General features: G+C 35.7%; 5 protein-coding genes and 1 long non-coding RNA gene across 6 annotated transcripts; 2 read left to right on the forward strand and 4 right to left on the reverse strand.

The window, feature by feature from the left end:
* Positions 1–8,479: 8,479 nt before the first annotated feature.
* Positions 8,480–20,206, reverse strand: GSL8 (glucan synthase-like 8). Its single transcript, XM_078990986.1, has 46 exons — positions 19,831–20,206; positions 19,057–19,154; positions 18,754–18,917; positions 18,519–18,642; positions 18,093–18,203; positions 17,867–17,992; positions 17,106–17,195; positions 16,928–17,025; positions 16,724–16,841; positions 16,523–16,651; positions 16,360–16,436; positions 16,210–16,285; positions 15,995–16,087; positions 15,807–15,909; positions 15,594–15,717; positions 15,323–15,509; positions 15,178–15,230; positions 15,022–15,082; positions 14,823–14,904; positions 14,617–14,666; positions 14,317–14,403; positions 14,109–14,194; positions 13,828–14,032; positions 13,573–13,733; positions 13,383–13,503; positions 13,196–13,293; positions 13,014–13,104; positions 12,770–12,930; positions 12,541–12,650; positions 12,322–12,453; positions 12,155–12,223; positions 11,897–12,062; positions 11,715–11,832; positions 11,516–11,635; positions 11,297–11,412; positions 11,120–11,203; positions 10,882–11,047; positions 10,623–10,799; positions 10,487–10,534; positions 10,247–10,405; positions 9,960–10,162; positions 9,709–9,867; positions 9,406–9,628; positions 9,256–9,306; positions 8,999–9,178; positions 8,480–8,918 (listed from the first exon to the last, which is right to left on the reverse strand). Exons 1-46 carry the CDS (start codon positions 20,036–20,038, stop codon positions 8,682–8,684), a joined length of 5,700 nt encoding a protein of 1,899 aa, XP_078847112.1. The 5' UTR covers positions 20,039–20,206; the 3' UTR covers positions 8,480–8,681.
* A 4,607-nt stretch (positions 20,207–24,813) lies between these two features.
* On the reverse strand, positions 24,814–26,323 carry LOC145042541 (uncharacterized). The gene is made up of 2 exons (XR_013680684.1): positions 25,942–26,323; positions 24,814–25,017 (listed from the first exon to the last, which is right to left on the reverse strand). It is a non-coding gene; the product is annotated as an uncharacterized LOC145042541 (long non-coding RNA).
* Positions 26,324–34,343: 8,020 nt separating this feature from the next.
* On the forward strand, positions 34,344–36,233 carry LOC145042542 (GDSL esterase/lipase At3g48460-like). Its single transcript, XM_078990987.1, has 2 exons — positions 34,344–35,008; positions 35,593–36,233. Exons 1-2 carry the CDS (start codon positions 34,394–34,396, stop codon positions 36,103–36,105), a joined length of 1,128 nt encoding a protein of 375 aa, XP_078847113.1. The 5' UTR covers positions 34,344–34,393; the 3' UTR covers positions 36,106–36,233.
* A 431-nt stretch (positions 36,234–36,664) lies between these two features.
* Positions 36,665–38,978, reverse strand: LOC145042544 (E3 ubiquitin-protein ligase AIRP2-like). The gene is made up of 5 exons (XM_078990988.1): positions 38,637–38,978; positions 37,678–37,840; positions 37,506–37,572; positions 37,191–37,416; positions 36,665–37,118 (listed from the first exon to the last, which is right to left on the reverse strand). Exons 1-5 carry the CDS (start codon positions 38,729–38,731, stop codon positions 36,908–36,910), a joined length of 762 nt encoding a protein of 253 aa, XP_078847114.1. The 5' UTR covers positions 38,732–38,978; the 3' UTR covers positions 36,665–36,907.
* A 4,835-nt stretch (positions 38,979–43,813) lies between these two features.
* LOC145042545 (uncharacterized) lies at positions 43,814–47,166 on the forward strand. The gene is made up of 7 exons (XM_078990989.1): positions 43,814–43,978; positions 44,631–44,772; positions 44,884–45,739; positions 45,851–45,964; positions 46,049–46,141; positions 46,227–46,459; positions 46,685–47,166. Exons 2-7 carry the CDS (start codon positions 44,638–44,640, stop codon positions 46,919–46,921), a joined length of 1,668 nt encoding a protein of 555 aa, XP_078847115.1. The 5' UTR covers positions 43,814–43,978; positions 44,631–44,637; the 3' UTR covers positions 46,922–47,166.
* Positions 47,167–47,515: 349 nt separating this feature from the next.
* Positions 47,516–51,557, reverse strand: LOC145042546 (Galactose oxidase/kelch repeat superfamily protein). The gene is made up of 18 exons (XM_078990990.1): positions 51,274–51,557; positions 51,084–51,170; positions 50,930–50,998; positions 50,718–50,850; positions 50,550–50,596; positions 50,340–50,426; positions 50,199–50,260; positions 50,058–50,100; positions 49,871–49,951; positions 49,664–49,780; positions 49,467–49,572; positions 49,224–49,287; positions 49,072–49,114; positions 48,696–48,998; positions 48,315–48,602; positions 48,122–48,208; positions 47,934–48,002; positions 47,516–47,787 (listed from the first exon to the last, which is right to left on the reverse strand). Exons 1-18 carry the CDS (start codon positions 51,403–51,405, stop codon positions 47,680–47,682), a joined length of 1,926 nt encoding a protein of 641 aa, XP_078847116.1. The 5' UTR covers positions 51,406–51,557; the 3' UTR covers positions 47,516–47,679.
* Positions 51,558–72,089: the final 20,532 nt, after the last annotated feature.

The following is a 72,089-nucleotide window of genomic DNA, read 5'->3' on the forward strand; positions in this document are numbered from 1 at the left end:
TGCATTTGAGACGCTGAGACAGAGATTGTGTGAGGCGCCGATCTTAGCCCTGCCAGAGGGCGTAGAGGATTTTGTGGTTTATTGTGATGCGTCCATTTCTGGGTTGGGCGCGGTGCTGATGCAAAGGGGGCATGTCATTGCTTACGCTTCGAGGCAGCTCAAGCCTCACGAGGCGAACTACCCGACGCACGATTTGGAGTTGGGGGCGGCGGTATTTGCCCTCAAGATTTGGAGACATTACCTCTATGGGGTTCGGTGTACCATCTACACGGACCATAAGAGCTTGAGGTACCTCATGGATCAGCCGAATCTGAACATGAGGCAGCGTCGGTGGTTGGATGTGGTGAAGGATTATGATTGCGAGATCCTTTACCACCCGGGGAAGGCCAATGTGGTGGCCGATGCGCTTAGCCGCAAGACGGCGCCGATCAGGGACGCCTGTTTGAGGATGACTGTGGTGACTCCCCTGTTGGAGCAGATTCGGGAGGCTCAACAGGAGGCTATCAAGGAGGAGCATCGGAAGAGCGAGCGTGTAGTGGGTCAGGTTTCCTCCTTTGATTATGATGGCAGAGGACTTTTGACATTACACCGTAGGGTGTGGGTGCCGTATCTCGGTGGTGTGCGTCAGATTTTGATGGAGGAGGCGCACAAGTCCCGATTTTCTATTCATCCCGGGGCGACGAAGATGTATAGGGATCTTCGTCCGGATTATTGGTGGCCTTGCATGAAGCGGGATGTGGCATGGTACGTCGAGCGGTGCTTGACCTGCAGGAAGGTCAAGGCCGAACATCAGAGGTCGCATGGCAAGATGCAGCCGTTGGACATTCCACTGTGGAAGTGGGAAGATATCACGATGGATTTTATCACAAAGCTTCCCAGGACCGCACGTGGAGTGGATTCGATTTGGGTCATCGTGGATAGATTGACCAAGAGTGCTCACTTTATTCCGATTCAGTGAGCATATCGGCCGAAAAATTGGCCGACATCTATATCAGGGAGATTGTGGCTCGGCACGGGGTGCCAGTATCGGTAATCTCGGACAGGGATGTGCGTTTTACTTCCAGATTCTGGAAGAAATTTCATGACGAGTTAGGCACTCGTCTGCATTTCAGCACCGCCTTCCACCCGCAGACAGATGGTCAGAGTGAGCGGACCATCCAGACTTTGGAGGACATGTTGCGGGCGTGTGTTCTGGATTTCGGTGGCAGCTGGGATACCTATCTTCCTTTGGTCGAGTTCTCCTACAACAACAGCTATCACGCGAGTATCGACCGCCCTCCCTTCGAGATGTTGTACGGACGGAGGTGTAGGACCCCGATATGCTGGGGTGAGGTTGGCCAGAGAGTTATGGGAAGCACCGAAGTGGTGCTCAAGACGACTGAGAGGATCCAGCAGGTCCGGAGCAGGCTTCAGACTGCTCAGAGTCGGCAGAAAAGTTATGCCGACAAGCGTCGATCCGATTTAGAGTTCCAGGTCGGGGATATGGTCCTCCTGAAGGTGTCGCCGTGGAAAGGCGTCATCCGATTCAGGAAGCGGGGCAAGTTGGGCCCGCGATTCATCGGACCGTTCAGGGTCTTAGCCCGGGTGGGCAAGGTAGCATATAGGTTGGATCTGCCAGCCGAGCTTAGCCAGATCCACAGCACTTTCCATGTTTCGCAGTTGCGGAAGTGCCTAGTGGACGATTCTGCAGTAGTACCTTTGGAGGATATTCAGGTTGATGACAGCCTGAACTACATTGAGCGCCCAGTCGCAATCCTCGACAGGAAGTCGAAGGATTTAAGGAACAAGAGGGTGGAGCTAGTGAAGGTGCAATGGCAGCACCGCAAGGGTTCAGAGTGGACTTGGGAGCCGGTAGACGAGATGATGGAGCACTACCCTGAGCTGTTTAAGGACCAGGCAGCAGACTTCGAGGACGAAGTCTAAAATAAGTGGGGGAGATTTGTAGCACCTGGTTTCCGGTATGTGAATTTTATTTGAGCATTGCCCTAATTTAGCCTTGGACTCGGCGAGTCATAGGGTCCGACTCGCCGAGTAGGGACGAGACTCAGGACACGTTTTAAGTAGGCGACTCGGCGAGTCCACATCCTGGACTCGGCGAGTCACCGCTGCTGGATGAAACCCTAAGTTTCAAGGGTTTGCACCCTATTTAAACTCTCATTCCGCCCCAACTCGTCCCCATTCACCCCCAGAACTCCCCCTACATCGTTTTCCCTTGTTTCCTTGAGAGTTTGAGGTGTTCTTGGTGTGTTCTTGAAGGTTTTGAGGAGTAAGAGGAGTAGATCAAGAAGAGGAGAAGGAGATCAGCCATCTTTGTGTCATTTCAACATTTCCTTTGAGGTATAACCCGTTTTCCCCTTGATTCTATGCTTAAAACTTCATTTAGGTCCTTCTTGGTCAATTCCCCAAGTTTGTATGTGCATTATATGTCGTAATAAGGCATTTGGCCTTTGGATCTATGCAAGATTGAGCTCCAGGAGCTCAGATCTGTTAGCTTTTTGGCCCCATGAGGCTTGTTAGCCCTAGATCTACCCTTTTGAGACATTTTGAGCCCTATAATCCATATTGGTGAATATCCACACGTAAAGTTGGAAACTTTACGTGTGATTCGTGTCCTAGAAGTCCAGATCTATGAATGGCATGGGCTGGAATCGAGCAAATCGGTATATTTAAGGAGTGCATGGCGACGACTCGGCGAGTCTGGTCGCGAGTCACCGATTTGGTCCCTTCTTCATGTGTCGAGTTGAGCCATGAGTCACAGGGGGTGACTCGGTGAGTTGGGAGCTGAACTCACCCATGTTCGGACTCGGCGAGTCAATGCCCTGACTCGGCGAGTCCAAGGCAATCTTCATAGATCAAGAACAGACTCGGCGAGTTGTTCATACAACTCGACGAGTCTTAGCATAAAGTGTTCATCGGATGAAGATGAACTCGACGAGTTGTTCATACAACTCGGCGAGTAGGATGAAGGAGTTGAATGTCAGTTAGAAGGTGAACTCGTCGAGTCATAGCCCGACTCGACGAGTAGAACCAGGAACCCAGGACATTGGTTTGCTAGGGACTCGGCGAGTGGTGATCCACTCGGCGAGTCGGGTCAACTGAAAGTTGACCCTAGCATTGGCTTAGAGCTAATCCAGGGGTAAAATGGTCATTTTACCTAAAGGACAGTTAGCAGTGTTTGATTGAGTATGTTGTGGGAATTGCAGCCGGAGGACTCCCGGAGCAGCAGCAGTCAGTTAGTTCCCGATCAGTTCAGCAGCTACTTTGAAGTGAGTTACCTTCCAGTAGCAGTGGGTCTAAGGCCACAATGCCGACCCACCAGTAGGAGATGTATGATAGATGATTGTCTTTGTGATATCATCTAAGTTTGCTATTACCTGACATGTTATATGCTAGCATGATATGTTGTATGTGATAGTAGTAGAGTTTGGTTGTTAGGACCGAAGGGTAGTCAGACACCCCAGATACGTCTGACAGTATGTGATGATATGTATACATGCTGGCTTGTTATGTTATATGTGATCGTAGTAGTAGGGGGTGAAATAGTCCCCGAGGATCGGTTGTTAGGACCGATGGGTAGTCAGCACCCCAGAATGGCTTGACATGGGTAGTCAGCACCCCAGAATGGCTTGACACGGGTAAGACGGCACCCCAGAATGGCCGTATGGGTAGGTCGGCACCCCAGAATGGCCGTACCGGGTAGTCAGGCACCCCAGAATAGCCTGGCAGTACGTATGTTATGTGTTTGTATGGTATGCGGTACGTTGGGGGAACTCACTAAGCTTTGTGCTTACGTTTACAGTTTTGTTTTCAGGTACCTCTGCATCGAAGGGGAAGGAGCCGGCGCGGTAGCGGCACGTCATACACACACTCTTCGGTTTCCGCATTTATGAGATTTACTGGGATTGTACTCTGATATTTTGATGGATGTATGGTTTGACTTTTTAGAACATGGCTGCGATGTGTTATGGTGTGAACAAACAATGTTTTTATTTATTAATGTTTTCTAAAGTAATACCTTAAAAGTGAAATTTTCGGACGTAAAAATTGGGTCGTTACACAAGGCGTAGCAGCCGAGAGTGTAATTGGTCAATATTTGACTATTGGTCGAGATGAGTGGGTCTATCCTTGGAAGGGTAAAATGGTTTTTTACCCTAGAAAGAGAGAACGTAATTAGGACCCTTGATTATGAATTACCACCTTAATTGTAAATTAGGGTTTGGTTTTTGATATGTTTAGTGAGAGGGATTTTAGCATGACAGCTTGTGTGTGAGATCTATTCATTTACCGATCGAGGTAAGTTTTCTCACTGTACTGTAGGACACTATGTGTCGTTATGTGCTTGTTGTATTTGTGACTCTTGCTGATATGCTTGTGTGCTATTTGTATATGGGGTAAATAGACCTAGGGGTGAAATAGACTCGTTCGGTTGAAAAACATCGATTGAGTTGAATTAGACTCGGGGTGAAATAGACTCGTTTGGTTGAAAAACATTAATTGAGTTGAAATAGATTTGGGGGGGGGGGGGGGGGGGGGGGGGAATAGACTCGTTACAGCTTCGAGCTGATATGTATATATGGTATGTAGTATTTTGGAGAACTCACTAAGTTTTGTGCATACGGTTTCATGTGTATGTTTCAGGTGCTTATGATTTCATGTAAAGGAAAAAGCTCGATGTGATTGCATCGCATCCACAGTGTTCCGCATTCTATGAGTTGTTTTGTACTCTTATAATTACTTGACACATTTTTATACTTTGATTGGGTTTTTGGAATGAATGAATAGTTGTTTTGGGTTGACTTAAAGAGAAAAAAAACTACTTAGTATTTTTAGGACGTTACATTATTAAACTGTGAATTTTGTGGATTAAACTATAACTTTTATTCATAATTTAATACATAAAAATGCCTCTAGATATGAACGTATAAATTAGGGATGAGCAATTTGTCACAAATCCCGATCCCGTACCGGTACCGTACCAAATTTAAAAATATGGCACGATACTTGGTACTCCAAATACATGAAATTCGGGAATCGGTACCACCGGTACCGATACTAGTACTGAAAACCGGTACCATTTCGGGTACCGGTACCGGTAATGTTAATTCGGTCTAGTACTCGGGATTAACTTTCAATCAAATTCAGTTTTCGGGAAATCGGGAACGGTACGGGTCGGTACCGGTTCCGTCCGACGCTCATCCCTAGTATAAATGTAAGTTTTGAGCTGAGCATATGGATTTGAATAAATAATTTTATGCATCAAACTGTGAATTTGGTGTATTAAATTGTGAATTGGTTGTATTAAGTTGTGCATTTTTTAAGAATTTTGTGTTTGCTTCTGAAATATAAGAAGAAATAATCATTATATACATATATGAGTTTTTCTAAGTTTAAATAAATTATTAAAAATTTAAACTATGAATATTGTGTAAATTAAACTTTGAAAAAAAACATTAGCCTCCGTATCTAAAGGTATAAATATAAGTTTTAAGTTAAGAATATGACAATTATGTGTATTAAATTGTGAATTTTGTGTATTAAAATGTTAATTGACTTTATTAAACTATAAATTGATTGTATTAAGTTGTGATTTTTTTAAGAATTTTGTGTTGAAATATGAATTATTAATGTATAAATGCTTCTATTAATTTTCTTGTGAATATATTTATTCTCTTTGTTGTATAAATATGTAAGAATGTGGTAGTTTTTATAGTTTTTTTACATTCAAATTTAAATGAGTGAATTAATAAGTTTATTAAACTTTAAATATAATATTTAAGTTGTCAATACATGATTTTATATATATATATATATATATATATATATATAGAATTATAGATATGACTTTGAAGGATAAATAGTTGCAACGGTGGCACAAATGGTTGGTAGTGACATCTGATGGTGGTGGTGGTGGTAGAGTTTAGGTTTCATTTTTTTGAATTTTGGAATTAATGTAAAAAAATAATTGTATTAAATTGTGAATTTTGTGTATTAAATTATAAATAGACTTATGAATTTGTATTTTACATAAATTTTGTGTTAAAATATGAAATGAATATATGAATGAAAATATTGGTCTAAAAAATTTACGATTTTACCCTTTTCTTACCACAAAGATAAAAATTAGAATTTCAACATATTTAGTAATATTCACAAATCACAATATATATTTACTTATGACATTGGGGTTCTTAATCTTTTGTGGTTTTACATTTGAGCCACTTCATATATATATATATATATATATATATATATATATATATATATATATATATATATATATATATATATATATATATATATATATATATATATATCATCTCTAATAAATGAACGTTTTTTTTGCCACTTGTTACATTCTCATTCAATTTGTCAAATATCATTTTGTGATTATTTTGAATTAATTTTTTTTCGCTTGTCATTTATGAGTTTTTCTATTTTATTGAATTCCACATAATATTTTAATGTAATAATTGCAATAAATGTAGTTATAAATTGATATAAATTTCATTAATAAACTTATCTTTTAATTATAAAATTCCTAAAATTAAAGCTAATTAGTTTATTTTCTTTATTTAAATTATTTGTTTAAATTTAAAAGATAAAAAACATCTCCATAATTATAATTCATTATTTTTCTTATTTTCTTATAAATTCAAGGTTCTCAAATATTTTGACATTTATATTTAACTTTTTTTAAATTAACTCATGCAATACATGAGTCTCACACCTAGTGTGTGTGTGTGTGTGTGTGTGTATATATATATATATATATAGAGAGAGAGAGAGAGGGAGAGAGAGAGAGAGAAATAATCCAAAAAAAACTATATTTTTAAATCTAAACATGTTTGAAGAGACTATAATGCTTTTACATCTCCCTCGATTGTATTTGATAAAAGGTATATTAGTCACTTTGGGCTTTGGAACAAAACAAATTATTGTTTAAGAAAAAACATTATATTTTTCTAGAATTAAATTATTTAACATTTTGATTTATAAATTGATGTAACCAAGTCTTAGATAGAGAATAGATGTTGAGGTTGAGAGTAAAATGTAGTGGATCTTTTAACAAACTTATAGGATCTTCTGGTTTTTTCATGTGATCACAAATGGAAAGCTAAACGTAATCCGGGATAAGCCCATAAGACTAGAAGGAGTGGTGCCACAGAAACAGCACTTCCTCATATGCCACGTAGACGCCAGCTTATAATTGTTCTTATTTTAACACTATGAAACCACATGGTGGGAGTGAGAATATGATAAAGAAAAAAAAAAGATGATTGGTTGAGAGAGAGAGAGAGAGAGAGCAAATAAAAGAGAGAGAAAGTGAAAGTACAACAAATTTCTACCGCACTACGGTCTAAACCACACACAAACCGTAGTCGGGGGCAATGTTCCCCTGCCTATGTGGCAAAAGGTGCGGTAAAGACCTCACCACTTCCCAGAGCCTAATTATGCTTTGACCCCTAAATTAGAGGGTGTTTACTTGAAAGAGTATGCAGGAGTGTAAGAGTAAGATTATGGGAGTTGTGTTATGTTTGTGATACTTCTATATAGGTGTTGTATTCATAGTATTTGTTTGAGGGACAATGTTTCTCCTTTTGACCTAAAAAGGTTGTTACTTTACCTTTTTAGGAAGTCCTAACTTTTTTTGGAGAAATGGCGAGCATTCCCGTGTTTGTACAGAGACAAAGCCATGTTGGATACGTTTTGGTTTATTGCAGGACTTTTAGTGTGTAGTATGTGTTCGTTTGTCTAATGTGTCGTGCCTAAATCCGGTTCTTAGGGTTCATCATTCTTGTTGGGTTGATTGGTCGGTTGGAGTTCATCTGATCAGGGTGGTACACCATTATAAATAATAATTTAACAAAGAATGCGTAATCCATCAATATCCAACTCAAATCTTGTTTGATGTTTTTCATATTCATATTTTTGTTAAAATAAACAAATAATTGATCGAAGACAAGTTAATATTTGTAAAGATTTATTTATTATATAATAGCGATCATTTTATTAAAAGATCAATTAAATTTTAAATTAGCTTTAAATTTGTCAAAAACGCACACACACAAATACATAATAACCACACATTTTAATTAACTATTGTTTGTTTTAATTCAGTATACTGTATAATATTATTAGCGCAATCATTAATCTCATTTATTGTTAAAATTAATACCTGTATTGTTAGTGTAATTATTATAACTTATTGTTAATACATGAAAATAATAAAATAATTAAATTAAAAGTTATTAAGAAAAGGTCCACAGGGTGAATACTAAAACTTTGTTTTGAAATTGTTCCAATCAAATCGACTCATAATATAATAAAGGTAATTTGTATCCAATCCATGGCATTTAGCACCACCCTTGATGAAACTGCAAGTAAGAGCATGATAATAATACCATTCACAATGCTTTATACTACTACAAAGTGCGGATTTCATCTCAGAAAATACGAGTATTATCCAAACTCCCAAAGCTTAAGGAACTAAAGTTTGTAGTTGAAGAGGCAAACAAAATCTTACAGATGGATATTCACAAAATAAAAATAAAAATAAAAAAACCAAACTGAAGCTTGTACTATATCTTGTTGTCATGTTAGTCAGGGAGCAAAAATAATACAAGATGAGATGATAATTTAGAGTCTGAAATGTACAAAACCTGTTCTGTACAAATTTAGAATCATGCCTGGACGTTAGCCTTGTTCCCAGCAAGAATGAGAGATATCTCAAGCCCACGACTAAACGCTTGATTAAACAGCAACCGAGATTGAAAAGTCGACACAAATGGAAACCAAGACAACATTGCAATCGGTGCAAATATGATCATTCCCATTCCAGCATCATACATTCTTGCAAACTCTCGTACCGAATCCCATAGTCCTATCCTCCTCAACACTCCCTTCCATGCGATTGCCAGCTGTTTTTTTATTTTTTTTATTTGCATCAAAATAGTAATCAAGATGGAAAATATTCAAGTTCAAATAGATTTCAACTTACACATATTACGGCCCACCCAGTGGCAATCAAAGCAAGCACGCTGGCAAACAAGTCGGCCACTGTTAGCCTTGTGAAGATCACAACAAGGCAAAGGGCTGCAATCAGGCTCAGTGCTGCAGCTCCTTGAACGAATCTCAAGAATAGCTGGAAGTTTGACTTCTTCGAGCTGAATGTGAAGATCTATATACAAAACCACATCATCAATTACTATATTCAATCATCAGAACTGATTTATATATATATAATATGATACAAACCTTGAATATCATCACAATCCCAACTAACACCACCCATGAGAATCCGTAAAGCTACTCGACCAACATATCATGTCATGTAAATGTATTTTTTGTCAGTATAGTTTCACGTAGAAAAAAAAAAAAAGTGAAATAAATAAAATTTGTAAGTACCGATAATGATGTATTATTTCCAGTGAGATGGAGCTTGTAGACTATCCCGTATTGAAATATGAAGAACCTCAAGCTCAAGATAGTTTCAAGTATACGCCCTCTGATTGTCTGGATATGTGCCTGTTCTTCATCCCACCAGGATTCCCAGCTATTGTCTCCTTTCACTCCAACTCCACCTTTATACATAAGCCAATTAGTCCAATCATCAAAATCTTCCACAGTCCTGTTCACATCACATCACATCCCAATCATAAGATAGATTCATGAATTAGGAAAAAGAAAATAAAATAACTGGAAGCATACTTCTGCCATTCGAAGCCAGATGGGTTGAAGATATACGGTGCAAACAGCCATGAAACCACAAGAAACCAACTGCTCAGTGTCAGCAGAACATACGAAACACTACCTCCTTCAGTGTACCCATAACCAATATAAACTATAAGAAGCAATGTCACTTCCAGCCTGTTTCAGTTTCACAACACAAACAATTTACTTGTTATCGTAAACTAACAAATATTATATTATATTATATAAATAAATAAAATAATACTTACGCCTTCACAAAATGACTTCTTGAGTAGAGCCTGTAGTTATCGGCAAATTTTATATGTTGTACAACAAAGCCTCTACCAGTTGCTCTGTACTTAGCACCACCATGTAAGATTGTTCTTCCAAAATAATGAGTTCTAGTTCCTAATGAGAACGTGAAGAATACAGAGCATAGCTGAAGTTGCATTGTAATGAAACTGAAAATGGCCTGCAAAATCATACAATTTTAAAAAATAATCTATTCAAGTATTCAGTGATATTTGATATATCTGTCAAGTGAAGGTGAACAAACCTTGAGTAGCCCAAGTTCAAGTATGAAACCCATAACCATTGGAACTGCAGTAAATACTCCAATTTGGACTAAGAATTGAGTATTCAAAACTGCACTGAATGCAGTATTACCCAGTATTCTAGATCTACTACTAATCCCCTCATCAAGTCCTGAGAAAGCCTGAAATATAAATATATAATTATTTTTTGCAGGTTAAGAAATTTTGAAATTGGAAACTCTATGTAATTGTAAATAGTTTACCAGATATGCCCTCCCATACAAGAAAACATAGACTGTTAGAACTGTCATCTGCAAAACAAGAGCTCCATTAGAAAAAGCAAAGCAAGATTGCAGAAAGTTATATTAAAAAAAAAGGATTTTAGACGAAGTAGGTTACCATTGTGCAGACATAGTAACCAACTGTGGTGAAGTAGAAAGAGAGCATTCTGAAAAAGTCAAAGAGTTGACCAATTCTGTAGACATCCCTGCTTAAAACTTGTTCTCCATTTCCACCTGCAACTTTGCCTTCAAAAAGGGCAATTTGATTTAACCCAACATCTCTTCCTTTACCAACCTACACGTGAAAAAGATTGGACAAAAATAAAATATAATTATGAATTATAAATATTTAGGCAGAGCATTGTGACAAGACAAACCTGTATGTACTCATGATGCGTGATGTTACCCTGTCTCAAGGTGGAATTGAACCCTGCATATATATCTTCACTGATATTAATAACACGTGATGCCTTACTTATTCCACCTCGAGAAATATGGAATATTCGATCAAACACATCAGGATGTCCATAATGCATCCGGACTCTGCAACATATATAAACCAATCAATTAAAATAATCAAATTTTTTAAGTTTATAATAAATAATGGCAACTTACTTGAGAGGATATGCCAAAACACGTTGTCCCAATGTAACAAAACTTGTCTCTTGGTTGGACATAAACCATGCCAGGGAAGAAACACTGTATCATCATATAGCAAGAGGAGACATTACAAAAAAAAAATTGTTAAATTGAGAAACGAGGGAATAAAAGTTAAAAGAAAGGCAGGCAAACCTTCCAGTAAAAACATGCTCTCTAACACCAAGAATAGTTGGAGGTCGTAAACCATGATCTGCTCGAAATTCCTCAAGGAGGTTTCTCATTTTCATTGCCTCTTCAAGATAATTATCCTTCAAAAACAAAACATAAATAAATCTTTCAGCATAAGCAGAAGCAAACAAAACAAGAAGAAATGACAATAGTAGTAAATATATAAATATATGTATATTCCACCTGGTTCATGTCTATGGTTTGAATTGCTTCTCCACGTGTGAAAACTATGGCATGGTTTTGATTTTCAGGCTTTCCTTCTCCAAGTTTGGGGTCGCCAGGGAGTTTTATGGAATATATTTCCTAACAGGAATCACATTACATTGTTATGAAAACGAACTCATATATAAAAAGATTTTCCATGTAAGTAAGTAACTAATACCTGGTCTTTTCCATTGATATCAGCTTTCACAAGCTTCGAATAAAACGATTTTGTGATCCTTCCATCACCACCTGGGACTTCTTCAACATGTATGAAAGCAACTCGAAGTGCCTCATTCCTGGATATAAATACAAAATTAAACCCATAACTTAAAAAACCAAGTAACTACTAACTACAAATACCTTTGCAGCAAAAGACCAATATCAGTGGCCTCTTTCTCCTTACGTTGTTTTTGCTGTCCATAAATTTGACATGAAACAACGTATGTGAACTTCAAATCAGCTTGTGCTCGAGCTTCACGTGACTCTTGAAAACCTTGAGGTGATAGGGCTGCTTGAGGGTGAGCTACTGTTGATGGAGAGCAGCAAAAGATAACAAACAATTACATATAATATAATAAAATCTTGCATAAGAATCCTAGTAGGTTAAAGAGTACCTACCTCCTAATGATCTGTTCTCTAAATAACTCTGAAGCATCAAAGCCCTCCTGTAATACATCATACCACGCACTATACACAAAAAAAAAATGTAGTTTTTACTTGTTAATATTCATAATCATAATATAATCAAATTTGAACTTAAGAAATGTAGTATTAGAGAATCTGACCTGTCCTGGCTAAGGTCTGTCCACGATAAGACACCCAAAATCGAAGCTCCAATTCATCTGTAGCACTACGTTGAAGTTCCACATCTCCAGTATTAACACTGCCTATTCGTTCTAGATAATTCTCCCATTCATCTAAAATGGAGGGAAATGTGTTAGGTATTATCGCATACATGACAAAATCTTTGATAAGAAATCCTAGTCAGCAAGGAGGAGAAATACCTGGAAAGATTTTCTGAAGATAGAAAATGGTAGAGATTCCATCTTCATTTTCTGCCCATAAGTCATGGTAACTATAAAGTACTGTCTCGCTGTAGTAGGGTGTAAAGACACTGTTTTTTTTTCAAACATATTGCAAATCAATCAGACAGCTATTAATATTTAATATTATTACCTCAAAGAAAAAAAGAAAAAAAAAAAAACAATTAACTTCTTCAAGATTTACACATACCAGAATGGCATCATTTCACTAACTGGCTTTGCTGGAGGCATATGCATGAAAAGAGAATTTGTAAAAAACTCTAATCTTCTTCTTGCTTCAAGATTCTTGGGGACATTAGCAGCAGAATCCTTCATTTTTAAAAGTAAGTGCAACCGCTTCACCTGCTCCTTCTGTAAGAAGAAGAGGTTAAATTATGTTGTCAATGAAATTGAACTTTTTTTATAAAACTATAGAAAGGTCAAAATCAACTTACAATGTCGGGATCTCTAGGCCATCTGATATTGGCAAATAGGCGTCCTTCATTTCTTGCCTTTGCTAATATATTCCATGTATCAAGCTGCTCACTGAAAAATTAAGACCCTACTATAACTAATCTCATATAAAAGTAAAACATTTCATGATTTAGGTTTAGGGTTTAAGGTTTACACAGCATACCTTAGATCAGGTGACAAAAGACCATGAGTGACCACCTCATATAACTCATATACAGCTTTAGCAGCTCCTTTTGCAAGTTCAGGTTTTTCATCCATGATCTGTAACAGCAATATTATGTTACAGATTGACCGATAGATTATTTTATATATGTATGTACATCCCAACTTGTATAATTAACAAAAATTACCAGAAGACCGGTCAATGCATTAAATCTTGACAGCACCAAAGGAAGCTTTTTAAAATCTAAAGTCACAAGGAGTGAACCATTTGACATACTATTGTTGATCTCACGAAAGATTCTTTCAACCCTGCAAGTAAAATCAGTGAGAAATAATATAATATAATATGATCATAACTGAGGGGTACAAAAAACAAACCATAGCTTTCCTTCTCCATCAACTAAAGCAAGTAGGATCTTCTCAATGCTGTAGTAGCATTCCTGGACAGCATATGCCATATATTCATCCCTGATGATTCTACCCCAAAGCTCTGATTGATTATCCTTGCAGTCTATAGCTAAGTCAATCGCCAAATATATCTGGTCAAACAGTCCAAGGTCAATAGTCAATACAGAATGCCTATTGAAAGTGATTACGATTATGACAGATAAGATTTACAGGTTTTAGTTTTACCTTGCTGCTTAACAGAAACAAAGGCCATTGAACTAATCCAAGACTTCCAGTGTTGATTGGCATTGAAAGCAAGTCCATTTCCCTATTACTGATGTAATCTTCTTCACGCAGACTTTTAATTATTTCATTCCAAAATGGGGAAAACTGGGCAGCATAGGCCTTGTCATTATTGTCTTCAGGACCTAAATGTCCATTAATAGGTGCCCTAGAGAAAACACAATGTAAGACACGAAATTAGAGTAAGATAAAATAAAGAAATACCATATCAAATAGACACAAACCTTTTTGCTTGTGAAGACACAAGTTGCTTAACAAAGGCCTCTGGGAAACTCTCAAACCGTTTATGAACCATCTCAATTGACCGGATCTATGTAATAAAGACATGGTATAAAATTATATATCATCAACGAAATGTAAAAGGTAATTATTTTGAAGGCGAATGGAACATAATAGTTGCAAAAAATATGAGATTTGGATAAAACATCATACCTCGCCTAATCGTCCACGTGCACCCATTACACCACCAACAATTGCAGATAAGAGAGTGTACCAAATATGAATATCCATAAGGTAGATCTGAAGATTCAAGAAGAATGATAGTTATAAACACTAAATGAACTAGAAACCATCCTGTATGACTATACATGATAATAGAATTTGGATTCGGTTTAAAACCCAAGAACTTGTAAGGAAAAGGGAAGTTTTTGCATTTTAAAAATATGTCTAAAAGACGGTTTTTTTTCTACAAGTCACTTGCAAGAATGATTGGAAAGAGATGAAAATACTCACAGCCACTACAGGGGCCCATATGCTCACTAAGGTAAGAGCATTATAATTATCTGAAAAGGCCAAAGGATAAACGCAAAATTAGCTATGAAAGAAGCACTCCTTTGACAAATCCACAAAATGGAAGTGGAAAAGTTGTTATCAGATTCAAGAAGTGATCTAAAAATAAACAAAAACCAAGTGAAATGTATAGAAGATTCAACGCTTACCCTTTGAGACAAGATCACGCCAGGAATATTGCAGCCTGGGAAGGTCCTTGATAATGTTGGTGGGCTCCACCAATGGTCGGATCTGGAAAGTTAAAAGAATAAACATCATAACAATGAGCCAGTAACTTAACAAAATATTGTAGAACAACTGCTAAAATAAACACACGAAAAAACTTGTATATCATGCATCATAACTTGCCTGAAGGAAGTAGGTGAAAGTAAACTTGCAAGCAAAGACCACCATCCAGTAAAGCACGTATCTGCAAACATTAAGCACAAAGAGTAAGGACTTGATTTAGGTTAAAAACAAGTACAAATAGAGAGAAAATGGCACTAATAAGACATGGAGCAAAACCTTATGTAATCCATTGGCCTCTCATAAAGACCACGCCCAACAAAATATCGCTCCTGGATGACAAAAATTTTATAGAATAATACAGAATTCAAGATGCTTGCCAAATAACAAGAAACAGAAACCATAGTCCAAGAAGGAAAAGTACCTCGTAAATCCACTTAAAAAATTGGAAAAATGGCTGATCAGACTTTTGAGATAACGAATGACAGGCTGGAATTTTTAGTAGCATTGCAAAGAGAAAGCGTGCACCAGCATAAACACCCACAACAAGTAAATATAATCGAAAATACATTGAATTTGAGTTATTATCATTTCTTTCCTGCAAAAGTTTTCTGGAAAATTCATTGTTCACAATGCAAGTAGTCAGCCATAGAAGTACATCAAATGCTATTAAAGGCAGATGACTATGGACTTACACATAGACGTATGTGATAAACACTGAGCTCAATGCACCCCAGAAGAACCTAATAACCAGCCTTGAAATTGCCATGCCTCTTGCTGTGCTGTATGCCCCAAACATTAACAGTACATCCAAGCTACCTGTATAAGTAGCAAACATTTTAGTATTACACACACACAAAAATAAATAAATAAATAAATGAAACACCAGTAAGGCATTAACTACTCACATTCCACAAACTCCATGATAGCATAGGTTGGACCAATGCTAAGCAATGTTTTAAATGTATTGAGGTTTAGGTTTCCATGATCAAAGGCTATTATTGTCAACACCTAAAAGAAAATGAAAAGGATTTAGAGCCAATATTTGACCTCACTGCTAAAAGAGCAAAAAAAATTGTGAAATAATGAAATGTACCTGGAACATGACTACTAAAAATATCCACATACGATGAAAACTCCGGTACAAGTGAAGGAACGTTCGATGCTCCACAAAAGTGCTTTTTCCAGTCTGATGATTTGAAAAATAAAATAAATAAATAATATTTCATTCAAGAGGCAGTCCCTAATCTAAATTGACAGATAATGTAAAGAAATGGATGGCTCTATAAGTGAATTTCGGTGATGACTTACCCTTTTTTTCTTAGTGGATCGAAGAAATGGTGAATCCTCCTTCATAGGCCAGCTCAAACTGAAGCAAGTAGGTGACCTGAATAATTTCAAGTATAAGCTTCTGAAAAGCATATAGATAAAAATAATTTGTCACAACGATGAAACACCTACCAGAAATATTCATTGAAATCATCATAATTCCTCCATGCTGAATGGGCAGCTTTCCCATTATTGTTTCGTTCCGCTTCCTGTTGAAAGAGAAAGATTTGTTTAAATATGCGAGTGACAATTTAATAACAAACTCATGACTTCTATTAACAAGAGAGATATTGACCTTAGAGAGTGTGTTGTAAATTGGTTGAATGACTTGTGCCAAAAAGGACACTGAATTATCTTCACAAATACAACTCTGAGCAGGGCTAGCTTGTCCATGATCCAAAATAGCATCCAATTCCCTGGCCATCTAGGTAATACAAGTATTCATTAGTTTAAACAATAATTGATCAACTAATAGAGATAAGAGTAAGACACTTACATGGTGGAATATATAGCAAATGCATTCTGGAAGAAAACGGACATTTGCAGCTTCACCCCAGATTAAATAGTACAGTGAAACCAAGAAAAGCTTCCTGTCCTTGTTAATGGCTTGTATGCTGTTGAAAACAACTTTCGCAATTAGCATAGCATGAGAAACGATGATTTTTATTTATAAAAAGTGATAACAGGGGATGAAAGTCACCTGTTCCAAACCAGACGTATACGCAGATATTTGCACCATTTGATGTAGTTATCAAGAACCTTTAGAAAAACTTCTGTAATAGCTTTCTCGTCTAGTTTCTAAGAAAATTATGAATGACATGTCAGCAAGATTCCATTAATAATAGTGTATAAACTGTAGACACAAAAAATATACTTACTGGATCAGCTTCAGTTGGTATGCCAAGTCGTGATTGAGCATTTGCTAAAGAGAGAACAACATTCTCACGTTGATTCCTGATATTGTCTTTCTGCATATGTAAGGTCACCATAAGTAAAGAAAACTGAATTGAACTGAAGGAAGAAGATGTTTTTTTGTTGATTTTCAAATGGATGATGGGATATATTACACATTAAACTAGATGTGTAAACCATTACATTACACAGCTGGAAATATAAATTTGTTGAGCTGACAACCATAATATTTTTTTTTCTTTTATTGGGTTGTCATATTGGCTAGATGACATAAAGGGAGAAGTGAAAGATGCTAAGAGGTGACAACCAATTATGTGTATCTATGATGAACTTTCTGCATGTGCCTTTCAAACTACATGCAAGTTTACCAAATGTTTTGTGAATAGTTAGAATGCAGTATGCACAACTGAAGTTTGGTTCCCATGATTGGATGGAAAGTTTGAAACTTAATGATGAAATAACTTGTTGTCCCCTTTTGTAATGAAGTACATCTCTTATATACATATTGCAATCTTCCATGGATTTTAAAAATGAAATAAAAAAATGGTTTATTTCTTTTGAGATTGGGATGTTAAAATGCATTCACTCATCCAAGTAAATGAGACAGCATGAGTGATATGTTCACAACTCAACCGTCTAAGTACATAAACACCTCAAAAGTCTACAAAGAACTAAGATACACAAACATAAATTCTAAAACAAAGTTTAAATATGAAAGAGTTCAAACCTGAAAACCAAACACAAATTCGAGAAGATCAAACATGTCTAAGTTACGCTGTGCAGGAACCTCAAAATCAGGTGGAAGTCTAGGGAACTCTTCATGATATCTAAGTGCAGATATTGCAGCTCTAACCTGAGAATCAAAATAAGAAATGAAGCCTTATTCCGTAAGGTCAAGAATCAAAGTGCATCACAAACATAGCTCTTCACAAAGAAATAGTCATTTAACTTACCTCTGGATAGAACCCAATAGCATTTGTCAAAGATGGTGCATCAAGTGGAACAATGTTGTAAGGTGTTAGATCCCCCGACAATCCTTTATCTGTTTTCTTTAACCTTTTTATCTGGAATAAATATATAAACAAAAAAATAAATAATAACACGGTTTAGATAGTTGACACTCGCATCAAGAAGTTCATGATATTCAAGAGCCCATCGCATTGAAACTCTTAACACAAAATTCAATCTAATAATCATCTATGAACATTGGAGATGCTTTTAAAGTTTATAACGTGATTCCTAATCTAATGAGCCAAGTCAAAAACAATGTGAAGACAAATCAACAAGAATAATGATTTCCCAGTGGCAACTTTGTAGAATACTCTTTTAGATGATACAAGGATATTGTTAACTCATAGGCAGGATGGGAGAAGAAATACCTCTTCTGCAATATATCTGCCAACTCCATCAGGTGCAGCATCTTTGCTAAGGATTTCCATTACCTCAACAAGAGCTCTCAGTGTGGTAAATACCTTTTTAGTTTCTTGAGACCTCAGTCCCAAACTGAAATTCATATAAACAGTTATGCTTAGGCTTTTATTTTCACAAGTGACATTATTATATTTACCATGACTCAAAAAGTAGTATTTTTAGGCCCAAAAGATAAGAGTGTACCCTCCCATATCAGAACTGAAAGTTCCAGATTCAAGCATTCTTTGTTCCTCTCTTTGGATTTCATCAACTCTATGCACTCGTTTGTAACGCTGATAGAAATCCCACAGGTGTTGAGCATCACGATTACGATCTATCCTCCCTCCATCTTTTTTGGCTAGTTTTTGCTGCAATAAATATCAGACTCCTCAATTAGTATTTATTAATGATGAATTAGACTGTAGAAACCAAAACCGTGACAAGCGAGCTCATCAAAAGCTAAAGTAACAATTTGAATAAAGTAGATTCTTGAAATACTTGTCTTACCTTGATCACAGACATTAAACCGGTTTTAAACTGAAGAACTCCTCTTCCATCACTATTTGGGTCCAAATTTTGAGCCATGCTATATGCCTGCTCACACACTAAAATTGTTTTTACAGTCAGATACTAATATGAGATTTCACAACCTTACAGTTCAACCAAATATAGTGAAACTCCCCATAAAAAGGATACAACTGATACAAACATGGATAACTTTTAGAACTCAAAGTTTGCATAACCATCTAAATATCTATATTTGAGTGGCATTCAGAGTTTCTTTCTTTAACCCTGTAGGCAATCTTTTTGTGAATTATTCAGGTCAGAATGCACTTGAGAAATGGAACAACATCCGCTTAGAATCTTAACTCCAACTTAAACTACATATCTTCAGACAAAAAGACATATAAAGCTATGAACAAGTTCAAACTGCCATCTTTCTACGTAAGATGGATATAAATTGTAATGCAACTGTTTACCTAATTTATCCATCGTCAAGTAATATATAAGGTATGATTTCACCTTGGATACCAAAGGGGTTAGCATTCAGCTCTAACATTTATAGAAAATCTAACTTTTCCATACAAGTTGGCCAATCACGTTGAATTCTATAAGCACAACAAGGATAACAGCAATGGAGTCCCATTGGCAGAAAAAATCATATCAACTGTGTATGTAGAAGGTACTTGGTTCGCATCGGGAATCAAACTGTAGCTCTTTTGGAAAGGGGCGGAGGAAGTATGATACGATAATGGATATAAACAAGCAAAAGTAACTTACATATCCTAGCAACATGCGCATCCTCCGCTTGAATCTCATCAGCAGCTTGCAAGATCGCATTGATATTTGTGGTCCGTTGAAGCGAATCAGGAACTGCACTAGCAAGACCACTGGCTTTTCTCTCATGACTTTGTCCGGCAACTCGTAGCTGCTCTCTCCGGAGAGTTGCTCGGACTAACCTTCCCCAATTATCAGAAACTTTCGCCATTTTTCAAGTTGAAATTCAACTCGAAAAGTCTAATTTAACTAGGCATAAAGCAATGAATACCTCAAATTGCAATAGATCTGGACTTCAACCCTAAGTAAACTCTAAACATAGGAAGACAATTCAAACAAGGAAAAAGAGTAAGCTCGGTCGACGCGTTCTGTAGGGTTGCCTGTTCAGATCAGTGGATATGTCGCCGAGCCGTTATGGTGATCATGTGAGGTGCAGACCACCGTTACTAAGGTTTGGCTATTTTCTGATTCGTTGGATGGGTACTTTTGAATTTGATCGTGCGGTGAATATTGCGGTTTGCTGGCTGGCTCAGACTTTTCGTTCCAGATGATCGCCACTCGGCACGTTTTCCGCCCCGCTCTTTGGGTTTAAAAGCATCGCGGCTCGTGCTAAAGCGAGCTAAAAGTGAAAATTTTGTCAAACATAACTTAGAAAAATTAAATCAAATCTATATATTTTGGCATTATGATAATAAAGTTACTTTTTATTTTTTGTTTTTGGTTTTAACCCTTTGAACCGGATATTAGTTGCATCTAAAAATTGAATTTAGTTTTTTTTTTTTTTTTATTAGTTTGACTGAAAACGACTCAAGTTTTTTAGTAGGCAAAAGTTTATAATTGAGGAATTGAATCATTGGAACCGATTATTTTTAGGTAGCCATTAACAATAATAATTTTCGATGGTTAATTTGTAAACGAAAAATATCAATGGTAACTTTTTTGATAATTGGTCAAATATAGGTGCATTTTTTGATGTATGATAATTTTTAACCTCAACTTTTATATATTTTAAGATTAAATTATAATCTAACAATCATTACAATTTATTTGATTTTTAATATATGATGATAAACAAATACAAAATTTTAATTATACTTCTATTTAATAAAATATAAAATTCGATTAAAATATAAAAATATATTGTTATGAAATGTATTGTCACCTTTTTATGGTGGAACTAAAATGATACGAAATACATTCACATACCAAGTAATTTGATGAACAATATTCATATGGGTTGGTGTGTATCAAAAATTAAACCATAGTTGTCAAAATTGCGATCCTGATCGTAGGATCGTACGATCCTACGATCCTACGTATGAAAAACGATCCGGATCGTAAAATGATCGTATTTGGGGTAGGATCGCAGGTAAGATCGTAAGATCATAGGTAGGATCGTAGGATCGAGATCCGATCCGATCCTACCTTCCTTTGATTTTTTTTTTTTTTTTTTTTTTTTGCAAATGAAATTTTTTTTACCACTTTATGTCTTTTATCCTTTACCAATCTACCATTTCTTATTTTTTATTGTGATTTATGACTAATATTTTGAAGTTTTTATAACTTTTGAATGAAAAACTAAATGTTTGAAATAGTTTTCATGATTAAATATTATAAATTAAAATTATATTCTATTTTGTGAGATCTTAGGATCTCGATCCCGATCTTGCAAACCCAAAATCGATCCTAGGTAGGATCCCGATCTTGACAACCTTAAATTAAACAAGAGATTATCTTTAGATAAAAATATATTGGCGGTTGCATAATGTGACATCCATATTTTTACGATCCGAAAAAACCTTTTATTTATGTTGATTTTAAAACAAAGTATTTTTTATAATACGGAATTTGTTCCATAAAAAATATTTAAATGTTTTAATATTCAATGATTTACAGCCCCCCTAAGTCGGGATATCAAAACTAAAAATTTTCAACTCTTCAGTTATTCGTTTTTGTACTTTGTATTATGTGAAAATGTTAACACATGCATATCTCATTCGTTTAAAGTCGGATTTCAAAGTGTAACTTAGAGTTTGTACATGATTTTAGACTATAATTTTGTCAATTTTGGTTTCATATTCAATGAGTTACAGACCCCGAAAGAAGGGATACCAATATGAAAATTTTCAAAATTCAACCCACTAAGTAGTAAGCAGTTACCAAAAAGTTATTGTTTTTCCGGGTTTTACGGTTCTAAACTCATTTTATCCGATTCCAACCTACCCACTTTGACGTTTCTGGGTTTTTCGGTTCTAGACCCACTTTACCCGGAACCAGTTCCTATATACCGGTCCGGTTACTGGTTCTATAAAATCCCGTTAACCGGTTCCAAGTTTTCCGGGTCCGGGTCCATCCGATCCGGGTTTGGACCCACTTTCATCCCTAATTTTGTACTTTTCAATGTTTGTGATCCAACATTCTAACGTGACACAACCCGACGATTTTACCGCTGGCCGGGGGTGTGACAAATCGACTAATAACCATAAAAAAGTTAAATTACTATTATAATGTTATTAGATACCATGATATTATGCCTCTTAAAAATAGGGCATAGTCACATGTATACCATATTTATATATTAACAAGAGATTTTATGAAAGATATAATTGTCTATGGAATCAAAATTTAAATCTGTAACCAAAAATGCAAAAGCAAAGTCATGTAGTGATGGCAACATCATAAATTTCAAGTATAAGCATATTGAAATAATGTAAAAAAAGGACATAGTTTCCAATAAGTGGTTGCACCCTCCGGTAAGCACCTTCACTAAAATCGAAATTCCTCTAAAATCGTTTTTTTCTTGATAGTTGTATGCGATGATGTGATTCATGAGTGCCGAAAATTATATTCCAATTTAAAAGGATGATTGTTTTTGTCTAGATTGATAAATATTCATCCGGTCGATAAAATCCTCCGAGTGACTGACCATCACTGACGACTCGTGAAGTTTTTTTTTTTCCTGAAATCATATAAATTTCTACTGGTATACGAATATAGAATTACTAATGGTTTGCGGTTGTTGCTTTTGTTCATAAAAGTTGTGTTTTTAGTCGATGGAACAAATCAAGTTGTTGTGACTCCTCTTGTTATAATGATTATTGATTATGCTTCCCATGTTAGTTACTTGATCTTATGAAGAAGTTTTTTAATCTCTTTTTTATGTTTTTTCATGTCAATAAGTTATAGCTTGTATTCTAGTATATTAAGAAGATTCTATACAAGTTGACAAAACATTGATGGAATGTTATGAAATTATTTTATCCGACAGGGGTTCTAGGTGAATGAATATTGACCTAAAACTATTGTTTTATAGGGAATAAAGAAGCTTTGTGAATGCAAGAATATGGAATTGGTATTGGAAGAAGAAATGAAAGAAATAGAAGAAATGGCCAACTTTGAAGTTTCCATGAATACAAGGAATCAAGAACGAATCAAGTTTCCATGATCAATCCAATTTCGAAGTCAATGAAAATACCTCTTTTTAGGATTGCAAAAGTCAACCCAAGCCATTGATGTAAAGATCATTCCTTCAATTTACGTGTTTAACGTAATGATGGAGAAAGAATATAGATCGATCATCAACAGTTCAATTGCAAGTTTGACTTCTATTTAATATTGAATCGATTTCCCTAATCACTTTTCTTTTTCTAATAGAGTTGCTAATCACACCAAGGTACTTTCACTTTGTATGTTTCCGTAGATTTCAAAAAATTATGTTTGATTTGGATTTTTATGGTTTTAGTATTTTTTTATAATTATTCAAGAAGTTAGTTCAATTATTTTATAAAATAAAAACATTGAATTCAACAAAAAAAACAATACACAATGGTAAAATTATCATTTTATCATTCACCACAACAATTTAATGATTCAACAATTTAAGGTCCGAACCAACCATGTTCAAACCTTGTCAATAGCCATAAAAAAATAAAAATAAAAACTGTGTGAGTGGATTAAAAATTATCAGTGCACCAAAACATGAAGGTGAAGAATTAGATTGTCTTCTCGAAATTAAATCAAGTGGGTGTAAGAGTCAAAATTTTGCTACAGATGTAGGGAAGATGTACACAAATTCCCATACCCAGATAACACATATCTAATCAATATATCAAATTATGAATAAATGCACAATAGTTTATAGTTTCATTCATGCAATAAATAACTTACGCTTCACAGAATAGAATAATATAGACATTTTAGAAAATGTTGCATTTCAATAAATGAATATTGATCACCTATAAGGAGGAGTTTGGTTTGTGGATTCCGGCGGAATTCCCATACCCATTCCATAGGGTGTTTGGATGGAGCTCAATTTCATTGGAGTGTGAAGGACAAGGTTCCCTCATTTATAGATTTTGTTCATTCCTTCATGAGTTTGGATGGAATTCAATTCTATTTATTCCCGTGTTTGTTAAATTAAATATCCTCCTAATTAAGTGTAATAAAATAAAAGCTACAGCAAAATAATATCATAATCATTGTGATGACTCCAATATCAATAATCAAGAAAGTGTTAGCAAAGCAATGCCTTTCTCTTCCCCTCACAAGCCCATTTATGATTTATGAGATGTAACTCCTTCCGGATGATATCTTTTGTTTAATAGAGCTTCTTATTAAAAAAAAAATTGTAACTTTTATATCATTATTTTTATTATTTTTCATTTTAATCTTACATTATAGTACATAATACTCTCTATCTTGATCTAAATTAGGGTTTAGGATTTAGTTGACATAAAAATTAGTGTAACATTATGATGAGATCATTCCGCTTTAAGATTATGGCAACTTAAATTTCGATCATATTTGTGAAAACGTCATTGCATTCCATTATCGGTTTTTCTTGAGAGTTTTTTATTTTTCCAATACAAGCAAATTAACAAGCAAAAAGACATTCTTTTTATAGATATAGCCACAAACACATGCAAAAATATATGTAAAGCTGTTTATGAAGGCAAATAATATAAATATGATTGATTGATAACAACCTTCAAGAAATGAAATTGGGATTAAAATGCTTCACTTCCACAAATTTAGCTAAAAAACTTTCTTAATACAAGAAAATCATTCTAATTTTATTAGGTGGGTCATACTTTCTTAATACCAATACCATCATTTGATATCATTCATCTCTAATCACTCTTGGGGGTATCTTTCTTAGGTAATTCCTTGGGTTTTGCCTTCTCCATTTCCCTATAACACCAAAACATATACAAAATTGGTAATTTTTAGTATGATCCAAAATGGGTCGGGTTACTTTTGCCCATTTCTTTTTGAGTTAACATTTCAAACTCTAACACAAGTTAGCTCAACTGTATACTGTATAAATCTAGCAAGTATGACCATCAAATGTGAGGCATTGAGGATGAATATATAATCTCAGCATAATTTCTCAAAGTTGGAACATGTGAACAACAAAAAATTGTCCATTTAAGAACATGATTGGGCCAATTACAAAGGCTAGATAAAAAAGAATAAAAGAAGCAACCAATTTCAAAAAAGGTTTACTCAAACTAATTTTTTATGATAAAAGGGTTTATCATTGACCTCCTTGATTTCATATAAAAGCAAACAATGCTTTCAAATTACACAATCTGGAAGTTAAAAGTGCTAATTTTGCTGATGAGAAAGTGATTTTTCAGCTATGATTCATGAGTTATGCAAAGATACTATTTTGATAGCTGAGAATGATGAGGCAGACTCACGGTGTTATTGTTCAAGGATAACAATAAACTTGTGCAAAAATGGTGCTAAATGCAATTACAAATGCTGAAGTTATTAGAGACATGACAATTGATCATGAGTTGTAGTGAAAAATGCCCTAAAACACAGTCTAATATAGTTGAATCTGCGATCAGAAACATTAAAACTTGACAATGATTATTGCTATTTCATTGTGTACTATTTCCTCTGCGATATCCTTTTATGAAGATTACCTAAGTATTTGATTATGACTTATGAGCCCTAAATTGAGAATCATAGGTTCATTCTACACTAACTTTGAATGATATCCTTGTTGCATAGTAGATAAAGTATACAGCAAAAGGTCTACACAGGAGTTCATAATCAAGCATGAAACCAAGTGAGTGTGTGTGTGTGTGTGGTAATAGAACATACTTAGCTGCAGAAGCGGATTCTTCTTCGAGCCAGTGGCGAATTTGACGAACGTTGCGTTTGAAAATAGAAGCAGATTGTTTTACATCGCTCCTCATCAATAAAATCACAGCACTGACTCCTGCCACCGTCAATATCAAGTTTGTTAACGCCATTTGATTTGATGATTCAAATTCAATCTGTAAATAAGTCCGTTTGACAAACGATGGATTTGATTGAAAATTTTCGTATTGGATGACAATTTGATGGTTATGGGATATGGAACAGATGGAACAAGGATGGAAATTTCTAGTGAGCTGAGATCGATTCGAAGGAGGTTTGGGAATTGGGATTTGGGAGTGTTGGTTATCGGCGGCGGCGGCGGCGGAGGGTAGGGATGTTGAGCGACGGCTGGAAGAAAAAAGAAAAAATATAAAATATAAAATTTGAACGGGAGGCCTAGCCTCAATTGCCCCCTTTCACTATTAGTATTTCCAGTCTAACCACTAATGTTTCTAAATATTTTACTTTAGTCCCTATCAAAATACTTTCATCCATCCTACTAATTCGGTAATATTTTCGTTTTTTGTTTGTTGCGATTTATTAATATGATTTTTGCTGATAACAATTAAAAAATATAATTGTAATATTTTTATTTTAGTTTGAAAGACAAGATAGCAGTTGTGTTTATATTGGCCTATTGGGGGTATTAAGTTTGATATTGTCAGAATTTGTTTAATAATGTTAGCTTTCATGTGTAAACCATATTGTAGATTAATGATTATGAACACTTACAACTTATGATTGGTGTTTACAAAAAATATTGCAAACCATTTTTTTTTTCTTTTAAAACATAATATTTAGTGTACAACGCTATTAACAAAAACATAAATTATTGGGTATTAAAAGTTGATATCGTCAGAATTTGTTTAATAAAGATATTGGTTTCCATGACTTTTGTCATTCTTAAATTTATTCCTCAAAAAGAAGTTGATAACGAGAAAACCATTTCTCATCACTTGTATATATTGAGAAAAATATATTATATACAGACAATTTCAACATTTCAGCTTTCGAAATATAATGGTTTTACAACTTTTGGACGTTGCTAATTATATCGATACAGATTCACAAATTTGCTTCACATTTGAACTAACCATGTAAATTTATATAAATTTAGTTCATATGTAAACATGTTATAAATTATGGATAAATCACATTTGTTAAAACAATAGCAAAACACCTGGTCAATGTTGACCAGGTCAGTCCAACCCACTCGACTCGACTCGAGCTCGGAAAAAATAAAGTTCACCAGCTCCCCAAAACCGTTGTACGTGTGAGCTTGACTCATTTTTTAATCCATTAAAGCCTTTGAAGTTTGAATGTCCATCATGAAAAAGAGAGAAATAAGACTTATAAGCTCACACAAGGTTTCTTCCCCATCAATACGAGATAAAAGAAATAACTAATTTACTTATTTTTTTATAATTTACAGAAAATGGTGCTGACATGGCATGAAAGTAACTATACTATCATTTTTTTAATACTCCATTATTATTATTATTATTATTATTATTATTATTATTATTATTATAATTATAGTATTCAAATCAACTATCTTCATCCCAAAACTTTACAATATCATCTCATTCGGCCATGATTAGACTCATTATCCTCTTCCCTTTATCTCACAACCGATTGGAGCTTGGTAATTCTAGAGAGTAGGGCTGTAAACGAACCAAACGAACACGAACAAGGTCTTGTTCATGTTCGTTCGTTTAAGTTAGCCGAACAACAAACGAACACGAACGGATAAACGAACGAGATTTTCTTGTTCATGTTCGTTCGTTTAACAAATTACTTTGTTCATGTTCGTTCATTTATGTTCGTGAACATGCTAAACGAACATAAACGAACAAACATAAACGAACAAAGATAAAAAAAACACAATTGAACTTATATGAACATAAATGAACATATAATATAGCAATATAATAAAAAAAAACAATTGAATATAGATGAATATAAATAAACTTAAACGAACGAACATAAATGAACATCATAAACGAACGTTCACGAACATAAATGAACGAACGAGACCATTGTTCATGTCCGTTCATTTAACTAAACGAACGATAATTTTTGTTCATGTTCGTTCATTTATTAAATAAACGAACATCCTGCCGAACAGTTCACGAACGGTTCGCCGAACGTTCAGTTCGTTTACAGCCTTACTAGAGAGTATTTGATGAATACCCAGAGAAAGTTGAAGGCAAGCAACTTCGATTGGTTGATGAAGCCACATTCTCCACCAAGCTTACCATTCATGTGTTAAACTGTTGCACTGTATCTCAAAGTCAATTTATGAAAGATGAAGAAAATTAAGATTCGTTGAGACTTCATATGTGCTTTGGTTTATAACAGATTTTAGGCCATGGGTATGATCACAATGTGTTTACTAGAAAAGTGATGCCACGTATTCGCCACATCACCTCCACTACATGTTCACCACACATTCACTAGCCTTTAAAATGGTTATCACTATATATATATATATATATATATATATATATATATATATATATATATATATATATATATATATATATATATATGTTTTTTTATATATTTAGATTAAAATATAAAAAAAAAACTAAATTAATAACATAATTAGATATTTCACGTTACATAAAAACATAAAACATAAAATTTCAAATCTAGATTCCGAATAACCATAAAAAATAAAACTTAAAACCTAAATAACTAAAAAACATAGAAATTAAATATAAATATTAAAAACGTTAAAACCTAAAATCCATGCTTTTCTCGAACTTCTTTTTGGATTTTTAGAAACGCGGCTAAATTTTCCGGGTCGATATCTGGTTGCGGCTTCATGTTTAAAATTTGAAGATCGGTGAGTGCTTGTTTCCGGCGCCGAACATTCTCCGTTGACTCGTATTTTTGTTGTAAAAAACTTAGAGTTTTGTCAATTTTGTCCGCAAGCACGTCTTCGTTAATCGCTTTTCCTCTTGAAGACACCGTTTTTTTCCCTTTATCCCTTCTCGGTGGCCGACGAAGTTGGACTTCCGGTGGATCCTCCCATTCGGTCCCATCGAAGTCGTCATTGAGGTCGACACCAAAACCCACATCAGATTTCGAAGTTTTTGACCTTTTGTTGGAGCCGGTGATCGATTCCGAATGCGAAGTCTCCGGATTAAGGACCCATTTTGGACCCTTACGACAAATTTCCCACGTTTTTTGGTGGCCGAACGTTTTACCGCCGGTGGTAACTTTGAATTGTTGGCATGCGGTTGATAAAATATTGAAATCGTTGCTACCACTTTTATGCATATTTTTCAGATTTTCAAATATGTCGTTAAACTTGGTGCACACTGCTCGTAGTTCACGCCATTTTCCGTTGATCGTGTCGTACCTTCGACCTGTTTGCCTTCCCAAGAGCGAGTGAAAGTGATCTAAAACACGAAGCCAAAAACTGGTTTCCGTTTGCGTGTTGCGCGTCCTCGAGTCACACGATATAACAATCCAAGCTTTAGCCAAAGCTTCCTCCTCCTCTTCGATCCAGGTCGTTCCTCTTCTATTTGTAGCTTTTCCTATTGATTTCCTACGCCTAGATGGTTGTGTTTCTTCGACCGGGTCGTCCTCTTCGTTGCCCAAGTTTATAGTTGGGGATTAAGAACAAGGGACTTGAAAGGGTTGTGTTTAGAATTGTTGGGGTCGAAATTTTTGAAAACATTGGAATTGGGATTGTGGTAATTGTTGTTGGAAGTAGTTTGGTTGAAATGAAATGTTGGTAAATAGAGGTTGATGTTGGATTGGGGATGTTAGCATTTGAATGTAACCTTGATATTAATCATTTGAAGTGGTTGGGGCTATTGGAGTGGTAGATGTATTTTGATTTTGCTCCATATTTTTGAGAGATAATAAGATAGTAGAGAGATATTATTTGTAAAGAGAGATGTGTTTTGTGTGTTTATGTGTTGGTGTATATATAGTAGAGGAAATATATTGATTTTTTTTGGGGGGAAATGACATAAATGCCCAACAAACTTTCTAGGGTTGACCTTTTAAGTCCCTAAACTAATTTCGTGTCTTTATAGGGGCATAAGGTTAGAAGCAACCTGTCTTTTTAGTCCTTCTAACCTATTGTAGCCGGTTTCAGGGACACATCGGCTATTTTCCATTTAAAAGTCAAAATCACATTTTGACTTTCTCAAAATTGATTTCCATTTTGTTCTTATTATATACAAATACACCATAAACCTCCTCTTAATACTTCCTGGGCAGCCGAATCTATCCCGTAATCACAATTCTTCTCAAAATCTACGCCTTTTCCAGAAGGTGAATGTGGACGCAATTTGAAAGAAAGGAGGGCATATCATGAAGGTGAATGTGAGAGAGTTTTAGACGGTGTCATACGTCCCACTAATGGCATCACATACTTTTAACCTGATCTGTCCAACAACTGGAGACCAGAGACGAAACAAAGTGGTTTGCTCGATTCGATGGTTTTGATTTTGGAATAAGGCTTTGGTTTCAATATATTTACTGTCTCGGTTTTAGGTTTTGATTGGTTAAAAGGTATGGTTTCGGTTTTGAATTTTTTGTTTGGATATTGTGTTACATTGTCGTTTTGTTGGTAGCTTCATCATCATCCGTTCTCCAACATTTATAGGTTCCATCCACGAAGCCAAGTTTCTACATTGTGGCTCTATCACACATCTTCTCAAATCAAAATCTTTGCAATTGGTAATGTTTGAGTGATAATGAACACATATATTTGAATCATGAGGAATAATAAATTAGTGTTTTGGAAGGTGGGTTACGACTGCAACAAAGTTGAAGAAGACTAGTTTTTCATTTAAAAAAACCATTGAACAACAGTGGTGGGTTGAATCAAGATAACCCCACTACCACCAAGTCAAAGAAATGCAGGGGTACAAGCTGCTAATGCATGAGGTACAACTTACAAGTCTAGTGGATTCTCCTCCCACACACAGAAACACGTGATGGAAGACGACACCGTTGTTATCAACTGTTGGACGTAAAATGACACTGACAAACTTCGTATCCAACGAAACAAAAGGGTAATCATCGATAAAGGATGAAATTATACCAAACTCGTGTTCCAGGTTATCTGCGTTCACAATCCGCATGAGAAACAATAGCGTAGGAGACGTGAAGTTGTCGATCAACATTAGAACAGTAGTAAGAAGGCTCTCTGTTGGAAAATGTAGAAATGGGAAAAAGTGGGGCGAAGAAGATGAATAGTACTGGGTTAAGGAATAATTGGTGAACAAACATCTGATGTGGACAAGGGATAACCGGATGACCCCTTCATTTTGCTCAAAAGGACCTAATCGACCCGTCAAAGTGTAATTCGTTCCCTTATAAAGCCACAAAATAAGTTAAATGGCTAAATGGGTAAACCCTATAAACATAATAGGGCATATATGTCATTTTCCCTTTTTTTTTTGTTTGTTTAATTCACCAAACGGTCAAAAAAGAATGGTAAAAAAGCTTTGGCCAATAAGAAGTCGTGTAACCGTCCGTGATACCCATCAATCCGCGTCACATTAACCGGTAAGGGGTGGTGTTCACGCGTGAATACCCCTACACGTCACCTATTACGCGTAAAAAAGTACCCCATATGTATTTATCTATTTTAGGCTGTTAAAACGAATCTTTCTTTTGTTTTACTCTTTATCGTATTGAATTGACCCAAATTTAGCAATCCAAGAAAGTGTTCGCGGGCGAATATTTACTCTTTCAATTTCTATTTCAGTTCTATCATTAGCTCATAACTTTTCCGAATAGATGAATTGGTTTTTGGTCGGTTCCGCCATCCCGATCAATGAATCATTCGAATTCATTTTCACTAGAATCTTTTGAATTCACAGGTTCCATCGTTCCCATCGCTTCTTACTTAGCCTTAGAAACAAACTTCACCACAAATTGGTTTTGACCATTTATAATAGTGATATGGTCCATTGGTTTTAACCATTTATAATAGTGATGAGGCCCATGTTACATTAATAACTACTCAACTACTCAAGTACTTGTGTTATTTGGGCCAGTGAAACATCTTCAACTTTTAATGCCCGATGTTTTCTTTGAAATACAAATCCTTCGATTAGATTCCTCAGTTAATGCAAATCCCAACAATGTCTCCGTCCCTTTTTATTTCGCCTTTTTCGGAAAAAAAAAATGCGAAACGCAACTACGTTGATATTGGTGGTCCTGGATTGATCTCAGGACTCATGTTTTTTTTAGACAAGTTCCGGATGGTATCTATGTTTTTTGATCCCGTCTTAATCCTTTTGGTATTTTCTATTTTTTATTTTGGTTTCATATTTTTCGTTAACAAATGTTTTGTATATATATTAAAATGATAGAAATTTTATTAAAAATGATATACTAAACTTAATAAAAGAAAAGAAAAAAAAAACTGAAAAAGACTGGTCTTCAAAAAGTTCATTTTTTTGGAACGGTTTGATTAAGTCTAGTCTCGTTTTAGACCAATTTGATGTTTGAGACCAGTACGAAACCGGTCTTTTTTGTTTATGGTTCAAAGTTTCATAAGACTAATCAAGGTAATTAAATTTTCGATTTGTTCACATGTAGGTAACTATCTTTTTTTTGTACACATCTAGGTAACAAATTTTTTGAAAATGTTTACATATGACCATTATAACCTGCTATAGCAGGTTACATTCAGCTACAATAGGTCATAATGGTTACATGTGAACACTTTTAACAAGTTCGTTACCTAGATGTGTACAAAAGAAAAATAGTTACCCAAATATGAACAAAACCAAAAGTAAGAGTAAATTACACGAACGGTCCCTATGGTTTGGGGGATTTTATGCGTTTGGTCCCTAACTTATTTTTTGAATTCGGATGATCCATGTTGTTTATTTTTGTTACGCTTGGTCCGTGTCTTACGTAAAAAGACTATTGTGCCCTTATTAATTTAATTTTTTTAATTAATTTTCTTATTTATGTATTTTTTATACGTTTAAAAAACTAATGGACACCACATATCTGTATCTCCTGACCATCCCATCTCTCACCATCCTCAACTTCTATTTCTTTTCCATCTTTAATGATATCGACGTCTTCATCATCCATTCTTTTTCGGTCTGTCAACTCCAGCGAACCAACACCACAACCTATTAAAGTGAAGAGACAGTGGGTTATGGTGTTTGTTTGCCAGAGTTGAAGGACAAAAAAAAGATGGTGAATACTTCCATGTCTCTAAAGATTGAAAGAAAATAGAGGTTGAAGAGGATGTGAGATGGGATGGTGATCGGTGGGACCCAGATTAAATTTGTCAAATGTGGTTTTAGGTTTACGGTGACGAGATACAGATATGTGAGGTCTATTAATTTTTTTAAACATATAAAAACAAAACATAAATAAGAAAATTAATTAACAAATAAATTAATAAGGGCACAATAGTCTTTTTAAGTAAGATAGGGACTAAGCGCACAACAAAAATAAATAGTAAAGACCATCCGAGTTAAAAAAATATGTTAGGGATGAAATGCACAATTTCTCCCAAACCATAGGGACCATTTGTGTAATTTACTCTTACTTCTGGTTTTGTTCATATTTATTGTAACTATTTTTTTTTGTACACATCTAGCAAACGAACTTGTTGAAAGTGTTCATATATAACCATTATGACCTGCTGTAGTTGGATATAACCTGCTATAGCAGGTCTTAATGATCATATGTGAACGGTTCCAAAAAATTTGTTATCTTGTTGTGTACAAAAAAAAAATAATTACTTATATGTGAACAACCCGAAAGGTTAATTACCTTAATAAGTCTTATTCCCTGTCTTTTATAAATATTGTAATTTAGTCTTTTTTTTTTTAATAAAAGTAATAAAACCATAACGAAAACACCCTCATTCATAGTCTTCTTTCATTTCTCGCCAATCTTAAATACCTTCTCTTTCCAAACTTCTTTAAACCAAAAATAAAAATAAAAAACTGTGTTAGGAAACTCAATTTATAGTTCAACAAACCCAGTTTTTAATAAATCAACACTTCCATTTTCTGAAACAAAGAAAGTTTTATTAGTTTATGTAAAACTTAAATGTCACATAAAATGCGTAAATTAGAATATGCCACGTCTCGTCACAAAATAAAAGATAACCAACAAATTATTTAATCATTCACCGCAAAAGTTGGTGATAGGATACGATTCATCCCATAACATTCAAAGCATTTATAAAATTAAAAACCGAATTTCCTCAACTAACCCACAAATATTTATTACCCCCCCACTCTTCACCTCTTCTTCCATTACAACAAAGAACTAAAAATCAAAATCTATTAATTTATCACGTATAATAATACTATATTTACAAGCCTACTTTAATTCCTTCACAAGTTTCAGTTTATAAAAACCCACTAAAGACACTCTCAAAAAATGTCACACATCAACCATGCCACCTTTCACCACCACCTTTGCCGCCATCTTCCTCCTCCTTGCCACCACCTCTGCCAATCCAACCCAACGGCCGTTCAAGAAAATCTATGCATTCGGTGACTCCTACACCGACACCGGAAACACCGCTTCCGCTAGCGGCCCTAATGCCTTCACCTACGTTTCCAACCTCCCTTATGGCCGGACATTCTTCCACCACCCCACCAACCGCTACTCCGACGGCCGCCTTGTCATTGACTTTGTGGCGGAATCACTCTCCTTGCCCTACTTGCCGCCCTACCGCCACCGCAAAGCTGACACCTCGTTTGGTGTCAACTATGCTGTGGCGGGGTCCACCGCCATACCGCATGAGTTCTTTGTCAAAAATAACCTTACTCTAGACATCCAACCTCAGTCCTTACAAACTGAACTTGCTTGGTTTAACAAGGATTTGGAGGGGCAAAAATGTAAAAGTGCAAAAACAACTCCAAGAGAATGTAAGGAGGTGTTTGATGATGCGTTGATTTGGGTTGGTGAGATTGGAGCCAATGATTACGCGTACACCGTTGGATCTTCTGTTCAAAGCAAAACCATTCAAGAGCTTTCCATTCGCAGTGTCAATGGATTTCTAGAGGTAATTATTATACGCCAAATCACAAATAATAACAATCTATTGTACTTTGTGATCATATACTTTCTTTTTATTTTTGACTCATAATAACAACGCTACTTCAATTGTTTATTCATAATCATAACAACTTAAAGTTTAACGTACCTATATTTTTACCTGAAAATAGCAATTTTACTTTATTTTTATCACATGTATAATGAATAATAAGTATGTTGTTATTATAGATATGAAAACGTAAGCACTACAAAACAAAATATGTTGCTGATATTAATCATACGAAAAGATATTTATTATGGATTTCTAGAGATAATTATACTATATGACAAATTGTTGGTAACTAAAACATAATTTACTCTCGCTACTAATGTAGGCAATATACTCTATGTTTTACCTATAAAAATAACCTATTTGCATTTTTTTACATAATAACATTGTACTTATAAATTTTTTACCAAGTATAACAACATGCTTACATTTCACTATCAATATGAGTAAGGTACTTTTAAGTTTTTATTTACCAAAATTTTACCATATACACAATATCAACACAAAGAACATTATGCATAAGAATCATGTATTTTTGGCAGGCATTGCTCAAAAAAGGTGCAAAATATATGGTAGTGGAAGGCCTCCCAACCACGGGTTGCCTAACCCTATCCATGGCATATGCACCCGAATCAGACCGTGATGACATAGGATGTGTGGGTAGTCTCAACAAACAAAGCTATGACCACAACACCATTCTCCAAACCAAAATCCAAGATCTCAAGAAAAAGTATCCGGAAGCTATCATTATTTATGCTGATTACTGGAACGCGTACCGCAATGTCATCAAGAATGCATCCAAATTAGGGTTCACGGAGCTTTACAAAGTTTGTTGTGGGTCGAGTGGTAAGGGTGCACCATATGACTTTGATTTGTCTGTTACTTGTGGGTCCCAGTCTTCGAGCTCGTGTCAAGAACCTTCCAAGTATATTAATTGGGATGGGGTTCATTTAACAGAGGCTATGTATAAGGCTGTTTTTGATTTATATGTTAATGAGGGGTTAACTCATCCACCCTTTGGGTCATTATTGACTAGCAAAAACTACTTGGGCTAGACTATTGCGAACCCCTCTTTTTGTGTTTTTGTTTTGAGTCTATGATCTTAGCATATGTAGGAGTCATATGTGTTTATTACATGGAATAAACTTGGACAAGGCATATACGCCTTTTATACTAACAAAAACGACAATGTGTCTTAATCACACCCACATCAATTTCGATCCAAATACAATACAATGCATGCTAAAGGCAGTCTGTAGAGCTATTTTTGATGATAACGAGGGTATTTAGGTCTTTTATACATACAAGATCAAAAACCCATTCCTATCTCACCAAAAAAAATTACAAATTTTGTCTCATTGGGATGGTTGCATGTCAAATAGAATACAAACGTAAGGAATGAGAAATACCACATCATATGAATTCCTTTTATATCATGAAGAAGAAAACCTAAAGACATTATATATGATATGAGGTTCCATCCGTTTCAGAATAAGTGTCTGTTCTTGACTTTGGAGGTCAAACAGAACTGCTTTTAACTTGAGAATTAATATGACTATATTTAGATCCCATGATGAAATTTGAATGTTTCATAGAATATAACAAGAACCAGACTGAAGAAAAAAAATATGGATCCAAACGCAGTTTTCACATCTAATTTGGATTTAAAAATTGCTAGGATTGACTTTCAAAAGTCAAAAGAAGACAATTTCCTGCAACTAAGAGTAAAAACATACTGGAAGCTTCAGAGAACACAATCTCTATTGGAAACGATGGTTAAGTTCTACACTAAGAATGTACACCATTTTAAAATTACAAATATACAAGAAAAAGCTAACCACATTTTATCAATTCAGATTAAAATAAGTAGTCATTGTATACCAAGAACACAACATCTGGGACATCTTTAGGCAGCTTATTAATGTAATTATAGAACCTTTTTTTGTCCTCCTTTGACAAAGTTTTTTGGTCAACCACATCTCCTGTACATGGGAGAACCCATAAGTCCTCCGAGTTCACTCTCTTCAAGCTACCACGACAAAAAGGGCAAGATACTGACCTCATGTTCCTGTAAAATCTTGAAAATTTAGCCTAAAAAACAAGAAAGGTGAAAGTGAAACATGTTATAAAACTAACTTACCAATCATGGTAGCAATTGATGCACATTGCATGACAACAGTTTGGCAAAACCATTTTGGTGCATGGCTCTAAGCATATACCACATTCGTCTTCTCTTTCCATATCAACATCGTTATTTTTTTGTATTTTCTTTCTGGAATTTGTTCCAAAAGGTTGAATATTCTCTTCATTCTCTTCCATCTCCAATGGATTTGTTCGTAGACGTTTGAGAGATGGCAATATCACATCTGAAATTTTCTTTTTGTTATTTTTTTTATTATTATTATTATTTTTTAAATCGATAACAAAATAGTTTGTTTGATGTTTGTTTGCATACCGTAGAACTCTCTAATGGTTGCCTTTCTCCCAAGTGAAGTAAGCTTTGGTTTCTCATCTGGCAAGACCTGAAACACAAACCAAATGATGTTATGATGACACTTGCAAACATGGAATGATGGAAATGATAAAGAAATTTTGTTCATTGTTGTTTGGTTATTTACGATACTAACCTTGTGTACAACCACGTAACAGAAATTTACACATGTTTGAAGGAAACATGAACATGGGAAATCGATCCATTGGAGTAAAAATGATAAAATGTATGCCATGTCACTGTAACCTAACTCCATTTGAAGACACGCTCCACTTTTATCCCTTGGAATAGAATTTGCCCTGTAGGTAAAATGATTGAAAAATACATGTAAAGATGTTGACTTTTGGTCAGATCGTTGATTTAGAGTAAAAAAGGGTTTTGGGGATTTTGAAGATTGGGAATAAAAGGTGTTGAAGGTATGTAGACAAACACGTCGTTAGTTGTTTCTCTTCTACTACCCCAAAAATAAGTTGAAAAATGTAAAGGTTGTTGACTTTTGGTCAAACAGTGAATTCAGAATTGATAGCATTCGCTTTTACCCTTCGCAATTTACATACACGCATGCTAATTTTATAATTCAATCTCTCCAGTTTGATTAGCAAAGTTGAACTATAGAAACAGAGGAAGAAGTACAAGTAATAAGTTTCTCTGATTATGTCAAATGTAAATAATAATATTGCCAAAACTCAAAAAAGACTCAAATTGCATTACCAAATTGAAGAACTGATACCCGTTCGTTCATTAGTTTGTAATTGCAAAATTGGCATAAATCCCCAAAAAATTAAACACCCACAATTTCATAAACCAAGAATTCCCTATAGTTTCAACAATTTGTGTAAAACAATCAAGAAATTTTACGAAAATTATAACAATTTTGACCTCCGAACCAAAAGATACCCATTGTTTTATCGTGCACCATCAATCCACAAAAACACCAAACAAGCTCTTAACAAAATTTTACCAATAAGCAATACGTGAGAAAAAAAATCCAACCACACCCATATTCACATCCCATTAGACAACCCTAATCCAGAAAAAAGCTGCAAAAACATAACACAGAAGAAGATAGTGAGAGTGAGAGTGAAGAGGACTTACAGCATATTAGCAAACTGTATATCAACCTCAAGAACATTCAGTGAATCCCTGTAAGAAGGACATGATGCAAGCTGATGATAATAATAGTTATCCATAATTTAATTAATCCCAAGGAATCAACTCGCACTTCGCAGACTCCCTTTCCTTCGAAAACAAGGAAAAGGGAAAACGATCGGCGAATTTTTTTTTTTTTTTTTCAGCACGAGAGTTGATATAAACAAATAACGGGATTAAATACTTTTAACTTCTTGAAATCAGGGGTTGAACAGGCGAAATGGGTGGGGAAAATTAATGGGGATTTGAGAAGAGGGTCAGAGTTGTTGAAAATAAAATGAAACTTTGACTGCGCTTTTGTTCAGCGACTCCATCAAAGACGGGAAGGTGGGGGTTAGAAATGGTGAATTGTGAAATGACAATTTTACCCTTATGGTATTGAATCGTACGGCGTACGGGGATTATTGAAGATTCTAAGTGGGTTTTACTTTTTTAAAGGTAAAAATGATCGAGATGAGTTTTAGTTGCAGAACCACCACAAAGGTGGTAAAACATGAAGCAAGTGGATACCAGCTGCTTTTGGCCTTATTCAGGAATGATTTATTTATTTATTTATTTTCCGGTAAAAAGGAAAAATATCCTAGAAATAAACTTTTACTTTTTACATATTTAATATTTTTTTATATAATTTATTACCATTCTAATCGATTGACATGTTCAAAAAATATTATTAACCTTATATTTGTTGTTAAATAAATATCATTAAATTCATATCTTTATACATATTTTACACTAATCTGTATTTAGTCATTTTCATTTTATCACATCATCATCATTTAAGATCATCTTCTATGGCCACTATAATTCCAAAAAAATATATATCATTTTAAATGTTTATTTTAAAAAATATATATATTGCAAAACATATAACTTCTTTTTCTTTCTTTCTAATAAAAAGCCACCTCCCCCACCCATCTCTTTACTAATATCGACATCCCTTATACCACCACTTCCATTCATTCATTTTTCTCCTCCTTTCCCTCTCTTCCTACCAATCACCACTACCATTATCAAAAAAACTAATCTCAAAAGTAAAATCAATTCAAACTCATATTTAAACCTAAAAATTGATTCAAACCTCTAATCAATTCAATCTCATATTCCAACAATAAAATCGCATTCTTCATTGAAAGTAATTAATTATAACACACGATTCAAGAGGAAAGGGGTGATAGAAGGATATTGAAGTAGGATGGTTTTCACAAATTAACAGGAGATGGAGATGAGCATATGAATGAGTTTAAAAAGAAGAAAAATCATGAAAAATCATGACAAAGATATTTGGTAAGGGTTAATACTACCATTGAGAACGATAATGAAGAATTTATTAGGCATTTAGATATTTATAATCCTAGTATTGGGATGACTTTGACAATAAGTTAAGAGATATTTTAATTGAAAAATGGCTAATATTTTTTTTTATTTTTTTTATTTTTAGAGGTGCTACCATTCTTTACCCCAAAAAAGTTATATATATTGTGAAAATGTCTCATTTTTTTATTTTCCTATGGGCTTCGTATTGTTTTGGACCGGTCCTAAATATCGAATGGGTTCTTTATAGCCTCTCGCCTCATAACTACTTCAATTTTTATTGGATTCACCTTTTATCACTTCTTTTGTCACAACATGTCTCAAAAATTAAACCTCCCAAATCAAAGATTCGCATTTGAAGTATTTTGCATAAAGTCTAATTTTCTAAAAAATATTTGATACAAGAAGTGTTACTCGTGATCATCCATTATTTTTAGTATATAAGGATGTCGTCAATAAAAAAAAAATATTGAATCATATATCAAGTCAAACAATTGTGACAACGATGAGAATACCTAAGACCTTGTTTGTTACAACCCACAAACGTGAAAACCTATAAAAAATAAAAATAATAAAATAACTTATTAGTCACAATGAGTTTGATTGATTTCTTGTGTTTATTTTCTAACGGGTAAGTTACTAAATTTTGATTGGAATTATCCCGTAAAGAAACCTGCTATTTTTTAAGAAACTCAAAGAAAAAGTTATATCGTTTGGAGAGAATTAATAAATTATTAATAGTTACATATTTTAACTATTAAAAAGAAAGGGATAATGACTTGAAAGGGTAACGAACTTTCGACTTTTGTCATATTTAATTATTCGTTATCTATTTGCCATTGAACTAATGAAACTGTTCATATTTTATCATAAGGGTAAAATGTGAACAGTTTCAATAGTTTAATGACAAATAGATAACGAAAAAAAGTTTAGTGACTAAATGTGACAAAAGTCAAAAGTTTGTTTCCCTCTAAAAAGTTCAATGACTAAATGTAAACAAGCTTCCTCTTGTATTATGTTTTAGCAAATTATTTATTTTTGTTAAATTGTAGCAACATTTGTTGATGAAAAAATCTATGAAATAAAAAAATAAAAAAAAAACCCTAAAAATATATTTAAAAAAAAACAAAAAAACCGAAACCAAAATACAAAACCAATGGTTTGACATTTTCCAAAATAAAAAATCAAAATTTCCAATCTAATTTTGGTTTTACAAAAAAAAAATGAACCATTCTCATTGATGTGAATTATGAGCATTGGTTTGGCATGCGAAATTTGTGACATCCCATGAATATGTAGTTACAACATCGTCTGAACTCATAATTCATAGTAAGGGGTTAGAGTATCATCGCATGAATACGTAGTTAGAACATCGCCTGAACTCGTAATTCATCACTTACAGGTTATGGGCCTGCTGGTGTTTCCACTGTGTTGTCTAGACTAGTCTGTGGTCGCCAGCTATACTCTGGTAGATGATTACATCGCCACATTGCTGGTTAAGGTTATGGTATCTCCTTTCATCCTACATCACATATTCATCATCATCTATATACCTAATTATCATCACATTTCTATCATCACATATCTCTCATCATTTTATTTCATCACACACCAACTATTTCATCTACCCATGTTTCATCCGCAACATATTTGTAGATATAAAATAAATATACCGTTTAAATCTTTTAAAACATGTATAAAATCGTTCATCCAACATAGACACCAAGTATTCAAATAATATGCACACATAGCACGTAATTTATATAAAATATTTCATATCTATGTGTAAGATGAAAGTAACTATATCTACCATAAAAATCCCATAAAGGCTTCCTAACTTCGAACCCCAAGGTTTACTCTACTAAAGCTTCGTATTCTCGGCTCTCTGAACCTAGAAGGGTCCAGATCCATCACACCAAAAAGCTCAAGATAACTCTTCCTCTCACTCTACACACTCAAGCTCGCTAGGGTTCTCACTTATGGGAAAGGTAGTGGTAATTGAAGGCCATAAGTGCCTTTAAATATGGCTCGGGCCTAAAGATTTAGGGTTTCTGCCAACAGCGCAGACTCGTCGAGTCCATTCATTAATCCGAGTCATCAGTCGCGACCTTACTCGACGAGTTGAGGCGTCAACTCGTCGAGTCTCTCTTCTTAACTCAAAAGAAAAATACTTAAATTATGATACTTGGAAATCCGGATGTTGCATTTTGTTTTTTTATTTCATAGATTTCTTCATCAACAAATGTTGCTACAATTAAACAAAAATAAATAATTTTGCTAAAACATAATACAATAGGAAGTTTGTTCACATTTAGTCATTGAACTTTTTAGAGGGAAACAAACTTTCGATTTTGTTCACATTTAGTCACTAAACTTTTTTTCGTTATCTATTTGTCACTAAACTATTGAAACCGTTCACATTTTACCCTTATGACCGGTAACAGCCGGTCATAAGGGAAAATGTGAACAGTTTCAATAGTTTAATGGCAAATAAATAACAAAAAAAAATTTAGTGACTAAATGTGACAAAAGTCGAAAGTTCGTTACCCTTTCAGGTCATTATCCCAAAAAGAAATAAGCAATCATAAACAGGACCGATGGTAAATTTATAGTAATCGTCAGTTTTATTACTGAAGTCATATTATTTCTTGTAGAAAAGATAAATATATAATCTGTTAAGCTAATTAATGTACACTGACTTTGAAAGAAATTGCAAAGAGGGTTTGATATACCATTGAATAAAAACTCAACTACTTCCAACTCAAATTAATGAAAGTATTGAATTGGTCACATTATTTTAATTACTTATAATTTAACACCCTTGCTCACATAGTCACATCTCAAACTCTATGTCAGCTAGACTTCCTATTAAATGGTTCGGCACACATGGTCAAACCTATCAAAGCTAAAAATTAATAAAACAATAATTTATTATTTTTTCTGGTTTATAAAACAATACGTTATTTTATTCTTATTATGGTTTTATGTGGAATTTATAAAACAAGTGTATACCGAAATCGAAATAAAAAAAGTTAACATAACATTGAGTGATTGAGGCATGTGTTTCATGCAATTTTTTAAAACATATCCGTCACGTAGGGTGTTTCTCATAATACAAGAGCAAGAATAGTTCAGCAAACATGTAATTAGACCATAAAATCTAAAATATAAAATTATAACTATCAAAAATTAAATGCAATACGTTCACCACAAGTTCAATTATCTGAAAGGCTGAAACCAATTGCATACGTAACAAAAAGCCTCAATGATACTAAGTTTTACAATATGAAAGACTTCTACATATAAAGTCGTTTTTCATTCTTCCACTAATATGGTATGATTGAGACAAATCATTTAATCATCATATTTAGTGATTATTTTCATTTTTAATATTCATTTAATGTTTGTTTTGAACGTTTACGAAGATGTAATAGAGAAAACGCAAATATGTAATTATCTTTCTATTATGGAATTTGTGTTCCAAATTAGGTACATTTCTAAAATAGGTAAACACATTGCTTGAAGTTGCCCTTCTACCTTTTTTTGTTCAAACTTTTATAAAAGAAAATAGGAGCCACCTAAAATGTGAATCGAATAATAATATATCCTTATTCTTGAAATAGTGTTAAATTTTTTAATAGTAGCAGATAATTTGTGTTTATATCTATATTTTTACATTTTTTTAAACACAATGATATATCTAGATACTATGTTTTAAAAATACGTGATAATTATATTGTATTTTTATAAATTATGTTATATTTATATATTTACATTTAAAATTTAAATGTATTTATAAATATGGCAATCTATTGATTACTATTAACCTCTCTGATACGATTTTGAACTTCAAAACGCCGTAGAAGAGAGACGGACGTCTCCGGGAATATTTGCCAACTGAAGTGGGGAACAGAATCGGAAGTGCTTTTGCTCATTGGTGAACGATTTAGCAGATTTTCAAAGGCCATTGTCGTAATGTAAGTATTTTTCTTTTCTCTGCTTTCAGAATTATCGTAAGCATCACATGATTTTGGGGGTTCTTTTGATCTTCATTGCACTTAAAACGTACATGATTTCTATTTTGATTTTGTTTTTTACATGAAGAGTACTTGTTCTGTTTTTATGCAAGTTTGTAGGGTTTAGGGTTTTGTGAATTGTTTGCCGTATATGTACACTCCCGTGGATAATTGACGTTTTCGGGAGCAAAGGGAAGTCAAAATTGGGTAGAAAATTTACTATTGTACAACTATTGACTTGCATTAGGAATCCGAAACAAAACTCTTCAATGAACTACCAGTTATACAATAACACGCAATGACTACGAACTTTGTCTGCTTATAGTTCAATATCCCAGAAAATTAGTAATAATTTCCATATTCTGTTAACCTGTTCAAGCTTCAAAGACAGGAATAGGTACCAATTTGGATTCTATATGAAAGTTATAACATTCGTATGACTGTTTTCTATACACAATAATAACGATGGCAAGAAGAAGTTTAAATAGAATTGGATGGTAACCCCCAAAAAAGAGTTGGAAACTGGTATAATCAAATGAAACCTGTATGTGATGATTGTTATGCATACACATTACCATTTGAAGTTTTCAAATTCTTGCTGATTGTTTTGTAGATATAAAATGGCTCCTAAGGGAGAGGCATGTGCTGAGTGCACTCAGAATTGTCTCTTGATGCATAAAAAGGAGAAAAATCCATCACCTGTTGCCACTTCATTCTTCAAAGTCATGTTTGGTGATGAATATTCCAAAGTTTTGGTATTAACATTCTCTCATTGCACTACACAAAACAAAAATCTCTTCTTTTTATGGAATGAAGGTCGTATTTGTAAACAAAATGTTACTGATTTATCATTCATTTACTTGCAGTTCCTGCCTCCAAAATTTGCTCATACTGTACAGAAAAAATCTGGTAGGTCAACTTGGCTTGAGGATTCAAATGGTGAGAAATGGAAAGTAAGATTCACAAAAATTGATGGATTATTGGCATTTGAAGAAGGTTGGAATACATTTTGTTTAGCTCATGGGCTAAAAGTTGGCGATTTATTGGTTTTTCATTACATTATGGAATCTTATTTTGTTGTTTCAATGTATGGAGAAAGTGGTTGCCCTGAAAATAGACACTTTGGATTCACTCCCCACCCAATGAAAGAAACTAGAAAAGAACATAAGTTGACCACAGTTGACCACCATATCCCATCAAATGCAACCACCAATGGAAATCATCATCATCTTGAAGTCAAAGACTCTGTTGGAAGTCAACAAAAGGACATAAGTATCAAGAAAAAAAGAACAGATGATATGATGTCACCAAACACTCATGATCATTTGGTTGCATCATCTTCGAAATCTCAGCCTTCTGATTCAGATAAAGAAACAAGTCAAAGATCCAAACCATTGGTCAACTCAAACCCTGATAACACTATTTGTGAGACTCCTACAATTGTGAAAAATAACCATAGTGTTCCTGTAGAAGATTCAGAAGATGAACATTTAGGAGTAAACAGTTTACAGAAACATGATGTGTCAATCCTACAAACTAGCCCTAAAAAATCCTCCGGTGGCTGGAAAGATGATGTGGCAGCCGGAGGTGGTGGAGATGGAATTAAGGTAAAAGAATCTGGGAAGCTTCTGGAAACACTTTCCAAAAAGATGACAGAAAAGCCCAAGGAAAACAAATTCAAGACTTCTATCAAGAAAAGATTGAGGAGCACCATGTTTCCAAGTATTTTTTTTTTTCTTTGTTTATTTTAACCCATAATAACAATGTATGTGGATCTTTTGTTAGAAAACATGATAAGGTTCTTGAACATTTTGTTTTTCTATGTTTAAACAGTGACACCAACAAAGATTGTTAAAAAAGATTCTGTGTTGACAAGTCAAACCGACGTCTCTGGTTCAAAATCGCACAATGACGATGGTGCCCCTGCTTCTTCTCCTAAACCGATAGGTGTGATCATTAATTTTAGAAGCTCAATATTATGTTTTTTTTTAGTTATTTCAATGTATAGATAATTATCTTTTAATCAAACAGTTTCACCACCGAAGATTATTAAAAAAGAGCCTATCTCAGCACGCGAACATGATTCAAGATTTCACAATGTTGGTGTTCCACATAAACCAATTGGTAAATTTTAAATTTTTTATACTTGTGTTTTTTTTTTTTTCTTTTTATTAATCATGTGATCATTTATTTGCTTAACATTGAACAGCTAAACCAATGGAAACACCCAACAAGAGTCCTACTCCTACATTGAAACGTGACTCAACGGGTGTGATGAAAACAAGTTCTAGTGGCAAGACAGATTTTAATAACTCTCATAAGGAAGAAAGCAATAATATTTTACAAAAAGTCAAATCCGAGCCTGTTGACTATGAGGACACACCCTGGATGGGTCCCACCAACACTTCATTTTCTGCGGTCATGAGTAGTTACCAATATCTTGTACGTATCTTTTTTGAAACAGTCAAAGGTTTAGTGAGAATTTAAATCCCAATGTGGATTGCGCGCTTATGCATGCCATCTAGCGGGCCCCACTGTGTACATGATTTACATTTTTCATTAATCTTTTGGGGGGAGAGCGGTGTGGGCCTCTTTAAGGGTTGCTGAAAGAATAATTTTTTCTTTGTGGAAACATTGTGATGTTTATAAATGTTGGTATTTATGCAGGAGATACCGAAATGGGTGAAGTTAAAGTCGAAGGTGATTCTTTTGAGAAATAAGGCGGATCTTTGGCCGGTTTTGTATCAAAATAAAGTGGGTTTGAAGGCTTTAACACAAAGTTGGGAAGCATTTGCAAGGCAAAGAGGGATTCAGATTGGGGATAACTGTGAATTTGTGCTTGAAAGTGAAGCAAATAGCAATTTCACTTGTAGCGTGTTTACAGTACATGTTACTAGCAAATGACGTGGCAGTGGGGGGCCCATTTGACGTTGATATTTTGCTTTGCACTCTGTAAATTGTAGTAAGATGTGGGTGTTTTGGACTTTTGGTTGATGGTCGGATTGTGGGGCTAGGTTTTTTTTTTTTTTTTTTTTTTTTTGGTTTATGTGGGCAGTTGATGAATAAGTCATGTCGATAAATGTTGTCAATGGATTAGTCGAGTGTAGTTTCTTAGTATGATATCAATCCAAGTTTATGGTTCGACTTTATCTGTTTAATGACTGATCTTTACAATTACTAATTATTAATGTAATCACAACATTCTAGTAATTTATTTTAACAAAAACCTAACTTCAATGAACATTTTTAATGATTAATATTTGTTAGATGAAATGTTTTTTATGATGTCTTTTACTTTATAGTTTGTAGACTTTATCCCAACGTTACTTTATGTCAACATTCAAATAAGCAAAACCTTTACAAAATGTGGTACTAAAAACTTGGTTTCTTTGTGTGATTGTTCTAAGACATGTTATAATATTCTTTATATTTTTCTAGTATTCGATAAGTCATTTTTAGCATGATTAATTTATACATTTACTAAAGCGAAAGACAAAATTTTGTAAAATGAAACTCACATCACATACAATATAATTTTTTGATCAAGTCTAACTACATATCTGGAGAAAATTTCAAAAAATATAGGAGTAAATTTATAAAAAGTTAAAACGTACATAAACACTACTAAAATACAAACACACTCAAATTTTTTTAACATTGGTCTACTTTGAACCCAGGTGTTTGTTTTTCTTGGTGCCCTTTTTCCTTGAAACACTAGTTTCAGGACCTTCAGCCTCTTCAGCTTTCTGCTCTGCCTCCAAGACTGCCAGCTGTACATGAAAAAAATTGATTATTCAATTTGTGTCTTATTTTTATTTTTTTGAACACATTACCACAGAGGCTGCTTTTACATTAAATACATGACAGGATATTGTAAGTGTAAGAAGAGCTTATCAATACAAAGTGAAATGAATACCTCATCAAGAATTGGCTTAAGCTCCTTGAACCGAGTTTCAGCAAGATCAAAACCATCCTTTCGGAGTTCCTGCAATCAATAAAAACAACTCAAAGAAGATTTACTCAACAATTAAAAAAAAAAAAAGTATAACGCTTTAATTAATCATTATTCACTACAGGTAAATAGATAAAAAGGTGAAAGTAAACCTTTCCAGTGTGAGCAGTATGTTCATATGCTGCCATTTGCCAGTAACTGTTTGTCCGCTTATAGAAGTCCTTCAGAGCTTCCCCAGGCTTTTTAACACAAACAATAACAATTTATAATCCAGCAATCGCTTAGAATCAATAATGTTTGTTTTTATTTTTATTTTTTTAAATTGTTTCTGCAATCAAAAATTACCATTGGAGTTCTCTGTGAGTCAGATAGCCCAAGACTAGCTCTTATTTGATCAATTCTTGCTCTTTTTTCCTTCCTTCGTAGTTTCTTCCCTTCACCTTTTATTATTGCAACAGCATCTCCCATTACATCATCACCATTCGAACCCTCCACATCATCATCCTCGTCATCAGTGTCATCACTATCGCCTTTATCCTCATCATCATCTTCACTATCTTCATCATCATCATCCTCATCATCTTCATCATCATCCTCATCCTCTGATGCTTCAACCCATTCAGACTCAGATGCCTACACAAAATAACAACAAATAATTTATTTTTTTTAAATATCAAGGTAAATGAGAAGAAGATTTATTATAAAAAGTTAAGAATGTTAACAAACCGGAATAAGACATTTCCATTCATCAAGTTTGCTAAGATTAAGAGCATATAAATCATCAAGTGTGATTTCTTGATCTCTTATTTCCATCATCCCTCCATAAACATACAATGTATCTCTTCCAACTACCATGCTGGAATTTATACGCCCACAAGGCTTTACTACTTCTTCAATAATTGATTTTGTAGCCACCTCATCAACCCTAATGTTTCTCTCCATATTTAATGAAATATCATCAATGTTACTTTCCATATTAGCAGCTTCATCACAATCCATTTCATCATCTTCATCTTTTTTCTTTTTCATCTGCAAAATCATTTCAAATCACCATTTTTATCGGTATACGATCATTTTTATAAAAAGTAACTACCAAAAATACCTTATCTTTTGTTGATTTCTCCTTTCTCAACTCCAATGGGTACCTAAAAGTGTAGTTATTCTTAAAATAGTTAGCTGAAAACGTCTATATAGTTTTTATACAGAAATGGTTGAACAAAAATATAAAATCTTCTTATGATTTTAAGGAATTACCAACGATTAATATCCAATTGGAAGCCATAAAGTTCATTCAAGAACAAGCTCATTAACACATCACCTGCATATACAATGGAAGTCATTATAAAATTAGAAACCATATTAAACACACATGTTTTACACACTTCTTAATGATGAAAAATAATAGTTTAAGTTCTAAAGGCAATCATATCTACTTCTGAGAAATTTAACAGATTCCAAAGAGTTTTTTTTTTTTTAAAGAGAAAAAAGAAAATCAACCTTCAGCCTCCATGTCAACAACTCCACCAAATAACACAGCACGCTTTTTATGTACACACATAGAGAAACCAGCACGAGGTCCAGGTGGCATTCCACCTTTCTTTACCTAAAACCAGATAAAGTTTAAATAAAATATAAGTTATTCATTTTTAATTATGAATGAAACTGAAAAGATTAATAAAAAAAGAGGATAATACCTTGTTCCACACCCAAGTCTTAGGGTCAAGCAACCACATATCCGAATGAACAATCCCTTTTTCTGAGCTGTTTTTATCAGAAGATACCTCTTTTGAGTACCCACCATATAAATAAATCTACAATTTTAACAACATTTTTTATTGGTAAATAAAATTAAAGATTCACTCACTTAAAACAAGAAAATAAAATATCTACTTTTAACTCACATCATCTTGATAAACAAATAGTTGGAAGCCACTTCGAGCACTTGGCCACAAGCATCCAGGTGTAGGTTTTATCTCTTGCCACTACAAAACAACACAATATATTAATATTAATTACAAAACTTAATTCGCCAAAAAAAAAAAAAACTATCAACCAATTTAAGTTGTTTCACTTTCTTCACCACTTCACCTTAAAAGTATCAAGATCAAAGACATGTAAATCGTTGAAGTATCTGCAAAATGAAACAAAGTAACAGATAACAGAATCAAACCTCATATCTTCTAAGTTTTAAACTCCATTATATCTTATAATAAAGAAACAAATAACAACCTGACTTCTCTAAGAGTATCATAGAAGCCACCAAAAACAACAAGCTTGTGCTTATACAAAACCTGCAAATGAGGTCTAGGGTTTACATGAAAACCCTAAAAGATGGATGACATAAGCAAAAACAGAAAGATGTGAGCATACCATTCGATGACCAGAACGTGGACTAGGGCAACCTTTATAATTTAATTGTTCCCATTGATTTGTTTTCAAATCCAACATCCAAAAGTCCTGAAATCATACAACAATGCAACATTTCATACATGAGAAAGAAGTCACTTATTAAAAAAACTGTCTTTTTTCATGCCCTTGATGGAAAAAACAAGTTAACTTCAAATCCCACAAGTACTCTACCTTGTAGTGATGAAAACGTTCTTGATTAGGAGATGTAAATTCACCACCTAGTTACAAACAAAACAAGAATTTTGTTAGTTTACAGGTGTATAATACACTATTTTAATAAAAGAGTGATTACTTTAGTCTTTAACTATGTGGTTTATCAGAATTCTACTAATTAAGTACCAAAAACATATAGATAATTCTTCCATGTAACAGCCTGGTGAGCACTGCGAGGAGGGGGGCTGTTAGGGCTAGAAACTAGCTTCCAATCTCCTTTATCAACATCATATCGATAAAGATCGCCATACACGTATGTCTGTGTAATAAATCAACCAATTTCAAAGTAAGTTCAAGCACAATTTCAGGGAGAAAGTCGAATGAACTCATCTACAAACCTTAGTGCCATTGTAGAATTCACCACCATATAATATCATTTCAGTCTCTTTCAATGGATTGATGTTCAGCTGCACGAGAAATAACCCTGATCAATAACTTATTTCAAAATTCACATCGAAGACTTACTGATACAGCTATAGCAGAGGGGTATACCGAACAATTTGACCGGGGAGATGGACGAGGTGCGTTTTCCTCGACATGAACTTCTTTTTTCTTAGCTTCTTCCTTCTGTATGCTTAACTAAAAACTCAAAAACACAATCATGGTAACTACACAACTCAAGTGAAGTATGAAACAGAACAACGCTGTGTATATGTGTTGTAATTTCGATTAAAAGGAGTACCAAAATTGCATCAATGTCGTCTTCCGGGGAGACTTTCTTAGACTCTCTACGAGCTTTTTTCACCTCTGCTTTTGCCGTTTTTCTCTCCGTTTTCTCCTTACCCTTTCCCGGCTTCTTCGTTTTCTTCCCCATTTTTCTCGATTCTCTCTCTCTCCCTCGTCTTTCTATCCGCCACTGACACTGCCGCTGCCGCCGCTGGTAAACCGTTTCAGTTGCTACGACTGTTCACTGCGGCAGTTCAACACAGAACAGAGTGTTCAACCAATGTGCGAGGGTTTTCTTGTATATATGTTGAATACTAGGTTAGATGTATTCGTATTACACGGTTTATTAAAATAGAAGTTTAATAGTTAAAAAAACTAAAAATGATATGTCTAATTAAAATAAAAGTTTAATGTCTAAAAAATTAAAAATTGTGTTAAATCAAAATCGATTATAATGAATTACATTAAAATTATCAATTATAGACAGTTACTTTTAATTTGTTTCGGATTTTTTTTTCTATCAAAATTATTTAAGAGGTTGCAAAACTTCAAATGATATTTGATACATATAAACTAGGTGTAATACTCATGTATTACATGAATTCATTAAAAAAACTAAATATAAAAGTCTAAATATTTAAAAAATTTGGATTTTTAAGAAAAATAAGAAAAATAATGAATTATTAAAATTGATTTTTTTTATCTTTTAAACTTAAATAAATAAACAAAATAAACTAAGAAATTTAATTTGAGAATTTTAAAACAAGAAGGTAATGTGGAAAAATTTTAATTGAAATTAACCACAAAATGATATGTGGCAAAATCAATGTAAGAGTGACATGTGGTAAAAAGATTTTCATTTATTATAGTAGATTGGCTTCCATGATTTAAATTAAAATTTGATTTTAAAGCAACCAATCAATATATTTGTAAATTTGGTAATTTTATGATAAATTGGAATACCGTATAAGAAACGTGATATTATTTTGGAAAGTATATACGATTAGTTTACAATTTGGAGTGACACAATCAAAATTTGATGCATATTTATGATATCATAGGAAAAAAAGGTATATATAGCATTTATAAAATTTTATTTTCAAAATTAATAGAATAAATATTGTTTGGATGTCAAACCAACAAATGATGGGATAAAATAATATTAATATAGCTCAAATCACTACTATTTCTAATACTAAAGATAGTATAGATAGTAAGCAGGGTCGGTCCACAGGAATACATGACTTCTTATCTTGCCATATTTTCACACATAATACAAATAATATTGAATTGGGGGTTTGTTTTTGAACTTGAATTAAACTTCATAAATAAGAAAGATTGAAAACAAACGCAGTAAAAGAAATACATTTCCAATTCTGAGTCTTATATATGTATTATGTTGAAAGATGTAATATGATTATAACTCATGTTCAATCTAGGTTGGTAAGTTGGATATTAATAAACTCTAATATCCAAATTGGCAAAAGTATTTTATTCAAAACAAACTCTTCAAATAAAACTTCATTTAATTGATTCAATTCAAATAAGCTCTTGCATTAAATCATTAAATGTATTAGGTTCTTACACTAATTACCAACAATGTTTCACATTCCTCCTAAGCTTGGGAATATAAACATTTAATCTTTGATTGCACTAATTTTTGATCTTATTACAATCAAGTAAGTGAGTGTTACTAACATCAAATCATAAAACATATACGAATTTCATGATTTGATTAACTAGATTGATTAGAACACTAGTTCATTGATCAAGTGAAAAAGAGAACCAACCAAACACATGATTAAGATCAAATCAAAGATTACTAGATATTAAACACGAGTCAAATTCAAGTTACAACCTAACAACACATACTTAAGAATTCAGATTCGGAAATGATAATAAAATCAACCACACATGTCTAGGTTGAACTACAAATCAAACAAGTTTAAACTTCAAATTGACTTACAAAAAGAAATTAAAGTGTTTTCCAAGTGTTAATCTACTTGCAAAAGCTCTGAAAATTGCCTCCTTTCTTCCCAAAATACGACCTAACTCCCATAAAAACTGATTGTCTGAATTATAAGAAGACAACACCACTTTAAAACTGCCGAGACGTTTACACGGCCCGTGTAAATTAAAGGGTGCCATTTACACGGCCGTGTAAACAAGAAAAGTAGAATGCTTAATTCTTTCAGGTCTTCGAAGTAGAATGTCCTTGCATATACGTTTACACGACCCGTGTAAATTATAGGTATACGTTTACACGGCCGTGTAAACTCCTGTGAAGCCAAATTCTTCATTTCTTCATTCTCTCTCTTCAAAACTCCAAAACTTCTACAACTTTGTCTCCAGCTCTTGATAACTTCCTCCATCAAGATCCAACCTTCAAAAGTCCCTGAAATATCCTAAAAGTGTGTGAATGGAATTGCATCATGAAAAATCCCGAAAATATGCAAAATGCATGAGTTTAAACCTAAATGTAATGCACTTTTATGAACTAAAACTACAAAATGAACCAAAGGGCTTCTAGCCCAGCGGTATCAAGTGGTGCCCTCCCTCTTTGAGGTCGAGGGTTCAAGTCCCGTCGTGGACATAGGTGAAATTAGGTGTTAGTTTAGGAATAGATTAGTATATTTGTATTTGCCGGTTCAAAAAAATAAATAAATAAACAAAAATAAAAAATAAAAAAAAATGAATGCATGAAATGCACCTAACAATATATTAATTAATTAATTAACCTCATTTAATACAAAGCAACCACAAAATAACATGTGAAATTAATTTTTAAAAAAACCATAAAATTCCATGTGGCAAAACTCTTAATAATAAACAATTCGTTAAAAAAAAAAAAAAAAACTTTGAATGATAATCTATTTTTACCCTAGACATTGAAGTATTTATCGTATCACTCCATCAATTATGGTTTGTCTTGCAATAAAGGCGTGTTATTAGGTTATGTTTTTACATATGATAAAACAAAACTAAAATATAAAATTATCACATTAAAGTGTGTGTGCGTGTGTGTGTGTGTATATATATATATATATATATATATATTCTCTAATAAATAAATATTTTTTACCATTTGTCACACTAATTCAATTTGTCAAATGTTATTTTGTAATTATTTTGAATTAATTATTTTTCCACATATTATTTTATGAATTTTTTTATTTTATTAAATTCCATATAATATTTTAATTAATAATTACAATAAATGTGGTAATAATGGGTATTAATTTAATTAATGAACTTACCTTTTAATTTCAAAATTCCCAAAACTAAAGCTCATTAATTTTTTATTTATTTAAATTATTTGTTTAAATTTAAAAAATAAAAAACATTTCTATTATAATAATTCATTATTTTTCTTATTTTCTTATAAATTTAAAGTTCTTAAATATTTTGACATTTGTATTTAACCTTTTTTTTTTTAAAAAAATTAACTCATATAATACATGAGTCTCACAACTAGTTTACTAATGAAGAGCAGTAGATAATCGTTTTTTCATTCATAGCCTCTGGATCTGCTAAACATAATATCGTTTACAAGTCCCTAATTACATTTCTTTTTACGGTTACCTACTAAAATTCATAACACCCCGACTCTATTGTAAATTAGCACCCCTCCCCCCACGCACACACACCCCCTTCTTCTCCACGCTTGATTCAATTCTCTACTAAAATTCATAACACCCCATGACTCCATTGTTGATTAGCAGCTCCCCTTTTCTTCTCTAAGTTTGATTCAGTTGTTCCTCTACATCCATCTCTCATCTATTAGTCGTATATATTTATGTATGTGTTATTTTTATGTTGTATTCTTTTTAGTGTATGGCCCATGTGTAGTTAGCTTGCATCCATAGCCCTTTAATTATTTTTATTATATATTTGGTGGAATGTAATAATTGATTTCATGGAAAAATCATTTCTCAACATCGTATCATACCTATCATAACCCTAACTGTCTCCCTCTTCAATCTTAATATTTTCTTCATGTCAACACATTCTCTTGTCGACTTCACTTCTTCTTTCTTTCATTGTTTCTTCACACCCACTATTCAAGATGGCCACCCCCGTTGACAAAATGTATGGTATCACAAATATAAACTCATATGTACCGCTCATACTTGATATTGACTGGTTAAACTACGACGCATGGTGTGAATTTTTCAAAAATTATTATATGGCCTACAAGGTGTTCGATTTAGGGTTGTCAAATCGGGCAGTCGTGTTGTGTTTTTGTCTGACATGACACGACACGACAATATTTTGTATAACACGAACACGACACGACACGATGTCGTTTTTTTTCATTAACATGAACCAATTAAATTACAACAACACGATACGATAAAGATAATATTACATAACTACTAGTTTATTTCATTCATACTTAAAGATATATAACATGAAAAAATGACAAACACGAAAAACACGACAACCACATGCTTAATCGTGTCAATTTCGTGTCAAATTATGAACATGAACACGACACGACATCGTGTTTTTTAATATTGACACAAACACGAATTTTAATTTTGATTTTGTCCTGATTTTGTTTCGTTTCGTGTATTTTTGTCTTGTCTTGTCATAAATTGACACCCCTGTCGATCATCCTGATTGCACAAACTCAAACCCATTGATCAGGATTGGGGCACTACAGACTCCATTATGAAACAATACGTGTATAGGACTCTTACCCGACCTCTCATACCAACGATTCTTATTCCCGGTGCATACATTGCTCAAATATGGAAGGCGATTAAAGACCTTTTCCGTGGCAGAAAGAAGCGAATGTTATTAAACTTAAACATTAGCTTCGAAACATTGGTATATGCGAATCTACAGTCATGGTATACTACACCCGCATCAAGACTATATATGATCTTCTAGCCAATATCGGATCAAAGGTACCCGAACGAAACCTTGTTACTTATGCACTCAACGTATTATCCTCTAAGTTTGATCATATCTCCACAACCATTCGCCACAAACCTCGTTCCCTACTATTCTATAAATGTGGTCCATGCTCACGATTGAAGAACAAACCTTACAAAATCAACATAACGGGGTCCCTCGAACATAACCCACAAATTCTTCTTCTTCTTCTTCTCACCAAGTGTTGAATGCTAATCACCAATCGCAGTCATCAAATTATGGGAGTTATCGAGGCAATCAATGTGGTGGTGGTCAGAGCGGGGTGGTGGCAAATGATGGAGCAGTGGTATACGTCAAGGTGGCCATCGCAACAGTGGAGGCGACTCTAAATTTTCGTCAGCAACAAATTCATCCAGCGGTTGTTGGGTTTTCATTCCAACTGATCTAAGTGCAGTTGGGTTGCTTCCTTCTCCACAACAAGCACGTTGGCCTAGTCTTGACCAAGCTCAACATCGACATAAGCAGGCTTGGCCCAATCAACAACAAATTCAATAGGCCCTTTTTGCTGGAAATCAACCAAATCAGCCCTTTAATTGGCACTAGGCCCAACTTTTTGCAGATCATCCCATGTCGTTCCCTCAAGCATTTAGTACCATGAACCTCCAAGATCCTGAAACTGTTGACTGGTACATATGTAATATGTAACATCCCAAAATTTCATAGTAAAAAATTACATTCTTAATTTAACTAAAACAACATTAATTCATTTCAAAAGGTGATCATAGTTTAACAACCGAAACATCAGGGTGAGAAAATCATAAATAGCCAATACGGAAATGAAAGCTCTGGGGGATGCCTTGAGATCAAGTCGAGCTCTTCCATTCCAATTGATCTAAGTGCAGCTGGGCTACTTCCTTCTCCACAACAAGCAAGTTGGCCTAGTCTTGACCAAGCCCAACGTTGACATAAGCAGGCTTGGCCCAATCAACATCAAATTCAATACGCACTTTTTGATGGAAATCAACCAAATCAGTCCTTTAATTGGTACTAGGCCCAACTTTTTGCAAATCATCCCATGTCGTTCCCTCAAGCATTTAGTACCATGAACCTCCAAGATCCCGAAACTGTTGACTGGTATATATGTAATATGTAACATCCCAAAATTTCATAGTAAAAAATTACATTTTTAATTTAACTAAAACAACATTAATTCATTTCAAAAGGTGATCATAGTTTAACAACCAAAACATCAGGGTGAGAAAATCATAAATAGCCAATACGGAAATGAAAGCTCTGGGGGATGCCTTGTGATCAAGTTGAGCTCTTCCATTCAAAACGGAAGTACCTGAAACCATAAATATAAACTGTAAGCATAAAGCTTAGTGAGTTCCCCAAAATATCAGATACCATACATACAATGGGCTCCGCTTGACATACAAACAAACATATATAATACATGCAAGAGTCACAAAGACAACTAGCATACTATAACATAATTCAATGGGTCGACATTGGTGCTTATGACCTGCAAGTACTGTGAGAAGACTCACAAGAATCACAAAGCCGACTAACACTCACCTCAAAGCCACACAACCACCGCTACAAAACTCCTACTACAACATACAAGGTCCAACTGTAACACCCAAAAATACGACCCAAAATTTTTTGTTTTAATAATACTAAAATCACATCATCGATAACATACCAACAAAAACTGTGGATCAAGTATCCAAAAAGGTCATAATAAATGTAACATAACAACTGTATCAAAACATATCACAGTTTCTGATGAAAACTCCCAGTATAAGGAAAATTGAAGTTGTGGTGTGTGCGATACTATCATCTCGAGCTCTTCCCCTTACTAGCGGAAGTACCTGAAACCAAAACTGAAACTGTAAGCACGAAGCTTAGTGAGCTCCACCAAACTACCACATACCATACAATAACATATAAACACTTATTGTGCCCCGCCTGGCATCGGATCGAAGTCCGTAATAACTTGGGCCCCACCCGACATCGGACCGAAGTCCGGAATAACTTGGGCCCTGCCCGGCATCGGACCGAAGTCCAGAATAACTTGGGCCCTGCCCGGCATCGGACCGAAGTCCAAAATAAACTAGATATAACATATCATGAACATATAGCGTAATCACATTCTGTATCGAGCTTGCCCGACATACTACACATAACAAAATATGCATGAATCACGAAGACATAAAGCATACATACTACTGCATCGGACCGAAGTCCAGAACTACTGCTAAATAAACGGGCCGACATACGGACCCGTTCCTACTGGAAGGAAACTCACCTCGTAACTCTAGCTGCTGAGATGCTAAATCCGAAGTTGGATGATTGCTGCTCCGGAATTCACCGGCTACAATTTCCATAAACACTAAATCAGATACTGATACTGAACTGAGGATATAATAACCATTTTACCCCTGATCAAAGTCAAAGTCCCTAGTCAAGGTCAACAGTCCATATTAACCGTAACTCGCCAAGTACCGGAGGCTACTCGCCGAGTTCCTTGAAACTCCTTCCCTCTCGCCGAGTCACCGGGGTGACTCGCTGAGTTCTTACGATTTTTGATCAAAACCTTAAGACTACTCATCGGGTTTCCTTCTAACAACACGACGGATACACACACATTCATAACTTGGGGAAAACTCATCCGACTCGCCGAGTTATTCATACAACTCATCGAGTATATGGCAATCTTCATCGAACTCGTCGAATTGCTCATCCTACTCGTTGAGTCCATGGCTATCTTCATATGACTCGTCGAGTCAACCGCGACTCACCGAGTCCATTCAGTCCTCTTTCCATACATACCTATTTTGAGTCATGCAGTGGCTCCAAATCTCAGATCCAAGCTTCTAGGACATGCTTTTCACGTAAAGTTGCTTTACGTGCATGCATGGCTATAAAGGCTCTAAATGCCTATTTTAAGTTCTTCAAGGAGCTTCATGCTCAAGAGGGACTTCAATCATGACCAAGACTGAAACTTTATGCTTCTAGAATCCAAGGAGAGTCCAGATCTAAAGTTACAACTTTAGATCTAGCCCATAGCTCATCTTATCAACTTAACATTCCATAAAAGAAACCCTATAACTCATTCATTAGAAGAGATCTACAAGGAAATGGCAATTTGGGTACCTCTAGAAGATGATAACTGAGATAAGTGTTGATTCCCACACTTCACTTGCTCCAATCTCCTTCTCCTCCAAGCCTTCTCCCTCCAAAGATCCTCTTTTCAAGCTTCAACACACAACGGGCACACACACACACACGGATTAGTGTCTCATAGGAACTCTCTAGAACTGTAAAGAGGCCCAAATGGGGGCTGAGGTTCCTTTAAATAGGGCGTAAAATCCCCATAATTAGGGTTTCATCTGCCAGCACCTACTCGCCGAGTCCCAATATGGACTCATCAAGTAGGTCACTTATCACACGATCCCACCCTGTTGCTACTCGACGAGTAGGGCAACAAACTCGTCGAGTAGGCCTTAACACAAGAAATATTATTTAAACCATACCTGAGGATTAGGGTATTACAACTCTCCCCCACTTATTTTAGACTTCGTCCTCGAAGTCTGCTGCAGATGAAAATGAAAACAACTTTGGATAGTGCTCTTTCATCTCTTATTTGGTCTCCCACGTCCACTCGGAACCCTTCCGGTTCTACCACTGCACGTTCACTAACTGAACCACCTTGTTCCTCAAAGTCTTCGCCTTCCGATCTAAGATCGCAACTGGTCTCACAATATAATTCAGTCCGCTATCAACATGAATATCCTCCAAGGGCACAATTGATGACTCGTCCACCAAGCACTTCCTCAACTGAAAGACATGGAAGGTGTTGTGGATCTGGCCAAGCTCTGCTGGAAGATCCAACCGATAAGCAACCCGACCCACCCGGGCCAAAACCCTAAAAGGACCAATGAACCTGGGGCCCAACTTGCCCCTCTTCCGGAATCTGGTAACACCCTTCCAGGGTGATACCTTCAAGAGGACCATATTACCCACCTGAAACTCCAAGTCTGAACGCCTTCTATCGGTGTAACTCTTCTTCCTACTCTGAACAGTCTGCAGTCTACCACGAACCTGCTGGATCAACTCTGTGGTCTTGAGCACCAGTTCAGTGCTCCCGATGACTCGCTGACCGACCTCACCCCAACAAATCGGGGTCCCACACTTCCTCCCGTAGAGCATCTCGAAGGGAGGGCAGTCAATTATGGCGTGGTAACTGTTGTTATATGAAAATTCCGCTAACGGAAGATACTATCCCAACTGCCACCAAAATCTAAAACACATGCTCGAAGCATGTCCTCTAGAGTCTGAATCGTCCGCTCGCTTTGCCCGTCCGTCTGTGGGTGGAACGCGGTACTGAAACGGAGATGATTACCTATATCATCGTGAAACCGCTTCCAGAATCTGGAAGTAAAACGGACGTCTCGGTCTGACACTACCGAAACATACCCTACATGTCGTGCCACTACTTTGCGCACATAAGTTTCAACTAGCTTCTCAGCCGATATGCTTTCCTGGATCGGTATGAAATGGGCACTCTTCGTCAACCGATCCATAATAACCAAAATTGAATCCACCCCACGTGCAGTCCCGAGAAGCTTAGTGATAAAATCCATAGTGATGTCCTCCCATTTCCGTACATAAATGTCTAAAGGCTGAATCTTGTCGTGGGGTCTCTGGTGCTCTGCCTTGACCTTTCTGCAGGTCAGTCATCTCTCAACATACCAGGCGACATCCCGCTTCATGTAAGGCCACCAATAGTCGGGTCAAAGATCTCTATACATCTTCTTCGCCCATGGGTGGATGGAAAATCAAGACTTGTGGGCCTCATCCATCAACACCTGTCGTACTCCTCCCCAATACGACACCCAGACTCTCCCATGAAGGGTCAACAATCAATGATTGTCATGGTCGAAAGAAGTTACTTGGCCACAATCCTCTCACACTTCTGCCTCTCTTCCTTCAGGCCCTCTACTTGAGCCTCTCTAATATGCTCCAACAGTGGCGTAATCACTGTCATCCTAAAACATATATCTCTAATCGGTGCCACCATTGCCTTACAGCTCAGGGCATCAGCCACATCGTTGGCCTTGCCCAGATGATAAAGAATCTCACAGTCATAGTCCTTCACTACATCTAACCATCGATGTTGCCTCATGTTTAAATTCAGCTGGTCCATGAGGTACCTCAGACTCTCGTGATCCATGTAAATGGTACAACGGACCCCATAGAGGTAATGTCTCCAAATCTCGAGTGCGAACACCACTGCCCCCAACTCTAAATCGTGTTCCCGGTAGTTAGCCTTGTGAGGCTTCAACTGTTTAGAGGCATAAGCTATCACATGCCCCCGTTGCATCAACACTGCTCCCATACCTGTGATCGAGGCATCACAGTAGACTACAAAATCCTCTACACCCTCCATCAGGGTAAGAATCGGCACCTCGCACAGCCTACGCATGAGGGTCTCGAATGCTGCCTGCTGCTCAGGCCCCCAACGAAACACCACCGACTTCTTTGTCAGTCACTGCTATCTTGGAGAAATCCTGGATGAATCTCCTGTAGTACCCTGCCAATCCCAGGAAGCTCCGAATCTCTGATGGAGACCTCGGTACTTCCCACTGCATCACGGCCTCGATCTTGGCCGGATCTACTAGAATACCCTTCTGGTTGACGAGGTGACCAAGGAATTGCATGTCGCGCAACCAGAACTCGCACTTGGAGAACTTCGCAAAAAGTCTCTCCCTCCTCAGCGTCTCTAGCACATATCTCAAGTGCTTCTCATGCTGCTCTTGAGTCTTAGAGTAAACCAAGATGTCATCAATGAATACTATCACAGACCGATCCAGTATGGGTTTGCATACGCAGTTCATGAGGTCCATGAACGCGGTTGGAGCATTGGTGAGCCCAAACGGTATCACCACAAACTTATAATGACCATAGCGGGTCCTAAAAGCGGTCTTTTGGACATCCTCCCCCCTGACCGTCATCTGATGATATCCGAAGCGCAGATCAATCTTGGAGAACCAAGCTGCTCCCTGGAGCTGGTCAAACAAATCATTTATCCTTGGGAGTGGGTAACGGTTCTTCACCGTTACCTTACTCAACTCCCGGTAATCTATGCACATACAGTGTGATCCGTCCTTTTTCTTTACAAATAGGATCGGGGCTCCCCATGGTGAACTACTCGGCCTGATCAAACCCTTGTCTAGCAGCTCCTGCAGCTGCGTAGACAACTCTTGCATCTCCGGATGAGCCAACCGATATGGTGCTTTGGTTATCAGAGCCGCACCAGGGACTAGGTTAATCCTAAACTCGACATGTCTCTCTGGAGGTATCCCAGGAAAATCCTCCGGGAATACATCCGAATACTCGTGTACTATCGACACATCATTAACAGTCGCCTTGCCCTTTACCCGGGCATCTAAAACGTAGGCGGCGTACCCCGCGCAACCCTGCTGGAAGTAACACCGTGCTCTCGCTGCTGAACAAAGAATCGGTCCTCGTTGTGGCCTCTCGCCCTAAATCACTAACTCTCCCCCACTGGGGGTGCGAACCCTCACTAACTGTAGTTCACAATCAATCACAGCCCCATTGGGGCTCAGCCAATCCATACCCACTATAACCTTATTCCCTCGCAGGGGAATAGGAACCATCCACTAAAAAATGCTCATCAAATAACTGCAGCGAACAAGCTCTATGTACCCTCGCGACCCGGACGGTCCTGTCATCAGCTATCTCAACCTCAAGTGGACAATCTAGCTCCCCTGGAGCTCTGCTAAACCTTTTGCTGAGCGCGGGCGAAACAAATGACCGGGTAGCCCCCGAGTCAAACAATATTGTAGCTGAAATGTCGTTCACTAAGAACGACCCTATACAAAAACATATAATCATGAGAAACAATCAATATCAATAAGAAGGTAAGAGAAAGACACATACCCGTCACCACATCAGGAGTTGCTCGCGCCTCCTCTGCTATCATCTGAAAGGCCTTACTCTTCGCCACTGGCGCCTCACTCCGGCCCCGACGGCTGTCCGTAATCCTCAAAGTTACAGGGGCAGGTGCTACCACCTTCCATGCGGCTGAAAAACTCGGACACTGCAACTTTTTATGTCCCATCTGATTGCAATGAAAGAAAATCAGATCTGACATTGTGGTGGTGGTAGTAGTAGATGTACAGTCTCTGCTCATTTGCCCAGTCTGGCCACACTTAAAGCAGTCGGGACTCCCTACCTTGCACACCCCATCATGCACTCTCCCACACTTACCACACCGAATATGGCTCTGCTGTCCCCTGGACCTTTGATTTGATACCGTGGGCCTTTTGCCTGAACTCCCTGCACCTGTAGTCACCTCTGGATTCCTCTTCCTCTCTATCTCTAGATCTATCTCTCTCTCTCTCACGAGCCCTCACAATCATATCTTCCAGCATTTTACAGCTGGACCCACTCACAAACTAGCGGATATCACTCTGCAACATCTCATGATAACGAGCCTTCTTCATTTCCTCATTAGCTGCATACTGAGGAATAAGAAGGGACCTCTCCCTAAACTTAGCGGTAATTTCCGCCACTGTCTCTGTAGTTTGAGTGAGATCATGAAATCCCTGGCTAACCGTTATACCTCGATAACCTGTGAAAACTCGGCTTTGAACCTGTTGGTAAAATCAGCCCAAGTCATAGCATCAAGTGTTGCGTCATCCCCGATGACATGCCCAACCTCCTTGCACCAGTCACGTGCCTGTCCTTCAGAAGACAAAATGCTAGTCTGACCTTGTCCCCCTCGGGACATCACCTGGTTCGGAACCCGTTGGCAACATCTGTCAACCATCTAGTACTCGCAGTGCTGTCTCCCGCCCCATGATAATCTAGAGCTCCACAAGCTCTGAACTCCCTGAAGGTGAGTGTGCGCAACCCCATCATAGTTGCCACCTCAGCACGAAACGTGTTCAACTTCTCATCCATCAACTCCAAAATACTCTCCTTGATCGAACCAAATATTACAGGAGTCTTCTCAAATATGATATGGGTAACCTCTGAAGTGAAAAACTCCCTAGTCTGCTCGGCCCCCGAGCCTGATCCTGATCCCTCCCCGGCTCCTGAATTGCCGCCTGCTGGTCTTGAGCGTAAAACCACCATTCTCTGAAAGCACATCACATCACACGTTAGAAACACTGATATATCTCGTGGGATCACTATTATTTACAGGTCTCATGGTCTCGCCTCGGCCTTCCTTGATTTAAGTACATATCCTCTGCTTCCAGTAGTATGGGCCCTATACTACCTTCCACATCTATCCGTACCTTCCTCAAGAACTACCTCAACTCCACCAAGTCCCCTCTACTACTACTGATCTTTGCTACACTCATCCTAGGCTTGCCCTAGGGAAATTCCTGACTCTACCCAAACCAGTCCTCAGCTGCTAAAGGCCTCCTTGTAATGCCAATTAGCCATCACCTAAATACCATCACATGTAACGAGGCTCAAATAATCCTTCGAGTAAAAGACTCATCCTTACAACGGTTAGACTCAAACAAAAGTTGCGCAATAGATCCAAATCCAGCACTCTGAGATAATTTAACCCTGATCACATGTGACTTGATGTATTCACCTAATGGCTAACTCCCATTATTCAGAGTCCCACAAAGCATAAAGCAAGCAACATTCGGACACAGGAAACTACTCAAGCAAGTCTATCCTCATAACAAGAAACTATACTAGCATACAATGCTAAGCTCATACTGTCATGCATAACCTAAACAGACTATCCTACTAAAGTCTACTCAATGCTGGCATGCAATTATCATAGAGCTGAAACACATATGGCAGACTTATAAGGCATCCTCCTAGATCCTTAGTCCTATTCTTGCATACTGTTCTATTGAAACTGAAACTGATAAGCATAACATAATTTGTATGGGTAATTTGGGAGTACTTACTTGAGCTCGGTTGATCGCATGCACCACACCCTTTTCTCTTTCTCAAAACTCCTTTCCTTTTAATTACTTTTCCAGAAACTCTTTTGAAAATATTTTTCTTTTGAAAAAAAAAATCTTTTACCATCCCCTTAGTTTGAGTCCAGCCACGCCTGAAGGTGTGCCTAAATCACTCAAACCAAGGCTCTGATACCAACTTGTAACATCTAAAAATACGAACCAAAAATTTTTGTTCTAATAATACTAAAATCACATCATCGATAACATACCAACAAAAACTGCAGATCAAGTATCCTAAAAGGTCATAACAAACTGTATCAAAACATATCACAGTTTCTGATGAAAACTCCCAGGATAAGGAAAACTGAAGCTGTGGTGTGTGCGATGCTATCATCTCGAGCTCCTCCCCTTACTAGCGGAAGTACCTAAAACCAAAACTGAAACTGAAAGCACGAAGCTTGGTGAGCTCCCCCAAACTACCACATACCATACAATAACATATAAACACTTATTAGGCCCCGCCCACTGCATCGGGTCCCGCCCACTGCATCGGGTCCCTCCCAACATCGGAATGAAGTCTGGATAACTTGGGCCCCACCCATTGCATCGGGCCCCGCCCGTCATCGGACCGAAGTCCGGAATAACTTAGGCCCCGCCCGGCATCGGATCGAAGTCCGGAATAACTTGGGCCCCGCCCAACATTGGACTGAAGTCTGGAATAAATTGGAATTAACATACCATGAACATATAGTGTAATCACATTCTATATCGGGCTTGCCTGACATACTACACATAACAAAACATGCATGAATCACGAAGACATCAATCATACATACTACTGCATCGGACCAACGTCCAGAACTACTGCTAAATAAATGGGCCAACATTGTGGCCGTAGACCCGTTCCTACTGGAAGGAAACTCACCTCGTAACTCTAGCTGCTGAGATGCTAAATCCGAAGTTGGATGACTGCTGCTCCGGAATTCCCCGGCTACAATTTCCATAAACACTTAATCAGATATCAATACTGAACTGAGGGTATAATGACCATTTTACCCTTGATCAAAGTCAAAGTCCCTAGTCAAGGTCAACAGTCCATGTTGACCGTAACTCGCCAAGTACCCGAGGCTACTCGCCGAGTTCCTTGAAACTCCTTCCCTCTCGCCGAGTCACCGGGGTGACTCGCTGAGTTCTTACGATTTTCGATCAAAACCTTAAGACTACTCGTCGGGTTTCCTTCTAACAACACGACGGATACACACACATTCATAACTTGGGGAAAACTCATCCGACTCGCCGAGTTGTTCATACAACTCATCGAGTCTATGGCAATCTTCATCGAACTCGTTGAATTGCTCATCATACTCTTTGAGTCTACGACTATCTTCATATGACTCGCCGAGTCAACCTTGCGACTCACCGAGTCCATTTAGTCCTTTTTTCATACAGACCTGTTTCGAGCCATGCAACAGCTCCAAATCTCAGATCCAAGCTTCTAGGGCATGCTTTTCACGTAAAGTTGCAAACTTTACGTGCATGCATGGCTATAAAGGCTCTAAATGCCTATTTTAAGTTCTTCAAGGAGCTTCATGATCAAGAGGGACTTCAATCATGACCAAGACTGAAACTTTATGCTTCTAGAATCCAAGGAGAGTCCAGATCTGAAGTTACAACTTTAGATCTAGCCCATAGCTCATCTTATCAACTTAACATTCCATAAAAGAAACCCTAGAACTCAACCAATAGAAGAGATCTACAAGGAAATGGTGATTTGGGTACCTCTAGAAGATGATAACTAAGATAAGTGTTGATTCCCACACTCCACTTTCTCCAATCTCCTTCTCCTCCAAGCCTTCTCCCTCCAAAGTGATGGGTTTTAGTCATAAGAACATCCTATGTGCTCATACAAACCCTAATGCTTGGATCTAGGTTTCTCTATTGTACATGCAAGTTATCCAGGACTATAAACCCTAATTCTAGCATACAAGTAATCATATTAACATAAGAATGGGTTTAAGACATTACCTTGAATGTTATGTAGCAATAACAATCCAATTACTCCTTGTATTGACTTTAGAAAGCTTAGAGTCACAAATGTCACTCCTCTAATGGTTCACAAACACCAAGAGCAAGAGGATGAAGAGGAGAGAGGATGGAGGCTGCCCTAAAACGTGTGAAACCCTAGAAGGATGCTTAGCCACATTTTTGGGTCATAAGGGATGTATATATAGTTAGGCTATTAGGGTTATCTAACAAGGAAACCCTAAATTGGATGCTTAAGCCCTAAGCAACCCATAGATTCCGTTCCTTAAGGCCTTGGACAATTTCCTCATGGGCTTTCCCATAGAATTCGTCCACTCCTTAATATAAGGCAATCCATAGACCAAATTGCAATTATCTTATAATTACAGTTCCAGTCCCTTAAGTTTAATTAATTTCTTTTAGTCACAAAACTAATTACCAATTAATTCTTGACTAATATTAATTAAACAATATGATTTCTCCTTTAATATATTATTCTCATAATATATTAATAAATCATATTTAATCCTTTCTCTCCATAATTCATCCTATCAAGTTGCTTTGGTGAAGGCAACCCAAAAGGACCATGCACCAACGGGTCAAGTACATACCAAAATAGTTATGGACTTAGACACTAATCCAACACAAAGATCCTCTTTTCAAGCTTCAACACACAAAGGTTACATACACACACGGATTAGGGTCTCACAGGAACTCTCTAGAACTGTAAAGAGGCCCAAAGGGGGATGAGGTTCCTTTAAATAGGGTGTAAAACCCTGAGAATTTGGGTTTCATCTGCCAACACCTACTCGTCGAGTCCTAATATGGACTCGTCGAGTAGGTCACTTATCATGCAATCCCACCCTATTGCCACTCGACGAGTAGGGCAACCAACTCGTCGAGTAAGCCTTAACCCAAGAAATCTTATTTAAACCATACTTGAGGATCAGTGCGTTACACCAACCTTAGACTACATACTGAGATCAACCATTTTGGCCAAAAGTCAACCCCATCAAAAGTTAACGGTCAAAGTCAAAGTCACTAGCCAAAATGGTAATTATTCAGCCTCATGTAGTGACCAACCTTTGGTAACGTCGTAAGAGCTCACTCGAAACGATTCCAAATAAACTCAACTCAATTCAACAACTCGGTCTAGGATGACTCACTCGGCAGCCCCACGACGCGAAATATCCTTAGTCGCGTCATGAGTACATCAGGTAAAAAGAGTCATGATATGCTGCTCTCACATCGTGACACTCCCTGTACCACGTCGTGATTTCATCTGATGCAAAGTCCTAATGTTTTGAGTCCTTAATCAAATAAGTCTTTAACCCCTATTCTTCCACAAGCTAAAAGGGGCATCAAAGGTCCATAAAAATGATTACTTGATGTACATGCATGCCCCATGTATTTCCTCAACTCAACTTAGATCAAATGACAAGAAAATGACCTGAAAATCATGCAAGATTCATAAATCACAACCAAACTTCAGATCCATAAGATATAATACTCAAGGGACACCAAAGAGCAATAAAGTTGCCAACTTTATTCCATCCATTCACTTAAATCAACTTTGTGAACCTAAAAGGGACCAAAAAAACCTTGATCTAAGACAATAACTCAAAAGGCAGAGACTTGAATCCCTACAAATTGTCCAAAATGTATAACACTCGAGTTTGGTAAGTTTTACATCTACCCCTTCCTATCTAAAAATTTACATTTTGGTCCTTAAGCTAGTGCACGGGGCATACTAGGTGGTACATTTAGCGTACTTGCCTGATAACTTGATCGCAGATCCCATCCACGTATGATGGGTATTACATAGAGTATGCATGACATATGTGAGCATAATCGAAACCCTAATTTTATGGGTTTGAACCATATTTAAACCTTATAATAACCTCATTTGGTTATGTTTAGCCAACCTCCACCTTCCTTTATCCAGAAATCGAAACCCTAATGTGTTCTCGTGAGCTTTTAACCTTAAAGAGTATTTGTTGGTGGTTTGTGAAAGAAAATAAATAGATGTCCAGTTGGAGAGGTGTCTTAAGTTTGAAGATTTAGGATTATCTCATCATTGCAAGCTTTTGAGGTAAAAATCCCACATATTGATGATCCATGACGCTAGATCTAGTTATTTTTTATTTTATGCATTTTGAGTTGTTGGAGTGATTGATGAGCTTATTGACTCACTCTAGAAGTATTTGTGTTAGATCTAGGCTTCTTTTGGTCCTATTGTTCATAAAAATTCAAGCTCTATGGTGTATCTTGAACTATGCATGTGTTAACACCTTTGTTAAGCTCTTTTTGAGCTCTTGAATCCCATTAAGCCATGCATGTGTGTAAAGTTGCCAATTTTATGTGATAAGTGGTCTTATAGAATAAAATATGAGAGTTTTGCTTGAAGTCTCAATGGATTAAGTGCTTAATGAAGTTTGGTGGCAACTGGGGAGTATGTTGGGCGCACCAAGCTAGTACGATGCATGTACTAGCCCCAAAGGGAGTACGTGTTGGATTAGGTGTCTAAGCCCATAATTATATTTGGTATGTACTTGACCCGTGAGTAGCATGGTCCATTTTGGGTTGCCTTCACTAGAACAATTTAATAGTTATGGATATTTGAGAAAAAGGTTATTTGTGATTTATTAATATATTATAAGAATAATATATTAATTGAGAAATCATATTATTTAATTAGTATTGATCAAGAATTAATTTGGAATTAATTCAGTGATCAAAAGAGACTAATTAAATTAACGGGGACTGATTAAGTAAATCAGAGATACTTATAGTTTGGGCTAATGATCCATGTTGATTATGTGGACTAAATCTTGCTTATCATATGGATTACTGGATTAAAGGCTCAAGGAAGTGGATTAGGGTTTACAAGTTGAAGCTCTAGGAATTCCAAACTATATATTGAACCCCTAAGCTTGCAAAATTGGCCACTAGTACTCCAAGGTGAAAACCTAGCCGTTTTTGGTGCTCCTAGTCTCTCTCTCATTATCCTCCAGTTGTTCATTGGTGTTTGTGACTTATTTGAGGCATCACACTTGAGGTGCTAAACTCTTAAAAGGTCAAGAACTACACATTACAACTAAGAGGTATTTTTCAAACTAGTTTTTATAATTCATTTACCAAATTTGTATGCTAGTTAGGCTTCATGCTTTGGAAAATTGTTTATTGCATGTATAACTAGATAAAAATTAGATCCAAAGCATTAGGGTTGTATGTGCACCATAGGAGTGTTATAGTACATAAAACCCAACAGTGATATCAAAGTTATGGGTGTTTTCTGTTATATAGATGCAATTGTATTGTTTTCAAAGTTGAAAAATTATGATTTTGCTGTCTGGCTGCTGGACTCGATGAGTTGACTTATATGCTTATGAACTCGACGAGTCCATAGACCGATTCGATGAGTTGGATCATCAATTTGCAGATTTTCGGGTTTTGTTGGCCAGGATTGGATTAGGATCATTACCTTAAACTGTTTTGTATCATAAAAAGAGAATTTTCTGATATGGTAATGCTTATCCCATCAAATTAAAAGATAAATTGTCAAGTTTTAAGATAATTACTTGATTTTGTGAACACACTAATTATTTGTAGAATTTGAAATTATCTTTTCATATGAGTGGAATTAGGTCAAATTAGTAAAAGATAAAATTATATGATTATTTTATTAGTTTAACATTTTATCTAAATGGATTTGAAGAGTTTCATAATTTTCCCTCAAGTTATGGAACTTGGAAAGTCTCTTTTATGACTAAAGAGAGCTATAAAATTTGTCATCATGTTTTGGAACTCAAAAAGTTTTTTTTAAGGAGTTATAAAACTTGTCATCAAGTTTGGAATCCAAAAGTTACAAAACTTGCCCTCAAGTTTTGGAACTTAAAAAGTCTCTTTTGTGAAACATTAACTTTAATAATTGAAAGGTTTCAAAAGGTGAAACTCTTAGTTTCATAACTTAAAAAATTAATTAAATAGTTTTAATTTTGAACTTTTATTTTTAGAAACTTTAGGATTCATAACTTAAATTTAGAATTAAAAGTTTTTTAATTATGACTTTGTTAATAGTTAATTAAAAGATTAATCAAATGAGTATTAATAAATCTATAAGTAAATGGTTTAAGTTTAATTAAATTAAAAGTCTACTCTATTTAAAATATTAAACCTCCTAATAGTTTAAAGGTTTAAAATACACCCTTATACTATATAAAATTAAAAGTCTAATGTATTATATATATGTATAAGTTTAAAAGTCAGTCTTACCATTAGTAGACCTCATTCACGAAGCTAGTCTATAAGAGGTGTTTAAGGAAATTGCCTATAAAGTGGCGATTGAATGGGCATCCACTCTTACCCACCGCACTATTGACTAGTGGATGGTCGTTAGCCGAACAGGTAGGATAAGTCATAAACTTTCATTAAAAGTATAATGAATTATAAAGTAACCAAACCCTTGTAAATTCTCAATCTTAGTTACTTAGGAAAAATATGAATTCGATGTTAATCCATGAAATTAGTTGTTAATGGAGCGTGTGTGTTACATTGCATTTAAAATAGAATAATTAAATAATAAATATGGAAAACCGAGAAGTAAGTTTTATTATTATTTTATATTATTATAGCCCAAAATCAAATAATTAGCGAGATGTTAGTTTCGGGGGTTAAAGTGTAATTTCGGGACTTATTTTTAAAAGCTTTTGTAGAGGTGGGGCTAAAAGGGTAAATTATGTACCTAAGTTGAAAAGAATTTGTCAAACAGGGGCTGCATGGTAATTTGGGATTTAATATGAAAAGAAAAAGAGAAGGAAGGGTCGATTGTGTTAAAGGGAGGATGTTTAGTATGGAGTCGGGGTTTTAAATCGTGTCCCGATTTCCCTCGTCACACCCCCAAACCCTAACCCTAGTAGTGATCCTCCAGCCACCACCTTCCATGTGAGACCTTTCAGCCGCC

Source organism: Lactuca saligna, chromosome 4 (assembly GCF_052625555.1).
Source record: "Lactuca saligna cultivar CGN05327 chromosome 4, ASM5262555v1, whole genome shotgun sequence".
Classification (NCBI taxonomy): Eukaryota; Viridiplantae; Streptophyta; class Magnoliopsida; order Asterales; family Asteraceae; genus Lactuca; species Lactuca saligna.

Bases quoted from the DNA above. Each gene is read 5' to 3' on its own strand.
- GSL8 (XM_078990986.1), bottom strand. From the start codon at position 20,038: ATGGCGAAAGTTTCTGATAATTGGGGAAGGTTAGTCCGAGCAACTCTC. The intron at 11,413-11,515 runs GTGGAATATACA...TTGTTTTTGAAG, and splicing joins AAACCATAGACATGAACCAG to GATAATTATCTTGAAGAGGC. The intron at 10,535-10,622 runs GTAACCTACTTC...CTTGTTTTGCAG, and splicing joins GTTACTATGTCTGCACAATG to ATGACAGTTCTAACAGTCTA.
- LOC145042542 (XM_078990987.1), top strand. From the start codon at position 34,394: ATGCCACCTTTCACCACCACCTTTGCCGCCATCTTCCTCCTCCTTGCC. The intron at 35,009-35,592 runs GTAATTATTATA...TATTTTTGGCAG, and splicing joins GTGTCAATGGATTTCTAGAG to GCATTGCTCAAAAAAGGTGC.
- LOC145042544 (XM_078990988.1), bottom strand. From the start codon at position 38,731: ATGGATAACTATTATTATCATCAGCTTGCATCATGTCCTTCTTACAGG. The intron at 37,573-37,677 runs GTTAGTATCGTA...TTTGTGTTTCAG, and splicing joins GTTACGTGGTTGTACACAAG to GTCTTGCCAGATGAGAAACC. The intron at 37,417-37,505 runs GTATGCAAACAA...AGAAAATTTCAG, and splicing joins AACCATTAGAGAGTTCTACG to ATGTGATATTGCCATCTCTC.
- LOC145042545 (XM_078990989.1), top strand. From the start codon at position 44,638: ATGGCTCCTAAGGGAGAGGCATGTGCTGAGTGCACTCAGAATTGTCTC. The intron at 45,740-45,850 runs GTATTTTTTTTT...ATGTTTAAACAG, and splicing joins GAGGAGCACCATGTTTCCAA to TGACACCAACAAAGATTGTT. The intron at 46,142-46,226 runs GTAAATTTTAAA...AACATTGAACAG, and splicing joins TGTTCCACATAAACCAATTG to CTAAACCAATGGAAACACCC.
- LOC145042546 (XM_078990990.1), bottom strand. From the start codon at position 51,405: ATGGGGAAGAAAACGAAGAAGCCGGGAAAGGGTAAGGAGAAAACGGAG. The intron at 48,603-48,695 runs GTTTGTTAACAT...TATTTTGTGTAG, and splicing joins AATGGAAATGTCTTATTCCG to GCATCTGAGTCTGAATGGGT. The intron at 48,209-48,314 runs GTAATTTTTGAT...TGTGTTAAAAAG, and splicing joins ACTCACAGAGAACTCCAATG to CCTGGGGAAGCTCTGAAGGA.